Source organism: Primulina tabacum, chromosome 1 (assembly GCF_025594145.1).
Source record: "Primulina tabacum isolate GXHZ01 chromosome 1, ASM2559414v2, whole genome shotgun sequence".
NCBI lineage: Eukaryota > Viridiplantae > Streptophyta > Magnoliopsida > Lamiales > Gesneriaceae > Primulina > Primulina tabacum.
In genome coordinates this window covers 6,149,867-6,221,955 of record NC_134550.1, presented here as the reverse complement: position 1 = coordinate 6,221,955, position 72,089 = coordinate 6,149,867, and the positions used below count along the sequence as shown (strand labels likewise).

The window sequence follows — 72,089 nt, the reverse complement described above, 5'->3', positions numbered from 1 at the left end:
AACTGGACTTTATCATGTATTTCCTGAACAATCTCAGGTCCAGTCAACTGCTTCTCACCAAATTCATCCCAACAAAGAGGTGATCGACACCGTCTGCCGTACAAAGCTTCAAAAGGAGCCATACCAATAGTCACCTAGAAACTGTTGTTGTATGAAAATTCTACTAGTGGTAAAGCTTCCTGCCATCTGTCTTTAAAATCCATGACTACAGCTCGAAGAAGATCCTTGAGTGTCTGAATCGTACGTTCTGTCTGGCCATCTGTCTGAGGATGGTACGCAGTACTCATCGCAAGTCGTGTACCCATTTCTTTTTGAAAACTAGTCCAAAACTTTGATGTGAATCTACGGTCACGATCTGAGACTATTGCAATTGGAACTCCATGAAGTCTCACAACATTTTCAATATACAGACGAGCCATCTTCTTGTACGAATATGTCCTCTCATACGGAATAAAGTGTGCCGATTTAGATAATCTGTCGACAATCACCCAAATGGTATCGAAATGACGAGAAGTATGTGATAAATGCGTGACAAAATCCATAGCCACGTGCTCCCAGTTCCACTGAGGAACCTCAAGACTATGCAGTAATCCTCCAGGTCTCATTCGTTCTGCTTTGACTTGCTGACAGATCATACAACGAGACACAAACTCAGCCACATCTTTTTTCATATTCTTCCACCAAAACTGAGGTCGTAGAATATGATACATTTTCCTGCCTCCTGGGTGTATACTGTATCGTGTACAACGAGCTTCTTTAAGGATGGCTGTACGCAATTCAGGAATATCTGGGACAACCAATCTACCATTCAACCGAAGAAAATCATCTGAGTGAATTGAGAAACCAGATTGGTGTCCTTGAGATACTAACTCATAAGATTTCAGAACTCGGTCATCAGTTTTCTGAGCTGAATTTACAATCTGAATCAACTCTGGCTCAACAGAAATCTGAGATACACAAACATCATTACCTTGGATTTTAAAATCCAACCCAGAGGTGCAATATCCTCTCGTAACTTAGAAACATGAATCGAGGATAAATTAACATCAACAACCTTACGACTCAAAGCATCGGCAATGACATTCACTTTTCCCGGATGATACTTGATCTCACAATCATAATCTTTCAAAAGATCCATCCAACGTCTCTGTCTCATATTCAGATCTAACTGAGAGAACATATACTTCAAGCTTTTGTTATCAGAATAGATTACAAATTGCTCCCCAAACAAATAATGTCTCCAAATCTTGGGAGCAAAAACGATAGCAGCCAATTCCAAGTCATGAACAGGATACTTAGACTCATGCGGTTTCAACTGACGAGAACCATAGGCCACAACTCTGCCATGCTGCATCAATACACAACCTAATCCTCGATTTGATGCGTCAATACAAACAGCGAATCCTCCAGAACCACTTGGAATGGTAAGAACTGGTGCAGAAGTCAATCTCTTCTTCAACTCGACAAAACTTGACTCACACTCATCAGACCAAATGAATATCTGATTTTTTTGAGTCAGTTGAGTGATAGGTCTAGCAATCTTTGAGAAATTTTCGATAAATCTCCGGTAATAACAAGCTAAACCCATGAAACTACGAATCTCTGGCACATTGGTCGGTCGTGCCCAGTTCAGAACTTCTTCCATTTTACTTGGATCGACAGAAATACCATGTTGAGATATGATATGGCCCAGAAATACCACTTTATCTAACGAAAACTCACATTTGGATAGCTTGGCGTACAACTGCTTCTTTTGAAGAATTCGAAGAACTAATCTCAAATGTTTGGCATGCTCTTCCTCGGACTTGGAATAAACAAGAATATCATCGATGAATACAATCACAAAACGATCGAGATATTTAAGAAATACTTGATTAATCAAGTCCATAAACACAGCATGAGCATTGGTCAAACCAAAAGGCATAACCAAAAATTCAAAGTGTCTGTATCTCGTGCGAAAAGCTGTTTTCGGCACATCTTCTTGTCTAACTCGCACTTGATGGTAGCCAGAACAGAGATCAATCTTAGAATACACCGAAGTACCTTGCAACTGATCAAATAAATCATCAATCCTAGGGAGGGGATATTTATTCTTGACAGTAAACTTGTTCAGTTGTCGATAATCAATACACATTCGCATCGTTCCATCTTTCTTCTTGACAAATAGAATCGGTGCACCCCACGGCGAAGAACTCGGACAAATATAACCTTTACTCAACAAATCCTGTAATTGTTCTTTAAGCTCTTTTAGCTCAACAGAAGCTAAACGATATGGTGCTCGAGACATGGGTTTAGTTCCTTACATTAATTCGATACTGAAATCAACTTCTCGTTCTGGTAGAAAACCAGGAATATCTTTTGGAAACACATCAGAAAACTCACAAACTACAGGAATATCATAAATCTATCGCTCATCTTGCGATAGATAAACGGCATAAACCAGAAAACCTTCATGACCAGAATTTAACAATCGATTCATCTCAATGGCAGAAACTAGAGGAATTTTGGCTTGAGAACCACGGCCATAGAAATTCCGTTTAGGAGCAAAGTTAGGCCTGAAACGAACTATGCCTCGATAACAGTCAACAGTGGCACGATTTGTAGTCAACACATCCATACCAATGATACAATCAAACTCATGCATAGGTAGGACTATGAGATTCAGATACAGAACATTTTCATCGTGAAACAAAACTGCATTGAACACCACATTATCAGTGATAATCATTTTACCCATCGGAGTAGCAACAGATAGATTGGAATTCATACTAGTTGTGCGAAGATCATGCGAAACAACGAATCCATGAGAAACAAAGGAATGAGATGCTCCAGTATCAAATAACACTCGTGCTATAAAACCACATAGAGTACAGTTACCGGTAATGACAGTACATGTAGCTGCCTGAGCCTCATCCTCAGTCAAGGAAAATACACGAACAGGTGATTGATTCTGTTGACCACCTTGCCCTCTGGACTGATGTGAAGGGCGACTATACTGGTGAGAAGACTGGGACGCTACTGGAATTCTATTACTTTGAACTCCACTACCTACCTGGGCTGATTTCCCCATCTTACTAGGACAAACTCTAGCAAAATGACCCGGCCGACCACAAACATTGCAAAACCCTTGAACTCCAACACACTGATTACTGGAATGCTTTCCTCCACAGTGATCACAGTAAGGTCCACTATAGCGATATCCCCCACGGTTCCCTGAACTCGAAGAACTAGAAACAGGCTTCTTAAATTTCTTCCCACGTGGACGAAGAGATTCAGAACCAGATTGATTGAACTGTTGCCTTCCCGAATGATGATGTTGGGTAGGAGCTCGATTGCCACTCCTTTTAAGACTAGCTTCAGCCTTTTTTGCTATTTCCACTGCTTCAAGATAATTCAGTGGCTTACCGATAGAAACAAAAGGGTGCAGATGATCATTCAATCCTTCAATTAAACTTTCAACAACAGCAACTTGACTCGCAGCAACATGAGGAGCATATCTCAGCATAGCATAAAGAGAATCTGCATACGCAACTGACATATCGCATTGTTTCAGGTTATGAAACCTCGAAGCCTTAGAACTGTAAAATGATGGAGGACGGTAACTCTCCTTAAACTTCAGCTTGAATATATCCCACGATGGAACAATCTTCTGAGCATCTAAAGTCATCAATGTAGTAGACCACCATATGTTAGCACGATTTTTCAACTGATGCACAGCTAATCTCAATCGACGCTCTGAAGAATACTCAATCAAATCAAACCATTCCTCAATCTCAGAAATCCATAATTCAGCTTTCTCAGCTCCTTCAGAACCAATAAATCGAGGTGGATGCATAGAGTGGAAACGCGCAACTAATTCATCCATCCTAAGCTGGTCTAGATGATTAGCAGCTTGCTCAACAAAAGTATCATCAAAAACATGGACACGAGGTCTACCACATCCACGACCTCGACCTCGAGCTAGAGGAATCTCATCAACAGGAATTTCTCCACCTTCCTCCATTCTATACGATAAAACATCAAAACAATTAGAATTGAAGTAAACAAAACATATAACCACATAAGTAAGTTGTCAAGTAGCATACACAAGCGCAACAACCATTTTTGTGCCAAGACTCGAGTGTCCTAATCTCTAGTTCGAGCGTATCCCAGTTTACGCTCTGAAACCAAGATGTGAGGCCCATTTACTCTAATGACAATTAATGATCAAACAATAATGGTTTGATTTAAAGCTGCAGCGGAAAAAGTTTTAAAATGCTTTAAAACGGACCTCGGGGCATAGAAAAATTTCGGCATGACCTCCCCGTAAGTTGGACATCCCGAAAACTCAAGCAGCAGTTTATATCAAACTATACTCCAACTAGAGTCAATAAAACAAAAACCGAAGTTAAACAACCTATATCCGTAATGGCCAAGACTAAGCATAAATTAAAACTCACCAAATACTCACCAGATCATAAATATCACAGAGTCGACTCAAAACATCACAAAACAACCAAATACTACTACAGATACACGGGGCATCTTTCTGGCGAATAAACTACAATACAAGACTGAAACAACTGAAGACATACATATAGACTAACTGAGAGACTCCACTGAATAGAACCAAGCAATCCAACCTCAATCCCGAGCTCCACTGGCGGAACCCCGGCCTGATGCTGCAAAACGACTCGGGAGATCTACCATGGTGCCCAAAAGCAACCACAGCAGCCCTCCAGTAAACAACTGAGGTTAGGATTCTGGTATGAAACAATTCAACAATAACAACAATAATCATAAATCATGCATAATCATATAATAAAATGTAATATGCAATGCATGAAAGGCTCAACGAATAATCGGGATAAAAAGAGCCAACAAACGGTACGATAACAACTGAAATAGTGCTCGAGCAACAAGACAGGGGAGCTACATCGTCATGCAGCTAAACCGCCCTGTCAAGTATGCGAGGTATGCCAAGCTGTGCTGAATAACACCCCTGACTCGGCCTCCATACAGCTGATACGGTATAAAAGGATGGCACAACAGAACGAACTAGATGACACAATCTCAGCGCTCACCTCAAAAGGCTGCACTAACCACGGGATTGTTCAATCACATCTACGGTCTCATGTGTATAGGTCTATCAGCCACACAATGATCCCGAGATAAACAACAGTGCTAGATAACAACGGATATCAACAATGGGCTAACAAGAACGATAGGGCTCAACATGAATGTCACAACAGTATGCCCTATGCTAAATGCCAATAATATGTCACAACAGTAAACATATATCACAACGAAGGCATTTAACAATTTACAACAGTCAACAAGTCGTAAACACGATCAATGCAACACATAATGACAATTAAACATAATTTATGTTTTATCATCGTATGTTACCGAGCTGTAACATACCTATACCAACTTGACAATCCAATATCAACTTCACTTCAAGACTCTCGGCCTAAACAAAACCACAATAAGCCGATCATAAAAACTATATTCCACACCAATGTCCAATTTGGCACAAAAGAGCATAAAATTCGTATCTCGCACAATATTAACTCAAATTAATATCCGAAAATTGGAAATGAAAGATAACTTGAATATCTAACTTTTTCTAGAAGAAACCATCTTCTAAATCTCAGTAGATAAATCCCAGAATTATCAAGAACACACTTCCACTCAACAGATTTTTGGACAGAATCTCGTACTGAGCAGTTTCGGAAAAATGAGTATAACTATCTCCATTCTTAATGGAATTTAACGATTCTTATATCATTACGAAGACTAACACATAGCTCTACAACTTTCATTTTAACCAAAAACCCAGAATCCGAGTGAAAAAATTTCATAATCCCGAATTACAGTAGCTATTGAACACAGCTCCAACACAGAATTTCATTTGACACATTTTGGTAGAAAAATCATAACAAATCCGTTTCTTATCAAAATTTGATGATTCTAGTGGCTATAGAAAGCTAACAAACAGGGCTACAAGTTCTGTTTGAACCACAAGTCGATATTCTTAACGCACAATACACAAAATTTCGAATTTCAGAAGCACAAGAACTGAACTCACCAAAATACTGCACGGAAACAGGGCTCACCAAATGGAGCTTGATCTGCTCATATCCTTGCTCAAAATTCGCAATTTTTGTCTTGAATCGAAGCCTAGGATGTTAGGAAGACACCCCCTTAGACCGATTGAGATTTCAACGCCGGACGGAGGAGATATCGCAACTTTCCCGCAGCTGCTCCAAGGGTTGCGGGAATTGGGTTTTCTTTCTTCTCTTCCCTTTTCTCGATTCTTCCTTCTCTTATTTGGTAAGTTGTGTGTATGTATATGTATATATACATACATATATATATATATATATCTTGTGTATTTGGTTACTAAAATAGTAACTCAAGCCCATCTATCCCGGTCTGTATTTATTTTGCTCTCGTGTGTTATTTAAACTCTATATGCATTTTATATCGTTAAATTCTCCGATATTCTAAAATACATATTTTTAACACACTTCTATAATTATTTGGCATAAATAATTATTTTAATTTACAACTCAATAATTATTCTAATTATGCCAAATTATCGGATAATTAATTAGAGGACCTTACAGATTCCATGCACTATTATTTCATCAGATCACACAAGATTTCCACACCCGTAGGTGAGCGGTGAATTCTCGACTACAATGCACCGGCTCCTACATGTGTCGTAACTGTACCCAATCTCGCCTCCTAATGACTCTCCTGGAGTCGGTAAACGAGTCAAAGCACAGCCCTTGCATATAGAGCTTCAGTGTTGTCTCGGGTCGTAAGGACTAATGATGTACAATCATAATCACGGACTTATCCTCTCGATGAATGATAACCACTTGGAAAGTCAGAGGGATGGTAGTTCGTTATAATCATCATATGAATATCTATCTGCATGTTTGGACATCTCTATGTCCTTACCAAGAAACGCAGTACATAACATCACAAATGCTAGTCTCGAGCTCAAGCGACCTTTGTCCACGTTTTAGGCGGCTGAATCGACTAGGAACAAATTTAGATCATACAGTGTTTACAAATGAGTTTCAACATCGAATTACGATTCATTTGTATTAAAGTATAATCAAGGTCTTTATCTATGTTGTTCACATGGGTATACAGATAAAGAAATAACAAACCATGAAATAATGAATTATATTAAAATAAAGATTGTTTATTACAACTGAGTCAAGAAATTCCCTAGCCAACAGTTGGCTTACAGGGCATCTACTCTAACAGGTATCACCACCAACCATAGTGTGAAGAAATTCAATTTACTAATTTTTCCATGTCGGAAAAAACAGCATTTGGTTTATCTTGAATAATGAAACATTATTTAGAACAACTAAATAATTGTTACCCCAACTCGGAAACTGCATTTGGCAAACAATCTTTTCGAAGACATGCAAATCGAAAAACATGAAATATGATATATATAATTTTTTCATATAACTATATAATATACAAATAATAGTCACTGAGAATTAACCCAAGAGCAACGACGAAGAAAACTAAGTGTAAAAATATAATTGATTTATTTGTGTTTTCCACGCTTTTCTAAAGTTTTCGGATAAATAAATCCCATCCTCCTTCACCTCCCAAACACAGTCATATGTAACACATGGATTATCAAACCACTTAGCGCTATAGGAATCAAAAGCATCGTCTCTGTTTTTCCACCACACGTGACAAAAAAACAAAGTCGAAAAAGGTTTCGCATAGAACCGAATTCCCATTCCTGAATTGTAGCCATCGTTTGATTCTCAAGATCGTTGTGTTCAGAATCTCAGTGTGCCACCATAGGTTCGAATTTGGTGGGAAGTCTGTTAATGACATGAATACGCGAACCTTTTGGCAATTTTAATCATTTTTTTGACATGGAGCTGACGTGGAACAATTGTTACCCCGACGAGCTCGAAATCATGGAATGATCGTAAACACGAGATATCATATCATTTTATTGCAAAATGGATACAAATTTTCCATGTTAACGAAGAAAACTAAAAGATATAACAGATTTCATTCATGTTCATATATTATTAATTTGTGTTACGTTCCAAGGTCGTCTGAATTTTCCAGATAAATAAACCCCGTCCGACTTTGCCTCATAAAGGCAGTCAGGGCCGACACATGAATTAGCAAGCCACTTAGCATTGTAGGCCTCAAATCCAGAGTCTTTATTTTGCCACCATATGTGACAAAAAAAACAAAGTCGAAAAGGGTATCGCACAGAAACTGAATTCGAATTGTTGATCTACCGCCAGCGTGTGATTTCCAAATTCAGTGTCCTTAGAAGCACAGTGTACCACCATAAATTCGGCGGGAGGAAGCCGGTTAAAAACGTGAACATGAATCTTAGGGTAAAGAAAACAACCACGAGGATCTTGATCTGCATGGAGCAAAGTCGGGAAAAGAACGAATAACAAGAAGATGTATTTTATCATATTGTTGGAGTAAATATATTTTTCTATGTGATAAGTTGTAGCTAGTTTTGTGGCCATATATATAGGTGAACTCTATGCTTTCCAAAGGAAAAAAACAAAAGATATAAGTTATTGGATAAAAATCAAATTTTAATAAAGTACAAGTTTACAATCTAAAAAAGTCAATTTAGAGTACGAACATCTTTCGTCAAGTATAGTATGATAGATAATGATAAATCATATATCGAACCTTTTTTGACTACTTCATGTGTTAAAAATTATATAATCATAAGTGTTTTTTGTTAAAAGGATTATGCTTTAATTATGAATTATTTTGACAATTTTATATAGAAATGAAGTATTTTAATGCTCGAAAGATAAAATTCAGTAATTCATTATCCCTTTTGAGAAAAACGTCAAAAAAAAAGATCAAAATCTTCAACTAGATTCACATGATGATAAATCATCGAGCCATTTTTAGGTTCTTTTACCTCTTTACTATCACAAGTTTTTATTTTTTTCATTACTCTCTAATTAATGGGAATTAAGAGGGGATATTGGCAATATTGACTCCCCAAATTCTAAAACCAGCAGTGCTTGTCTCTATAATCAGGCATTGGAACTTCAATTCCTTTTTGCCTTCAGTAAAGATTGATAGGTCCTACTATTGCGAAAAAGAGACATTTTTTTGGGTATGCTGCTCTCCGAGCAAGGGGCAAAAGAACAAATTGTACTGTAGTGATGTGGCTAGGGTCTCGCACTTATATCATAGCACTTCCATGCAAGGCAGTAAAATGATCCAACTAGTTACATCACAAAGAATATATCGATGTTAAGAGCATCGATGCATAATCGAATTTTTGAGACACCGTTTATTAGTCCTTCTGAGAGATTGATCATTCATGTAGTTATCAACATGGAAACATATTTATTTTATTTTAAACTAGATGGATTTTTCCAGTTGTTATAAGTAGAATATGTTTTAGGATTTCTCAAGTGTTTTTGTTGCAATCATGTTCTTTTATTGAAAACAGTTTCTTTTTGCATGTACCAAAATTAGGTATAACTCCCATTCATAGTTTAATTTTAAGAAATTTAACTTTAAAGAAAAGTAAATTTTAATGAGAAGGATAGGGAAATAAGATTGCTTTGAATAAATTACGTGCATTTGGGGTCAAATTATAGTTAATGATAATGATCAAATTTCGAGTGATTATATGTTCTTTGTTTATATATCTTTATTTTCTTCCGAGGGTTATGGCGTAATATGCCCAATCTTTTTATCTTGGAAAAATTAAAATTTTTGGGCAGCAATTTTCATTTTTTTTTAAATTTTTGATCATATTAACGGTGAATTTGCATGTTTAGTATTATAACTTGCATTTTTTATTTTTGGTCCTGTTTAGAGCAAAATTGCATTTTTAGTCATGTGACTTGTCATTAATTTTTTTCATTTTTAGTCTTTTATCTGAGTCCGTCGTGACCCTATATTTGGTAGCCATGATAAGAGAATGATTATTAAATAATCATCTCTTAACTCATGTTTGGTTCATTTTTAATTTAGCATGGAGGCCCTTAATTATGATTGAAAGCCCTCACTATTCATGTTATTTGTGTGATTAAATATCCTTCCTCAAAGGTGTGATAATGTATAATTCTTGAATAGTGATAATGATAAGATTGTATATTGATCATAATACCCTTTAATTGTCTTCTTCAATATAATTTGAAAATTAAAATTAGTGAAAATTTAATAATTAATATAATATTTAAATTTTTATTATATTTTTTATAAATTAATTTCATATATTTTTATTATTTTCAATCATTTTAAAGAAAATAAATTGTAATGCACATCTATCTTAAATTAAATTTTTATAAATTTCTAATCTTGTTAATTAATTCTTTTATGAAAATAAATATTTATTAAATTCTAATTTATTTTGTTTAATGATTACCGTAATATTTGCAAATATATTTCTAATAAATATATTTAAATTAATTTTAATAAATATAAATTATAATTATAAATATTTAATTATCTATCAAATTATTTTAAGAATATTTATAATTATTTTAAAAACAATAATATTGTAATTATTACTAAATTTTATTTAACATTAATATTCAAAATATTATTGCTATTTTAATTATTAAAGTAAATGCATATTTACAAATTTATTTCTAATAAATATATTTAAATTAATTTTAATAAATGTAAATTATAATTATATATTTAATTATCTATCTAATTATTTTAAGAATATATATTTAATTAACACTTGTGTCATTTTGGTCATTGCAATAAAATTTACAAAATTAATCTATCATTTTAAAATCATATCAAACATCATGTTATTTATCCCACCATACTATTAATTCATATCTCTCATTTTTTAATCACTCTAATTACTAATCATTTACTTATCTCATCACACGTACCAAACGGAGCCTAAAAAAGTCATGACATCTATGTAAGTTTCCTTCTAAAAATTCATGGCAGCATCCGCGCGCCTGCCTGCGGCCACTACATAGGAGATTTCCAACCGACAACATGGACTCTAATAAAAAAGGACAAAAAGTGAAAATTACAAGTTGTAGGCTAGGACTAAATAAAAATGCAAATTCAATTGAAAAAAATATAAATTACATAATCAAAAATATAATTTTCTCTTTTATTTTTGGTAATAAAACTTAGACGATTAATCTATAAAGATAAGAGCATGAACATATATGGTCGATCATGGCTTCTACTAGTTGTATGCTGCATAAAATGACTTTATGTCAACTCCCAATATGCCTGTAAAACTATAATTTATTTGATTTTAAATAATAAAAAAATAAGAAGGAAATGTTGTATGAATTATTATATAAATTTTTAGTGTATTTTTCTGATGATACCTTTAATATTCAATTTTTGCTTTCCGAAGTCTTAAATTGACCGATTTCCTTTCCCTTTTCACTTTTGTGAATCCAAACACTGTAAAGAAACTTAATCGACTTTTCTATATGAGGAAAAAAATAAATTAATTAAACTTGGTTTAATTTCTCTTATATGACAAAAATTATTTGAGATAATTGCCCTGATCGATCACAGCAACTTTTCGAATCCAAGAACACAAAAATGGCATGCATATGATTATACTGCAAAACTTATATATGTGATTTATTAATAAATATAGTAAGAAATGGCGAAAAAGAAAGTTAAAATATCAAACATATTTTATAATTCATATTAATACATTGTTTGTTCTCCAAACATCTTTGAGTTTCCCAGATATGTAAATCCCGTCGTCTCGCACCTCATAAACGCAGTCAGTATCACATGGATTAGTACGTTGAGCGTTGTAGACTTCGAAAGCCGAATTCTTGTTTTGCCACCATAGGTGACAAAAAAACATAGTCCTAAAGTGTTTCACACAAAAACTGAATTCGAATACTTGATCCTTAGTCAGCGTATGATTTCCAAGATCGTCGTCTTTAGAAGCACAGTGCACCACCATAGGATCGGTGTTGGGAGGAAGCCTGTCGAAAATATAAATATGAATCCTAGGTTGAAGAAAGCATCCATGAGGATCTTCTGCATGAAGCCAAGTCGGGAAAAGAATGAAGAGGAAGGTGTATTTGATCATACTGCTAGAGTACGTATTTTCTTCTACGTTTTGTGGCCATATATATAGTGTCCACCTCTGTGCTCACTGCTAAGTGTCTTGAAAATTTAAAAAAAAAAATTGCTTAGCTTGTGGGCATGTGGACACATTATCTTTTTGTGAAAAAATTGTCAAATTCTTCTGGTAAGTTGTCATGCTTTTTTTTTTCCATTGTCTGACTTATCAAAATTTGGTGTTAATATTGTAACTTTGTTTTTTCTTTGTTCTTAGTCTTATTTTGTCAAATCACTGACCACGGGCGGAGCCACATTAATTTATACCAAGGCTTGGCCCAATTTTTTTTAAAAAAATTTATATATAAATTTTGTATAATTTTGGAATAATATGATATTAGTCCAGGTAGATCAATTTAAAATATTAAAAGATTCTAGAGTTTAAAATTCTAACCCGGACAGAGCTATATTTCTGGCTTCGCCACTGCATATGACACCAAACAATGGTGATATAGCATAAAAAAAACTTTTACGTTTCTTGCGCTACGACAACATCCGACGAAATAGGACTAAAAACAAAACAAAAACAAAATCAGACTACTAAGAACCGATTTGACTTGTTAGAAAACAAAACCAGAAAACAAGATGACTTCGATCACTAAATTTATTAATTTCCCATAATATTTTTTTTTGTTTTTTCCCGAAACCCAATTAATTTTGTATCTACATCATTTTTGGTGTTAAGTTGTTTTCGCGAAAAATTAAAGTTAGAAAGTTGATTAATTAAAATAATTATCTATGTACGTAGGATAATTTTTATGATTTTTTAAAAAGGTTATGGTGTTTAATTATTATATTTTTGTTGTTGTATATTTGAAATTATTTGATAATGTTGTGGTTACTCTAATCTCCTAATCTATTTGTATTATAGTATAAACAGATGAGAGAATCATCAAACACTTTTAACAACGACCTCATATATTACAAATTATAGGCTACTGCGTTGATCCGAGAATTTACACAGTGTGCATCGAAGTGTAGTGACTATGTATCTCATTATCGTAAAACATAATTATATAATATCTTTCGGAAATTATTAGTCAAGATGCTTTGGTATTAAAATGATTATGCTTATGAAATCATTTTTGACAATTTTGTAAAAAGATTAAACTAAATTTATGTAAAGATAAAATTCACTCTCTCTTTGAGAGAAGAGTTTTTTTTTCCTAAAAAAAAAAGTCAACTAGATTCACATGGCATTAATGTAAAACCCCACATTTTCAACTTTGATGACTAAATTAAATTAGTCAAAAATATTTTGTTGTAGCATCAACAATTTCCTCAAGTAGTATAGGTTTTATTTTTGTAAATTTTTTTTTAAACTTCATCTGAAAGTTCTTTTACCAATCTATTATCATTTGGAAATCATATTCAAATCACATGTTTGAAATACCTTAAAGCTCGAAAGAAATCCCAGAATTCGTGCAAGGAGGAAATCCTATACTTGGTGCATCCATCAACTTTCCATTCTTTACCACTCCTCCTCAAGTTTAAAATAATATGTTGATAATTCCTAACTTGCCAAGTGAATTCGAAAAATGTTACGAACTCAACGGCTTCGTAAAAACATTGGCTGGTTGTTGTGATGTGGGAATACGAGTCATTTCGATTATTCCTTCTTGAACTTTTTTTTCTCGTACAAGATGACAATCAATTTCTATGTGTTTTGTTCGTTGTATAAAAGTGGATTTGAAGCAATATGTAGTGCCACTTGATTGTCACAATAAAAATCGGCTGGATTTGAGTGTTGAATGACCAAATTTTGGAGGATATATTTTAACCAAGTAATTTCACAAGAAATTGCAGCCATGAATCGAGATTCCACTTCTACACTAGATTGTGATACCGTACATTGTGACATTGAATTTAAAATAAACTTATAGTGAAATTGAATTTCTAGAGTAGAAAATGTGATTGAAATCAGATTTCACTGATTTCCTTTTGCTTTTCACTTTTGCGAATCCAAATTAATTTGGTGGAAAGAATTTCAATTCATTTTTCTCTTTGGGAAAAAAAAATAACTTTGTTTCTCTAAATGGCAAAAAAAAAAAAACAATTTTAGATAGCATGGGACAACAATATTTTCGAATCCACGCAAATCCAAAAACACGAATTATAATATCACTTAGTTGCAAAAACTATATAATATATAAATAAACATCACATAAGAATCATTACACTTGAGAAACAAGAGCCTCACCAAGACAAAGCAAAATTTTAATATCAAACAAATTATATTCCTGATGTTCATATGTTATTTATTCTCCAACCACGTTTGAATTCCCCAGACAAATAAATCCCGTCCTCCTTAGCCTCCCAAACGCAGTCGAAATCATCACACGGATCATAGAACCACAAAGCGTTGTAGGCACGAAAGCCCGCGTCTCTATTTTTCCACCACACATGACAGAAGAATAAAGTTGTAAACGGTATCACACAGAAACCAAATTCTAGTTCTTGATTTGTAGTCAGCGTATGATTTCCGAGATCATCGTTTTTAGAAGCACAATGGGCTATCATAGGTTCGGAATTGGGAGGAAGCCTGTTAAAGACATGAACACGAACCTTAGGGTAAAAAAAGCATCCATAAGTATAATTTGAGTGGAATAAAGTTGAGAAAAGAATGAAAAACAGGAAGGGGAATTTGATCATAGTGTTAGAATACATAATATTTATAACTGATTAGTTATACTTTGGTGGTTATATATAAATAATTAGGCAAAAACTTGTGTGTGCTGGTCTCACATATCGTATTTTGTTAGACAGATCTCTTATTTGGGTCATCCATGAAAAAATATTATTTTTTATGCTAAGAGTATTATTTTTTATTGTAAATATCGGTAGGATTAACCCGTCTCACAGATAAAGATTCGTGAGACTGTCTCACAAAACACCTACTCAAATAACTATTTACTTTCACAAAACCAATTTATGGGATTGTAATAAATGTGGCTATTAGATGTGAATATTATTACAAATTATTTTAAAGAGATTAACTTTATTAATTGATGGAGATAAATTTCACTACCCCTTTTAGAAAAAAAAACTAAATTAAATTGCCAAAATCGTTGGCTAGATTCACATGCATTCCCCCATATTTTCAACCTTAAAGACCAAGTTTAGAATATTTTGTTGTGTGTCTACAAAGTACTCAAGTTCTTTTTATATGAAACCGTTCCTCTTGTATGTGTAAAAAATAGGTAACTCATGTATAGTATAATTGAATTTAATAAAAACTAATAACTACATGTGGCCTATTGGAGTGTGATAATTGCTCATGATCGATCGAAATATGATATTAATTACAACTGTCGTGAGGTTTAAAATATTGGGATAACACTCTTATAACCACAAACTATTATTTTTTTATAAAATGAAAAGCGTTTAATCCTACTTGCACCTTTTCAAATTTTAATTGTGAAGTTTAAGGAGATATGTATGATGGCTTTTAATAAATTATCAGTAATTTTTAAGTTGATATCTTCCTCCTCTTGATCAATAAGGCATACATATAAATATAGATCAAGTTAGTTAGCTCCAAGTCAATGTCTGATAGACAAAAACAAGAACATTTTCCTCATTACCATCATGATTGAATCCTTGCATCAATTATTTATTGGTTCATTATTGTAATATATGCCATCCTATATGTCATCCAAGAAAATAGAATCACCCCTCTTACGCGTAACTGAATTGGTTTAGTGTGTGAAATTCGGGACCAAGGTCCCAAGTTCGAATCTCACGATAATCTTATCTACTTCAGCTTGTCCGCAGGTTACCTGATGTGTGTGATTTACAGAATTTTATAGATATAAGGGGTTTACCTAATGTATATATGAAAGATAGGCTACAAAAATAATAAATACATACAATGTCATGCAAATCATATCAACTTCTCAAAACCCCATTATACTTCATATAAAGCAAATCGTTCAGTTTTATTTTTTTTGGCTACACTGTATGATTTAATTTCTTTAGAAGTGAAACTACAAAAATAATTTTAATTTTAATTTTAATTTTAATTTTATAGTAATATTTAATTAATACTTCAATACTTTATTAATAGTTACATGCCCAGAAATGTTCCAGTAGAAATGAAAGGAAAAGAAAACGGATTATGTTCATTATTACAATAAAAATATCGATTACCGGTGATTTTGTGACCTTTTTTGTGTAATTTCCAGGAGTATTTCCAAAAAAATCAACTATATTATACATTGTTAGCTCTGTGATTTCACGATAAAGTAATCCACTAATTTATTTTATTCTCAGTTTTGGTCCATTAATCATTTAAAGTTTGGTTTTGATGTAATAATATGATTTTTTTCAGTTTTAATCATATTAAACCGGAATGTTAACTTGACATTGGAAAATGCACGTATCTAACACAATGTCAGCAATTAGACCAAAAGAGAACAAATGAATAGTTAGTACAAGATGAAAGTTTAACAAATTAATAAACTAAATAATACAATTTAATGGATAAAAAAATATTCTTCCGGTTCTATCTTGCATTTTACCGCCTTTGCATATCCTTAATATAAACGGACAGAAATCCCATCACAACTTCTATATCATTTCATATATCAGAATTCCAACAGAACTCCGGGTTTAAGAAATGGCCACAACATACAAAGGTCAATGGAATTGTATCGACAACCTGTGACCTTCCTGTTAGAATTATTAGGTTTTTTTTCTCCATTATTTATTCATTTATTATTAAGTGAGTCATCAGTTGTTAACTTATCTAGTTGGTTGTTAGCTTATCTAGCTGGTTGTTGGGCAGATCCTAGTTTTATGCTAGGTTTCTGTTTCAGTTTTTTTCTCCCTTCTGTACTATATAAGCTTGCGGCTATTTTTTCAATAAAGATATGTGAATTATATTCTCAAAACCTACATGGTATCAAAGCGGCGTCTCTTTCTCTTTCATGGCAGCAAACGCCGGCAATAGAGGTGTAACCTTTGGCACATTCGGATTAACATCTGAGTCAGAGGTAACCTCAGGAAATACCGCTCCTACCTCTATACGCGACATGACGTCTAACTCGATTCAAATTACTATCCATCGGTTAAATGGTCAGAATTTTCTGGAGTGGTCTCAATCAGTGAAATTGGCAGTTGATGGACGAGGAAAACTGGGATAATCTTACTGGAGAAACAGCCAGACCTGCAAAGACAGAGCCAACCTTCAAGACATGGAGGTCGGAGAACTCTCTGGTCATGGCATGGCTTCTCAATTCAATGGAACTCTCCATTGCCAAACCCGACATGTTTATGAAGACCGCGAAAGAGGTGTGGGATTCTGTCAGAGAGACCTATTCAGATTCTGAGAATTCTTCCCAGATCTTTGAGTTGAAAACAAAACTCTGGAACTTGAAGCAAAATGATAGGAAGTTACAATCTACTACAACGAGATGGTGGCCCTATGGCAGGAACTAGACCAACATTATGATGATGTGTGGGAGAGCAATGAGGACTTTGCGAGGCAGAAGAAGAGGGAAGAGAATGATCGTATCTATGTATTCTTGGCTGGAATGATTCAAGACTTGGATGAAGTCAAGGGGAGAATACTTGGCTGAAGACCTCTTCCATCAATCAGAGAAGTCTTCTCTGAAATTCGCCAAGAAGAAAGCAGAAAAAAGGTTATGAATAACCAGGTGATACATGAGACTAATGGAGGATCTGCGAATGATACATCTGCCCTTGTGTCCCGCGGTAATGATCCAGGATACAACCTCGACAAAAAGAAGAAACCATGGTGTGATCATTGCAAAAAGGCATGGCATACTCGTGAGACGTGTTGGAAGCTTCATGGAAAGCCCGCTGACTGGAAGAAACGTCCTGAGAGAGCCCTGCAAACTACTTCTGAACCGACACAAGGGACAACAACCAACTCTGGACAGTTTTCGTTCACTAAGGACCAGATAGATCAGCATCTCAGGTTACTTAAAACAGCAAACCCAACACCTTCAAATTGTACCCTTGCTCAAAATGGTAAAGTCCCTGGTATGTCTCTCTTGTGTTCACAGCCTGATTGTACCTGGATCATAGATTCAGGTGCAACTGACCATATGACCGGGTCCTCTATATTTTTTTCTACCTATAAACCATGTGCAGGAAATAGGAAAGTTAGGATTGCAGATGGCTCCTTCACTCCTATTGCAGGAATGGGAGACATTAAACTGTCATCCACCATAACCCTGCTAAATGTTCTTCACGTCCCTAAATTGTCATGTAGCCTTATCTCAATAAGTAAACTAACACGTGACCTTCAATGCCAAGCTAAATTTAATGATTCTCATTGTGACTTTCAGGATGTGGCATCGGGGAAGATGATTGGCAATGCTAGAGAATGCGGTGGTCTTTATATTCTTGATGGGGAAACCGACTCTTGTAAACTTGCTCAGGATTTTTTCGGTTTGAAAACTACGTTTATTGATCCGAATAATGAGATTTATTTATGGAATTTCCGTTTAGGACATCCTAGTTTCCATTATATGCAACATTTGTTTCCCAAGTTATTTTTGAATAAAAATCCTTCTATATTTAAATGTGAAATTTGTGCCTTGGCAAAACATCATAGATCTTTTTATCCTCCAATACACTATCAACCGAGCAGACCCTTCTCACTAATCCATAGTGATGTTTGGGGTCCCTCTCGTGTCATTAGCTGTTTTGGTAAAAGATGGTTTGTAACGTTCATAGATGATCATACTCGTGCATGTTGGGTGTTTTTATTGAAAGAAAAATCAGAAGTGGAGACTGTTTTTAAAAACTTCAACCATATGATTAATACTCAGTTCCAGACAAATGTGCAAATGCTAAGAAATGACAATGGAGGAGACTATTTTAAGGAAACTTTAGGTCAATTTTTTAAAGAGAAGGGTATTGTTCAACAAAGTTCATGCACTGATAGTCCACAACAGAATGGTGTCGCTGAGAGAAAAAATAGGCACATTTTGGAATAACTCGTGCACTCCTATTCACCAATAAGGTTCCTGAATACTTGTGGGGAGAAGCAGTCTTGACTGCAGTATATTTGATGAATAGGGTGCCTTCTAAGGTGTTAAATTTTCAGACTCCTCTTGATAAACTTAAGGAACACTTTCCAAACTCTAAATTGTTTTCAAATTCCCTCACCTTGCGCACGTTTGGTTGTACTGTTTTTGTGAGAAATTTGGATAGAAACATGAGTAAGTTAGATCCTAAGACAAAAAAATGTGTGTTTGTAGGGTATGGCTCTACTCAAAAAGGTTATAAGTGTTTTGATCCAATGTCAAAAAAACTGTATATTTCTTTCGATGTAACGTTCTTTGAAGATAGATCATATTTTGGGCCTCATCTTCAGGGGGAGTTCAGAGGTGTTGAAGATTCGGAAATATTTCTTTTTACTATTTCAAACCAAAATGATAAAAATATCCTAAGTAATGACTCCTCTTCTGAACATAATAAAGGGACAACCAACACTCTAGAACAAAACCCTATAAATCTGGATGAAAATTCCGAATTATATAAGGAATCGACTATTTCTCCATCGACTCCTAAAAACATGGGATACATTGACCACACAAGTGTGGAGAACAATAATAAACCGCATAATAATGAAATTGGACCTGATGGTCAAAATAATTCTCAAAGTTATCCGATTAGTAAAATCAATAATCAAAAAGGAGAATTCTACGAGCAAGTCTACCGGAGAAGATTTCCAAATCAAGAAGTTAGAGACAACGTACCTCTTCATTCTCAAGCGTCTGACCAAGAGCCATCTCCTGAAGGTAAGGTCTCAAACCCCCTTGATCTCCCGATTGCCCTTAGAAAAGAAAAAAGGTCTTGTGCTAAATACCCTGTATTTAACTTTGTTACCTACAATAGATTGTCCCCAAAATTCTCAACCTTTTCAGGAAATGTTTCCTCTGTACACATACCAAAAAATATACAAGAAGCCCTAGAAAGTCCTGAGTGGAAGAAAGCTGTTTATGAGGAGATTGGTGCCCTTGAGAAGAATCAGACGTGGGCAATGGAGAATCTGCCTAAAGGAAAAACAACCGTGGGATGCAAGTGGGTTTTTACACCCAAGTTCAATGCCGAGGGAAGCCTTGAGAGGTACAAGGCACGGCTGGTTGCAAAGGGGTTCATTCAGACCTACGGTATTGATTACTCAGAGACATTTGCTCCAGTCGCTATGATGAATACAGTTCAGATCTTGTTGTCAATTGCAGTCAATCTGGACTGGCCTTTACAGCAGCTTGATGTAAAGAATGCCTTCCTAAATGGCAACCTAAACGAGGAAGTGTTCATGGATCCCCCTCCCGGCTTTGAAACTAACCTCGGGACCTAGGTATGCAAGCTACAAAAGGCCCTATATGGACTTAAACAGTCCCCAAGGGCATGGTTTGGCAGATTCACAAGTTTCGTTCTGGATCAAGGATACCTACAAGCTCAATCCGATCATACTATGTTCATGAATTTCTCAGGTTCAAGAGTCTCAATTTAATTGTCTATGTGGATGATATTATTCTCACAGGTGATGACAAAGAGGAAATAAGTTCACTAAAAACTAGACTATCCAAAGAATTCGAGATCAAAGACCTAGGAGGACTAAAGTACTTTCTGGCCATGGAATTCGCTCGGTCCGAGAAGGGACTTGTTGTTTCTTAGCGCAAGTATATACTCGATCTCCTGGAGGAAACTGGTATGAGTGGGTGTAAACCAGTAGATACTCCTATTGATGCAAACAAGAAACTTGGCGAGATGAGCTGCAAATCTCCGGCCAATGTGCATCAGTATCAGAGGCTAGTCAGCAAACTGATTTACCTCTCTCATACTCGACCCGACATAGCTTTTGCGGTTAGCCTTGTCAGTCAATTTATGCATGCGCCGTCTGGAGATAATCTTGAAGCAGCAAATAGGATCTTAAGGTACCTGAAAGGATGTCCGGGCAAAGGACTTTGTTTCAAGAAGAGTGGCAGCAGGAATGTTGAGGTATATACCGATGCTGATTGGGCCGGTTCTGTGACAGATAGGAAGTCTACATCGGGTTACTGCACATTTCTATGGGGAAATCTATCACGTGGAGAAGTAAAAAGCAAAGTGTGGTAGCTCGTAGTAGTGCAGAGGCTGAGTTTAGGGCAATGGCTAATGGGATAACTGAAGTTTTGTGGGCTCAACGTGTTATGAAAGATTTGAAGCTCGAGGTTACATTACCGATCAGATTATATCGTGACAATAAGGCGGCGATTAGTATAGCTCACAATCCAGTTCAGCATGACCGAACCAAACATATTGAAGTAGACAGGCACTTCATAAAGGAGAAATTGGATCAAGGTCTTATCTGCACACCATTTGTTCCTTCCTCAGAACAGGTGGCTGATATCTTCACAAAGGGCTTGTTCAAACCTGTGTTCGAGGGTCTTGTAAGCAAGTTGGGCATGTTTGACATTTATGCACCAACTTGAGGGGGAGTGTTAGAATTATTAGGTTTTTTTTCTCCATTATTTATTCATTTATTATTAAGTGAGTCATCAGTTGTTAACTTATCTAGTTGGTTGTTGGGCAGATCCTAGTTTTATGCTAGGTTTCTGTTTCAGTTTTTTTCTCCCTTCTGTACTATATAAGCTACGGCTATTTCTTCAATAAAGATATGTGAATTATATTCTCAAAACCTACACTTCCATCAATAATGGTTAAAATCATAAATTTGTACTTATAATTCATCAGGCTTCTTTCAAATAATTTCCCACTAATGGGCAATCTGCTTTGATAACATAGATTTATGAAATTTTGAAATCCAGAGAACTATGGGATATGGAGATTATTATACATAAATTGCGTTTCACACCACTGGGATCCTTCTTAGGACTCAAGTCTAAAAACTCTCCCAAAAACACCATCTTTGAAGTGTTGTGTCTGTGTATCCATGTAATACATATATAGATATATACATATATATATATATATATATATATATAGATATATTTGTCAATCTCAGTTCCTTTCTTTTTACCTCATAAACTTCTTCATTGAAGTCCAGCAATCACATCTTTACTCAAATTTTATTGTGTGCATGCATTTCCACTCAATTACTCTTCACAAGGCAGGGCTTCCATAGCCTCCATTCCAACCACTTGTTATCCCCTATAATGTGATCCACAAACCTTCTCTTCAAACCCTCGTCTGCTGATTTATCTTCTACATAGTCCGCTGGGGAGCTTGCCACAGTAACTTCAGGGCTTGCGACAGGGATAACGGTTGAATCAACGACCCGGTTCACCATTTCGAGAATTTCACTCATTCGCGGCCGGTTCTTGGGGTGCCGGATTAGACACCTATTGGCAATTGCTGCCAACTTTTGGGCGGATTTGATATCATACTTCCCATTGAGTCGGGGGTCCAGTATCTGTTCGAATTTCTTCAGGTCAACAAGGTGTGGCCTCACCCAGTCCAAGAGCTTTTGCTCATTCTTGGGTCGGTTTCTGTCCATAGGGCGTCTCCCAGTTATAAGTTCATAAAGAAAGATTCCGTAGCTCCACACGTCACTCTTGGATGTGAGTCGCCCCGTTTGAATATATTCTGGAGCAGCATATCCAACTGTTCCTACAACCTGTTTGATACAGAGAAAGATTGCCGGTTTCAAATGTTTTAAATAAATGCATGGCAGTTTTTAAGTAAAATAATCTTATGCATGAATGTATGTGAATCTCATACGGCAGTCGAGACATGGCTTAATCCATCTGCAGGACCCAACCTCGCCAACCCGAAATCCGACAGCTTTGCATTCCATCGATCATCTAATAGTATATTTGAAGACTTGAAATCTCTAAAGATAATCTGCATCAAAGTAACTCAAAAATGAATATGATACCAAGAGGCCACGTTTCCAATCAAAAGTGAAACGACAATTCGGTAAAATATAAAATTTGTCAAACAGAATCCATGCGCTTGTTTTAGTGAACATACAATTTTTAACAGTCTAAAATAGATGATTTCAGATTCCATCTCAAATCTCACTTTCGACGGGTTCGATGGCCAGGGAATGATATATTCATTATCCATCATGTCAAAATAATATAAGTTATCTCCATTTCTTAACGCTAATATTTACTTTTGAGTTTTTGAATACATTGGTAAATGATAAAGCTTCAAAATTTGATACATTCTCACAGTTCTCTTACATAAAGAATATTTATGTTATCTTCCTTCCACTTTTTTTGGTAATCTTGGTTTGTAACATGACACAATATGTCTCTGAACTTATATTAATACAATTACCTGAAATTCCATGCCCTCGTGAAGGTATGCTAAGCCTCGTCCAGCATCTTGGGCTATACACAATCTAGTTTCCCATGGCAAAGTGGCCTCAAATCGACTCGATAAACGATCTTGTACGCTCTGGTTAGGCATATATTCATAAACCAGAAGGCGTTGGATTCCTCGTTCATCATCCTCAGCACAGTAGCCTATGAGTTTGACAAGATTTGGATGCTCAACAACGCCAAGAACGTTTACTTCAGTCACCCATTCCTTGTGTCCCTGCACAAATAACATGTTGAAGGTGCAAAGTCATTAGTTCGCATTGCGATTAATAATCTTGAATATTCTCTCTCATTAGCCATAATTGACTTGTACAAAAATGCAATGAGGTAACTGTAAAGCTTCAAGACCATGGGTCCATGCAACCAAGATCATATGATGGGGTCTGCCATCAACTAATTTGCATGTCATCATTTTATGAAAATATTTGCCCCTGGTAGTTAGAGGAGTCATGTGTAGTTTCAATAACGTTAGCATATGCCTCACAATGTTGATGAGGTATGACAAAAAGAGCTTGCCTGCAATCCTCTTCTGCTGAGTTGTTTGACAGCAATGTTGACCCTTTTACTCGAATCATTAGTCTCCCGGAGAACACCCCTATAAACGGCACCAAATCCCCCTTCTCCAATCATCAGAGATCGGCTAAAATTCTTGGTGGCTTCTTTAAGGTCAGCAAAGGCAAACACCCTAAGATTGCTACTCCTCTGAGAAAAGCTCGCAAATGAGATCTTAGCCGAGGATGCATTGCTCACATCCGATATAATCTGAGAATTGCATTCCGACCCAGATTTCATTACATCTTGATCCGTAGATATTGAAGTCGAAGACAGAGGTAATGTACAAGATTTTGCAGTCTTCGGCTCCTCATTTTTATAGGAGAACTGAAAGCACTTCATAGCCCTCCAAATTCTGTTTATTGCTGCATATTGGCAACAAGAAAATCATCACTAGAAGAAAAAGAAAATGATAAAAAGATTATTTCCCTTTACCCATCATCAGAAGGATCAAAACAGGACTTATCCAGGGGCGGGAATGTATCGTCCTCTCACTCGAAAAAGATTAAAAAATTTATGCTGAAGTTTTGTTAAAATCTAAACTTGGCCAACCAAATAACATAAACCCCTCCCCCCAACCACACCATATATCACCCCTGCAAATATCATAAACAAGCAAATGCTGCATTGCATTTCAAGAAGAAGATGAAATTGGAGATTGGTCAACTCATCGCAATTCATGATCTAGATACATTTTGCTTAATACACACAAACATTCTACCTACTTTCGATTGTGACGCTATTAGATACATACAATAACAATACATACAGAGCATCAAGTCAGAAAAGAACTTGACAAATTTCCATTTGAAAAGCGACCATTTTTCCTTGCCGAACCCCTAATTTTACATGATTTCAAGAATCCGAAAACCATCAATAACCTCCCAACACAAAATGCATATCAATCAACTTCAGAGTACCAATGTTCAGGCAAGAAGAAGAACCAAAAAAGTAACAGTAAAACTAAATAAAAACTTCACCTTTCTCAGAGTCACTCGCAAGCAATATCTGTGTGACGCAACCTTCAAACTTTTTGTTTTCTGCGCTTATTTCAATTGAAATCAAGAAATCTTGAAAAGGGCATTTACAGAATGCATGCGCAGCAACGAGGATCTCATGATCTATGCAAGTCAATGGCAAGCAGTTGGAGTTCTGCTCACCAACTTTTCATCCCCTATTTTTAAACTACATTAAATTAAGATAAGGAGTGAATGACAGGTGTGGTGTAATGTATGTATAGAACGAGATTTGCTTCATCTCAAAGGAAAGAAATTAAAATTTATGTCAACATTTTAGAGATTTAAAATATTCATTTATTGAGGAAAAGAAAATTATTTATAGAGATTTAAAATATTCATTCATTGACTTTAGAGGATGAGCGAGCTAGATGATAAAAAAACTGTGTATGTATGTATGGTGGGGGAACACTGAGGAACAATTCGTGGTGTTTTTCTTTTGATTATTTATTTTGAATTAATTGCAATTTGACTTGCACCAAAATTATGTTTGGAATCTTACTTCGATTTGTAGGAATATTGGGTCCGCGGATACTATTACCAAATGGTCCGCAGAATCTTGTCAACACTCGGGAACCATTTAGACTTGGAGATGGCAGCAGTGATAATGTATGTGGTATGGAATGGAAAGAGATAACCAGCAGATTTAATGTTTTCTTCTGCTATGGATATTCATTCACAATGGCTTGCGACGCATCATAGAACAGTTCAGTCTCCATTCCTTCTCAGCCAGCAGCAGCTTGTTCATCGGAAAACTCCCCCGACTTCTTATGTTAAGTGTAATGTTGATGTAGCTTTGTTTCGTAATCCTCCTTGGTTTTGGGTGCATACTCAGAGATTATCGTGGGATGGTTGTTGGAGCTATTCAAGGTAGCATTTGGAGATACAAGATCCTACTTTAGCAGAAGCTTTGAGATTCCGAGGCTCAAAGAATTGAACATTCTGCTTGAATCAGACGCCGATATTGTGCTATCACAATATATTCAATAATAGGCTCGTATTTCGTAATCTTTCTCGAGTTTTTGTTGAAAGATAATGAATGATATATACTTTCTTGATCTCAAATATATGTTGTATTTAGTCTTTCATGTGAGCTTTAACTCAACCACGAGATATTTCATTTGATATAGTTTGACATTATTATATATATAGACTTTTTTTTTATACAATTATCCGCAACGTGCAATTTATATATATAGACTTGTTGACAACCATCTGACATATTTTGCACATTCTTAGAAATGTTCATGTGTTGTGGAATCATCGATCATGTGTGCTCTTGTAATACTGAAATAATTGCGACTATATTTTGTTGGTGATCAAGATACCATAAGAGTATCGATAAAATGTGTTGTCACGTTCCGAGACCGGGGTTAGTTGACATCTGCGTTGTTAACAATCACACAATCGAAAACAACCAGCCTCATAGCACAGTATAAACCAAAACCAGTTTATATCATAATTCAAAAGAAATAACATTGTCTGTACAAGCCACGAAAAACGACAGAATCAAATGCGGAAACGTTACAACTGAATAATAAAACTTAAAGTAAAATCTTGAATCTTGAATTTCACCAGCCCCAAAACTGGTCTGACTCTACTTCCTCGAGTTCTTCATTGGGTTTATCTAAAAAAAGATTGTAAGGGGGTGAATATTTTGGGAAATACTCAGCAAGTGGAGGCCGTTCGAGCACAACATAACAACATGCAAAATTTTCGAAACACAATTCATATACAACAAGACTCGTATCACATGCATAACATTGGCCAGACACTGAGATTCATCTACTTTCTATAGTTTACTGATATCAGTCCCTAATTTTTACTCCTCTAAGAGGGCGATGCCATATAATGGTTATAATCTCACCATGTAAGAGCCATAAACATATCATATTAGGATTCTCACCCATATACAACCGAATTCTCACAGTGCCCGAAAAGCATATGACAACCAACACAAAAAAGGAGAATTTGTATTTGATCGAATTTTTGAAAACGAACATATGCATAAACTGAAAGTTTAACTTTAAAACAAACTCACTTACCTTGGTTATTGAATGCTAAAAACGTGGTGCACGGCTTCGTGGATTGGATCGCTTCTTGCTCCTCGTTTGGACAGCACTTCGGCTCACGATCTAGGCTAACTTTGGACGATTTTTGAGCAAGGTTTAGGCTAGGGCATGCTGCTGGAAATTTCGAAACTTTGCAGCTAGGGATCTCGAATTTAGGGTGTGAAGAAATGCTAGGAGTGAAAGGGTATTTATAGGTGAAGGGAAGGGAGCTTAATGTGGCAGCCAAATCTTGCTCGTTAGGTATCAAAATCACATGATTTCTTTTCATTTTGTCACCCAATCTTACCATTATTTGACTCCAATCATTCCTTGATCCAACACCCTTGATTGGCTCGAAATTTAGGTGCAAGGATGGAGAGTGTAAGAACCCAAATTTCCAGCAGTAACTAGCATTTTGCATCAGCTAGCAATATTCAGCAGCAATGCAAAAATTTCAGCAGAAGCTAACAATTTCAGCAGCAACTAATATTTCAGAAGCTGGTATTTTTCCAGCAGATAGAATCCAGCAGCAGAAGAGTTCAGTAGCGCGAGATTCCAGCAGACAGCTCCTGATTCTGTTTATGACTTGTAACTGAAGCATTTAGTGTGTAATAAAGGCTGTTAATGGCACATAATGGCAGATTATGACCATTAATTGGGAGGCTAACAATCAGAATTTTGCCTATAAATAACATCCTCAAATATCTGAATTGGTGTTACACAAATCTTGAGTTATCACTTGAAATTCAAGCTAAGAGAGTACCTTTTTCTAGCAGTAAAATCCAGTAGCGAGAGCAAGCAGTTTCCAGACTTTCAACCGAAACTTTCTAGCAAATTACAGTAAGTGGGCTTATGTATAAATATTTTGAAACCAGTTTGATAATTTCTATTTTGAAGCAAAGTATATGTATTTCTGATTTCTAATCTCTGATTTTTTAAGCACTGAAATTTAGTGAACTAATGGTAGGAATATATATTCTGAAACATTTCTGAGTACTAAATTCTGATTACTGAATTTCTGGCCTCACTCCTTAGATGAGAGAACATATAGGGGACTGATATCAGTTTAGCCATGAAATTCACAAACGTGCTCAATGCTTACTTTCTAAATTTTAAGTTCTGATTTCTGTTTTGAAACATGTTATTCCTGAATACCGATTCATGTTCTGAAAATAAGAATTTCTGTATTTGATTTGTATTGATGTTTCTGTTGAAAATGGTTTTGAAAACTGGAGTTATTCCCGCCCCCGCTTATTGAGTGACTACCAAATCACTCACCCACCAAACCTCTCTCAGATAAAAACAAGGAAGAAACGTTAGAAGTAGAAGAGCATAATCAGTTTTGGGGCTGGTGAAGAAGACTGTTGTCTCTCAGTTCTAAATTAAGTTTTCCACTGCAGCTGTTAAAACATTATCAAGTCTTGTTTTACATTTCCGCTATAAAACATTAGTTATTTGAGTTGTATCCGACATTGAAATATTCATTATCATGAATAAAAATACTGATTTGTGAATTTTGTACTTCTGAGGCTTGTTATTTTCGAATGCAAATTTGAGAGCAACGCCGGTGTCGACCAACCCCGTCCGTAGGGCATGACAGGGAGGATTTTCTGAATCTTAGTTCAAACCTTATAGATTCCTTGTGCATGAATTAATGATTTGTTTCCATTTACTAGGCTTCCCACTTCATGCATGGATATGTTCTTGTATATGCATGCCATTAAATTCAAAATTTCGAAATTTACATGCACAAGTGTAGATACTATTAAGCTCCATCATTAGAGATTTCCAATACACAAGGATTTTCAATATATTTCACACTTAATACAAGAATCCAAGATCCTAATTTCTTTGTAAATATTAATTACAATGTTTGAAAAAGAGAAAAAAATCCGGTTCTCACAAAATCTCCTAGATCAATGCTAAATCTACATCATATCTTCCATCTTATATATTTATATGTTTTTTCACACATATTAAGACTATTATTTGAGAATCGGATTTTACAAACGAATTTTATATTTTATCCTTGTATTTTATTCTTATTAATTCATTGAGTAAAAAGTAATTAGGTATATGAACTATTGAATAAATGTCAAATTGGTACATGAACTTTTATTAATAGTTTTATTGGTACATATCCGCGGGATTCCGACCAATTTCCGATGACATTTAACTAAAATGTCCAATTTGCCCTTTATAGATAAAGATTAATTAAGCTAATAAATTTTATCACATTTTATTCTTATTTCTAAACTCTTTCTTCCACTGTATTTTTTCACCATAAAAAAGTCTTTCTGCTTCCACGATACGCATTCCATTTTCCCCTCAATATGTTGAAAATTGATTGTCTCCACACAAGGTAGTCTCTCTCCTTCTTATGTTTTTGTCATTTCTTCTCATTGTAGTGCTTTTTTTGTAATGATATGCTTTGCTTAAAAGGTGTTCGATAGAAAGTTTAAACTAGTTTGGGTTATTAAAAATGCTTAATAGAAATTGTATTTGACTGGTTTGTGTTTTATTCTAATGTATATTTATATGTTTCTTTTAAATATACAGCTCATGATGAAGATGATTTTGCACCACTGTGATGAACAAATTGCTTTAAAGGATGTGCCAAGCCTTCAAAATTATGATTTGTCAATGTTGGTACGTGATTCTATAATAGCAATATTTGGTGCAGATATAGGTCAAATTGGTGATTTGACTGGATTAATTGGATTGGATGGCATTGCACCACGTTCTAAAGAAAGCTTTCCTTTGAACTGTGATAAAGATTTTAAAAATCTTTTTATGGCATATGAAGTATTTGGTGATGCGTCATTACATCTACGAGTGCGCTTATTGCACAATACTTTTGAAGGCCATGATCAACCAAACTATGTTGAAGTTTGTGTGCAACAAGAACTCATGAATGCTGATTTTAAAAATGATGAACTCACAGTTGATGTTGTAGAAATAGAGGAAGAGTTATGTTGTTGGAGTGACAATAGTGTTAGTAATGAAAAAAATGAGAAAAGATTAATTGATACAGAGAAGGAATTTGAAAGTGAAGGTGATGAAGATGATTCAGATTACAATTCTGATTGTGACCAATTTTTGAGTAGTGGTGATGAAGTTGAAACCTTGATGGAAAAACTAAGTGATAAAATGCATGGAGATGTCTTTGAAACTGAGAAAAATGGTAGAATTTGAGGTTGGTCAGATTTTTAAGGAATATGGAACATTTTAAGAGTGTTTTAGAGGATTACAAAGTCCAGGAGGGTTTTAGAATGAAGAGGATTCATAATACAAGAAATATGCAAACAACAAAGTGCAAAACCGATGATTGCCCTTGGAGGATCCACGCATCAAAGTGGATTGATGGAGTAACTTTTAAAATTTAAACTTATGGTGGTCCACACACTTGTGTTATGCAATAGAGATAAAAGTGCAACATCCAAGTGGATAGCTAAAAAATATGAGAAACAACTGAAATCTGCTCAAGGAATGACAGTTGGGGATTTGGGATCTGCTCTTATTGATGATTATGGTGTTCATGTTGATGTTTGTAAACTTTATAGAGCGCGAAAAAAGGTGACCAAAAAGTATATGGGTGATCATGAGGTTAGTTATAACAAACTTCCCAAATATGCTAAAGTTTTGAGAAAATATAATTCGGGCGTAACCTGTAAAATATTGTGTGAAGGATTAGATTTGTGCAATCTAAATTGTAATCCCATATTCAAGAGATTTTTTGTTAGTTTTGTTGCTCAAAGAGAGGGGTTTGTGAATGGATGTAGGCCCTTCATTGGGGTAGATGGTTGTTTCTTAAAAAATCTTTTTGGAGGACAACTTTTGTGTGCAGTAACACTTGATGCAAATTCTAGTATTTTTCCAATTGCAGTGATGATTTCTGAGGAAGAAAATCAGGATAGTTGGGAATACTTTCTTGATTGCTTACATTGGCATTTAGGAGATGAGAGATACTTAACCTTCATGAGTGATAGACAAAAAGGTTTCATAAATGCCATTAAGAAAATTTATCCTAATGCTAAGCATAGATATTGTGCTTGGCATAGGTATAATAATTTCAAAAGCTTATTTCCTGGACCAAAGTTTAGGAATAAATTTTGGGCAGCAGTGAAGGCTACTAATGTGTTTGACTTCAATGATATTATGGATGAGATTAAGCAAGAAAATACAGCAGCGTGCCTTTTCATTGGTCAAGACATGCTTTTGACATACATGTTAAGAATGACCATGTGACAAATAATATGTCTGAGTCATTTAACAGTGAGTTAAGGGTGATGAGACAAAAGCCGGTCCTTACATTATTGGAGCATATAAGAAGAAAACTAATGAAAAGATTTTGTGTAAGACAACAAAATGCTATGACTTGGAACTCAATTGTGCCCCCAAAAGTTGAAAGCAAATTAAGCATAAACTTTCAAGAAAGTAGACAATTGCATGGATTTGAATCATCTGAGCACTTATTTGAAATTAGTGATGGCAAATGGTTTGTTGTGAATTTGAATTCAAAGACTTGTGAATGTGGAGAGTGGCAGATTAGTGGAGTTCCATGCAAGCATGCAATTTTTTGTATCAATCATATAAGAGATGATCCTATGAAATATGTTGATAATTTTTTAACAAAAGCTGCCTATTTGAGGACATATGAGAGCAATATCAATGCTATTCTTGATGAATCTATGTGGGAGGATGAGAATTATCCTAAGATGATCGTGAGAAAGAAAGAAAGCAAACGTGGTAGGCCAAAGTTAAAAAGAATAAAAGGAGCAGATGAATCACTTACTGGTAAAAAAAATGAGATCTGTTCATTCGAGTTGTAGCATATGCAAAGAACTTGGACACAACAAAGCCACATGTCCTCGCAATCCTGGGAATTTTGGTAAAAAATTGAAGAAAAAGAAGAAAGGTAATATAATTTGTATTAGTTTATATTATTTTGGACACTGAAATATTTATTATTGATCTTATAGAGAATGTAAAATTAATTAGTGTTTGTTGTAATATAGTTGTTTAAATTCAAAATTTCTTACTCATAATATTTTTTTAAATGTCAAATTTTTGTTGTTAAATAATCGTCATTTCCTCACCTTTTTTTGTAATTATTTGACAGGAGATGTGCAAGAATCTCATCAAAATTGAGCATGATGGTAGAGTTTCAAACTTTTGGAAATGCAAGGATAGCTTTTGTGTTAAAAATTAAACTACGATTCACGATGATATTTTATATGTTTTGGAAATGACTTTTTTTGGTAGATTGTTTTGGAAATGATAATATGATAATTTTGGTAGATAATATAATGCTATTCCTGAGAAATGACTTGTTTTTGGTAGACTTTAAAAATTAAACTATGATTCACGATGATATTTTTTTGTATTTTTGTTCAAAGTTTCAATGATATATAAGGTGATTAACTTTCAAAATTTTATTTATTACTCATGTACTTTGTTGTGCTTAAATAATCTACGTTGTTAGTTAAATAGCACGGGACACAATCTATCGTGGTTTGATTGATATTGTTTAGATGGGTTCGTTATATTAAATAAAATTTGAAATTAATTTTTAGTCAAGAATTTGTTAAAATATCATATTCAATAAATGGTTATGTAACTAAAATATTATATTTTTTTTTTATCACAACCACTATTTATTTGAAAATGTTTTCAAAATTATTAATGAGAAAATTACGTATATATAAATCAAAATTTTAGCTAAATATATAATTTATTTTCTATATTATCAATTTATTTATTTAAAATTATTTACATATTGAATGCATTAATATAATATATGTAATTATTTTGTTGTAAAGGATATAACCTATCTAATATAATAAATATAATATACAAATATTCCTAATTAAAAAAAGAAATAAATTTGTATTTTTTTGTAATAAAGGGCAAATTGGACATTTTAGTTAAATGTCATCGGAAATTGGCCGGAATCCCGCGGATATGTACCAATAAAACCATTAATAAAAGTTCATGTACCAATTTGACATTTATTCAATAGTTCATATATCTAATTACTTTTTACTCTTAATTCATTTAAAAATTGTTGACATTTTTCCAAAACTTATAGTATATTTTTTTTAAAAAAAAATTGTTACTTGATGAAGGAATTGGATTCCACAAAATTGTCATTTAATATTTTTCTACTTCCAAAAAATCCCATGTTTGTCAAGTTAAATTATTTCGATAATAAATGGTAATTATAAATTGTGTTATGTATTTTTTAAATCATGACCATGTTCATTATTTCCATTTTGGTGTTTAATATAAATAGTAAAATTACAGTTAAAATTAAGTAATGAAAATAATAAAACAATTCGAATAAATAAAAAAAATTAACACTAAAATTAATTTAAAAATAAAAAATAAAAAAAATGAAATACAAAAAAATTATATATATATCCTTTTGCAATATTCGATGATGACATTTTTGTAATTTACACAATTCTCTATTTTGTAATATAAATTTAGAGAAGTGGGAATGAATGTATGACCCCAAACATCTGCCAATTTGAGTATTCTTATAGATTACGTACGTGTTTTATCTTCATTTATTTATTTGGACAGTGATTTTGTAGCTGTATTCTACTGTTATTTACTCTTAATTGTGACACCAAGCTGATTAGTGGACATTAAAATAATATTAATTTGATTTTTCTTCTTGGCCAGATAGGTTGACAATTTTTATAAATTAATAATTAATGACACCCCAAAAAAAATTTATATAATTAATATATGCATACACACATACATATATTTGGATATCAATCTAATTTTTTTGTTCGACTATTAAAGTTTCTAAAGTGTGTATAAAATAAAATGATCAAAAAACCTCATATGAGACGAATCTCTAACCGATCCGATCGATGAGAAATAATTTTTTTTCCCGTAGATATGGACTGAGTCGACCCGTCTCATGGATAGAGATATTTGAGACCCGTCTCATGGATAGAGATATTACGAGAGACTTACTTAAATGTGATTATGGTCAAGTAAAAGATTTAATAAACTTTCTTTTTACATTGATTAAAACACATTAGTAGATGTTTTTTGGGAGAGTTTAAGAAATAACTTTGGTCAATCTTTTTAATATATACCTAGCTAATAAAATAATATTAATATATGATGCAAGGTGTTCAAATGAGAAGTTCGATCAATTTGTGTATTATTATTTTTAATTAATCGAAACTTGAGGAGGAAACGAAAGAAACGTTCCAGGGATTCAAATCTGAAGTTCAAGCAATGTAGCATATTGAAAAATCAATGCATTGATCTGGACACTATATATATATATATATATATATATATATATGTATATATAATGTGATCGCTCCCTCCGTAACATTATAAAAATAAAATAAAATCAATGCACATAAAAGAAGTTTTTTTATTTAGGAAATCACCTTTTAAATATTGAGAAAGTTAGGTCGATTCGATTCATACTTAAGGTAAAAATTAATATTTTTGATATAAAAATTAATATTTTTTATAAGTCATATCGAGTTGAAGATCGGTCTTACAAAATTAATTCGTGAGATAATTGATAAAATTTAACCCTCTAAAAAGCTTTGAAAAAAGTAATTAGTAGTATATAACATTGAATGGTTCATTTACATTTTATGTTTGTTTTATTTTTTCTATAAATACCACTCATATTCTCCATATGAGGTAAGTGACTTTTAATTCAAAAAGCTCTCTCCTATGGAGGTTATCGCTTATTTGAGAGTTATAAGATTTTCGCGAGATAATACTCGGCATCTTTGAGTTTGTTCGTGAAACTTGTGACAACCTCGAGTAAGGCCGGACCTTCTATGAGACCAAGGAGGTCACTGCCTCAGGGTCCGATCTTGGAAGGGGTCCAACATATATATTTTGAGCTGGTGGCCTAACGAAAGGAGAAAAATTGGTCCAATATTAAATAAAAAAGACTCATTTGAATATTTTTTGTTTATAATTGATCAAGTTTGATCTTTTCTTTAAGTACGGATAGACAATATCAAGAGACTTTGGGGCATTTGTTGAGTTAGGAGAAGTTAAGAATTAGTCTTTTAACTAGTTTGTGAAATATTGTATAGAGCTTCAACAAATTTAAAATATGCTACAATTTTTGAAAAAATTGAATAATTTATTTTCAAATAATTGTATCGCCTATAAGATTTTTTAAATCATACCAGTAATAGTTGTTTAAGCAGAATAAACTTATTGAAGTTCAAGTTAATAAAGATTTATTTTCGATTAATAATATCACAAGATAGACTAAATGAGCTAATTATATTATGAATTGACAACGAAATGATCCGAAAATTATATTATACAAATTTGATATATATTTTTTCCTATAAAAAAGCTAGATCATTATTATGTAATTATTTCAAATATTTATCAACTTGTTTTTTATATAATATATTGTTTCTGGTGTATTTACATATTATTTATTGCATTTATTATTTTTTAACTGAATTTTTGCATTATTTATCATAACAAAATGACTTGTTTTTTTATATTTTTAGCTTCAGACCCGGATCGAACACATATAAGACTCTGACCCGAGAAGATCAATTATTGGATTTCCGTTCTGTTAATTGATTTATTGGAACAGAAGACCATTCAAGTCATGATCTCCTGGATTACCCAAATTCTCATTCCAAGTAATTAATTATAACCCTCATCAAGATTATTTTATATATTGATAATTTGATTATACCCCTTTAAATAATAATAAATGAATTATCAAAATTTTCCTCAATTAATGCCAAAAATATCTTCCCATTGCCCAATTGGCCAATGCCTATTAAATTTCGACAAACTTATCTTGACAGCTTTGACAAAAGAAATGGTCAAAAATATCTACAGAATAATTTGTGACATAAATTTATTGGATAAAAACTTATGTGAGACGATCTCACATGTCGTATTTTGTGAGATAGATCTCTCATTTGGGTCATCCATGAAAAATTATTACTTTTTATGCTAAGAGTATTACTTTTTATTGTGAATATTGGTAAGATTGACCCATCTTACAAGAGACCTACTCAACTTATATTACGAATTATTATTTATTTGAAATTTCACACGTGTCGATTCGTGTAATTAATAACATAATTAAATAGATATTTGAGATATGATAACTACTTGTTAATTTGTAAAATCTGTCTCCGACTATTGCAAATGATGTTTTTATGATTAATTTTTTTTATTAGCTATCACAATTAATATAAAACAATTAAAAAACTTTAACTAAAATCTAAAGAATTTTTTTTGAGTTTATCCAAGGTTTGTTTCAATTAAGTTTAAAACCCGAGATTAATAGATTAATTAATAGATTTATGGCAAAAACTTGTGTGAGACGGTCTCACGGATCAGTATTTTATGAGACGAATATTTTATTTGGATCATCCATGAAAAAGTATTACTTTTTATGCTAAAATCATTATTTTTTATTGTAAATATCGATAGGGTTGACCCGTCTCACAGATAAAAATTCGTGAGCTCGTCTCAAAAGAGACATGCTCTAAATTTATATGAGAGTTATTAATTTTATTTTTTTATCCGACTAGCGATAATCATGGCATATTAATTTACCGAAGTTGTCGAGGAACAAAAATATGCCATTTTTTAGAAAATGTTGTATGATTTAAAAAATTTAAGTTTTATTGTTAAGATTATTTAAAATATTTTAAAACGAAAGTGTTTGTACTTTGACATATAATATTAATTATTCAAATTTAATATAAAATATATATATATTTGAAAATATAGAATGTATTTTTTTTAATTACATTTAGAATGTATTTTTTACTAAACAGATGATAGGCATTGGAAGGAAAAAAAGCTTACCGAGCAAGTGGAAAATAGCTACAAAATTTATATGTGATATAAAAATCCAACGCCGTGTGTTCCCATGCGTCATTTTGACCATCGCTCGAAAACTCGTCTCGTGATGATCTTCTTCAAGATCTCTCTTTGCCCCACCTCAACTGCCCAACAGACATCTTCATTGGGATCAGCATAGTTTGAATCTTGCAGAAAATCTGGTCTCTGCAACTTGTAAAAGAGCAATGATAAGAAGGAAGCTGCTGGGATCTTCTGCATTCACATGTCTTTTCTATGCCTGCATCGTTACACTCCACCCATTCAGCTTCCTGCGGTTTGTGCAATGCCAACTTGGTGCGTTGAGTCCACCCCCGCTGCCAAATCCTGGTACTTTTGACTTATTGACTCAAGCAGCTTACGCCAGGCTCGACAATCTCACCACGGAGTTGCTCTCCAGCCAACTTGTGCAAGAATACAGCTTTTGCATCGAGGATCCGTAAATGTTCTTCTTTTTTTTTTTCATTTGATTTTTCCCAAAGACTGGATGAGTGAAAAGGAAGATGAAGGATGGTTTTTGATGGGTTTTTTGTGTTAATTTATTATTATGTTTTGTTTTGTCTAGAGCTGTTGCAACTGTCTTCTTTTGGGTGTTGCAGGAAAGCTGATTGGGATAAAGCCTTTAATTATTCTTCAGATTCGAATTTCTTGACTGCTTGTATGCTCAAAGTCGGAGGTGATGTCACTTAATTTTTTAACTGTTTTGTCCAATGAAGCAAAATAATTATTTTGTAAACTTACTGTTGGAAACGTGTACATATGAGGTTTCAGCTGTCTGGTTAAATGCTATGTTTCTTGTTGTCGTGATATGTGTTTAATGTGAATTTGACCAATTTTTAGTGAGATTTGGATCCGGATTAATGGTTGGAAACACATAATGGATGTCGAAATGGGTTGAATAATAATGTTATGACGCAAAAGATGCATCAAATAATCGATTGTGCATATTCTTGATTAGTTTCATATGTTCACCTGTTTTCTTGAAAGAAACCTGCTAGTGGCTAGGCCTTACCTAAATATGAAGCTCCTCTGCTACTAGTATGTTTTGTATGCTTTCTAGTTTGTTTGTTTAGGGGTCTTATTATTTATAAGCTTTTACCTGTTCAATGGCAGATGTTAGTCGACGATTATGCACAGCCGCGGAAGTAGAAATTTATTTTAATAATTTGCTCAATGGGATGAACCGTGCGAGACCTAACCGGAATTGTAACTCAACATATTGGGTTGCTGGTTGTGAACCGGGATGGGCTTGTATGACCGATATTGAGGGGCAAGTTGATCTTAAAAATTCTCAAGAAGTACCTGCAAGAGGAAGTGATTGCCAATCTTGTTGTGAGGGCTTTTTTTGCCCATCTAGCATCACATGCATGATACGTAAGTCAAGTCATCGAGATTACTGCCGGTTTTTTATTTCAATTACTCACTGTGCGTATGCTGATGTTCTAATTTTTGTATAGCGACTAAGGATAATGTTTCGACTTTTCCATTTGTTCTGAACATGCTTGCTTTGCTGCTGAACCCCATTTCTTCTTCATACGCCTTTTTGGATACTTCACAGTTCTCTGCATGCCTCCATTATTCTTCTTGTTATTAATAAAGAGCTTACAGGCTTGACTATATTTGTCTCTATTTTTGTGTGATATGATATGTATTAAGCTTTGTTAATTTACTCCATGATCTTTTATGATCATACTGCGACATCACTAATCATTCCATTTTTGTCTGCAGCATGTCCATTGGGTGCCTACTGCCCACTTGCAACACTCAATAAAACTACAGGCATATGCGATCCGTGAGTTCGAATTTTCTTATTATACTTCTTTTGTCATTGTAGTTTACCACTCTATGCGATTTATAGCATATTGATAAATAATGGACTGACAGATATTCTTACCGAACACCTCCGGGACAACCAGATCATAGTTGTGGTGGTGCAAATATATGGGCTGATGCACGGACCAACAGGGAGATGTTCTGTCCTGCGGGTTCCTATTGTCCAACAAACACAGTGGAACGACCTTGCAGCAGTGGGTAGTAATTTACTTTCCAACACCCATTTGATTGATTGTCTTAGTTTTTGTTTTTGAACATCAATATTTTGGGCATATGATCCTCTGGTTTTACTTTTTTTTTTTTTTTGGATATACTACCTATCGTGTCTGTTTGAGCTCATGTTATCCATTTGATTGATTGTCTTAGTTTTTGTTTTCGAACATCAATATTTTGGGCATATGATCCTCTGGTTTTACTTTTTTCTTTTTTTGATATACTACCTATCGTGTCTGTTTGAGCTTATGTTATTTCATTGCTAATACTTGATGTAATAAATTCTCAGGAATTATTGTCCAATGGGTTCCACTGGTGAAAAACGTAAGTTCTTCAATTAGTGGAGAGTGAAAATATGCCACATCAATGTATCCTTTTTCCTGAACTCAACCTCCATGCGTTTTAGAAGTGTATTTTCTGAATATCTAAAGGTAGAAATGTTGGATCATCTTGACATTTTGCATTGGGTTTTAAATGTTGATTTACAGGATGCTTCAGGTTGACTACATGTGATCCGAAAACTGAAAGTCAAAATATTCATTTATATGGTGTGATGCTTATTGTAAGTTAATCTCTTTGGATTAATAACTACAACTTGATCGTGTTTCCTTGAAATATCTTTTCCTTACTACTTTATGGCTCCATTACAGTGTACTGTTTGGAAACCTTTAAATCATGGCATTTTACTTAGTGCCTCTATTTCCTTTTCTTCTCTGTCAGTTGGATGTTGATTTACTATCCGTCAATATTGCAGGGTGCATTAAGTACTCTTTTGCTCATTATATATAATTGTTCAGACCAACTTCTTATTATTCGTGAGAGGAGATTCAGAAAATCCAGGGAAACGGCAGTAAGAAATGTTAGGGAGAAGACAGAAGCACGTGCAAGGTGGAAATCTGCCAAAGATGCTGCTGTGAAGCATGTGGCTGAATTGCATGCTCAGATTTCTGGCAGATTTTCTAAAAGGATGCCCTCAAATCCGGAGGAATTCAAAATTCTGAATGAAATAGAAACCGAAATGACTGATGATTTATATTCATCCGTATCAGCCGATGGCTCTGGTATGCCTCATCAATCAAATGCCAATTCCAAAGGAGAGAAAACAGAATCCAGTCTTCATATTCACACGGAAGATGAGAAGGAAGATAATTTTGGCAAATTCGACATTGATTCCAGAAACAAAGATGTCAAAAACAAAGTTTCAAAAGGAAAAGATATTCATACACGTAGTCAGATTTTCAATTACGCATATACACAACTTGAAAAGGAGAAAGCTCAGCAGCAACAGAGCAAGAACCTTAATTTCTCGGGTCTAATTTCATTGGCTGCGAATGATGAAATTAGGAAAAGGCCTTTCATTGAGATCGTGTTTACAGACCTCACTGTCACTTTGAAAGGCAAGCGTAAAAAACTTTTGAAGTCCGTCACTGGGAAGATAAGTCCTGGCCGTGTTACGGCTACCATGGGCCCATCGGGAGCTGGGAAAACTACTTTTCTTTCTGCTTTGACAGGAAAAGCAGTAGGATGCAACGTGACTGGCTTGGTTTTGATTAACGAAAAGGCAGTATCAATCCATTCATATAGAAAAATAGTTGGTTTTGTTCCACAAGATGACATTGTGCATGGAAATTTGACTGTGGAGGAGAATCTATGGTTCAGTGCAAGGTGCAGGTATGTGAAGTTAAATTGTGCATATTGCAGGTGCAATATTTATTTTTAAGAAAAACACTAGGCATGCATTACTCATTTACGCGAATCAGTTATGCAACCAAGTAGCACACATTATACCGAGTTAGTCATCCGGGCAGGTCACCCTTCGATCCTGACCAGCCCATCACTGAATAAATTTTCCAATTTCATGTGTAATATTTCTAAAAGCGTAACAGAGATATATCAACTAACGATAGACCGTAGCTTTTCCTTTCTTATATCTAGTTTAATATAATCGCACGAGCTCAAAACCACTGATATGGTCTGATACCCTAGTATCAAGTAGACAACATCTGTCTCAATGAAAATAACAAAAGAAATAGTCTTTGGAACATTCCAGCTGTTAGGCTTTTCAAATCTATGTGCACTCAAGAAGTTGGATCTTTGAAATTTGCATTGCTGCCTCAGAAGGTCCTGGTGGAAGTGTACCATTACATTAACAATTTTTGTCAAGATTCTATCTATTGACATGGGAATTCAAGCCTAAGTTCCTTCCTCAAGTTAGATTCTGCTATTAGCGATGTATGATAATTTAAACCATCATAGTTTTCAGCTTAGTTGGACGGCTTCCCATGGATTTGATGGATCTTGGATAAGCCACGGATTATAGCCGAAAGTTGCAACGTTTGCTGCTCTTGATTCAATTTAATGAATTAGACCTCCATGTCTAGTCGCTTCAAGTCCATGAAAGAGATCTCTCACTTGGTATTCTTATTAGAAACTTAAAAGTATTTATTGAAGGGTGTTCCTGGTCAGTGGCTACAATATAGAAGTAATTAAAGGAACAAAGTTTACAAAAGGAAATTAATCACACTATATTCCAAAATAATTAAATAAAATCTCACTCATAGTAAAAGAGCACGTTTAGCCAACTTCAAAGAATTCAGATTATCGTTGTAATTAGATCCTTGATTTGTGAATTTGTTTACTGATTATCTGTAAGAAATAATTGCAACATGAAATTATTATTGATCGCATTTACATTTTAATTTTGAAGACTATCTGCAGATTTATCGAAGCCTGAGAAGGTGCTTATAGTCGAAAGAGTCATTGACTCCTTGGGTTTACAGGCTGTACGAGCTTCCATAGTCGGAACAGTGGAGAAGCGAGGAATCTCTGGAGGTCAGAGGAAAAGAGTAAATGTCGGCCTGGAGTTAGTGATGGAACCGTCACTATTGTTCTTAGATGAACCGACATCCGGGTTGGACAGCTCATCTTCGCAGCTACTTCTTAGAGCTCTTAGGCGGGAAGCTCTCGAGGGGGTAAATATATGCATGGTTGTCCATCAACCAAGGTAATAACCAATGTAGATTGTACTTTGATACCTAGTGCAAAAAAAAGAAAAAACGATAACCTGGTTCAATAATACATGTAGCGGAAGTAACGTGTGCACAATATGCTTTGATAAAATCTTAGAAAAATATGAAATTTGAATGGCATCTAATTTCTTCAGGTCAAGCCTATTTTTTCACTAGGTTTTTGTTATTTTCAAGTGTTTTCTTGTTGCAGCTATGCATTGTTCCAGATGTTTGATGATTTGATACTTCTAGCAAAAGGAGGCCTTACTGTATATCATGGACCTGTAAGACAAGTTGAAGAATACTTTGCAGGTCTAGGCATCTGTGTCCCAGAGCGTGTTAATCCACCAGATTACTTTATTGACATTTTGGAGGGGTTAATTAAAACAAGCTCAAGTTCCGGTGTTGATTATGAGGACCTTCCTGTTAGATGGATGCTACATAATGGTTATCCTATCCCCCCTGATATGAGAACTGATTCAAATGGAACTTCAAATCATGAGTTACATGATTCTGTCATGGAGGAACAATCCTTTGCTGGGGAAGTATGGCAACATGTTAAATCCCATGTTGCACAAAAGCATGATAGGATACGGCGCAACTTCTTACAGTCAACCGACTTATCCAAAAGGAAAACCCCAAATATTATCTTACAGTACAAGTACTTCCTTGGAAGGTACATGAACAAAAAGCGCTTCTGATTAGAAAGTTCCAATCGTAGCACAGATTATTTATTGCTTTATAAAAAAAAATTATAACAAATAGTATTGCATAGTATTTGTGCAACTTAAATCTTTTAATTCATATAACTACGCAATGACCACTTTTTTCCAATGGAAACTGACGCAAAAATTTGACATCAACTCCAATACCAATCATAGGACCAAACACTCGTTATGCTAAAAGCTTATTTACGTCATCATCATGTCTATTATCATTAAATGTTGTTGTTGTGCGCTTTATTGTAAACAACATTTATTTATCCTCGTGTACATGTCATGGCAATCTCAGACTTAGTAAGCAGCGATTGAGAGAAGCTAAAACACATGCTGTAGATTATCTTATCCTGTTAATTGCTGGGGCCTGCTTGGGATCACTTACTAATGCAGATGATGCAACCTTTGGTTTTGGTGCTTATACATATACCATAATTGCTGCTTGTAAGTTCATCTAGGTCCCTGTTTTTTCTTACTTTAGTTGATGTTTATTTCACTGTATCATGGATCACGAAGTTGACATTTTTCATGCTTGTGTCCCATAAAGGATGAAGAATGCCCTTTGATGCTTTGCCTCCCCCCACCCCTTATTCAGACTAAGATAACAACAATTTTTATTTATAGTCGTCTAGAAATGTAACTTTCGCTCACTATAATGCTATAATTATTTTTACTTAAATATCATATATTGAAATTTTTTTTTTAAACGTCCGACACTCATGAGCTTAAAAGTGTGTGTCTGTACCTTGTGACTCGTTATCTCTTGCTTTATAATTAAATTGGAAATTATCTCTTGCTTTATAATTAAATTGGCAATTTCAGCTCTATTGTGCAAGATTGCGGCTCTAAGGTCGTTTTCTCTGGACAAGTTACAATACTGGAGAGAGAGCGCTTCTGGCATTAGCAGCTTCGCTCATTTCATGGCCAAGGACACGGTTGATCTATTCAACGTACTGATGAAGCCAGTCGTCTATCTCTCCATGTTTTATTTCTTCAGCAACCCAAAATCTTCCTTTGCAGACAACTACGCCGTCTTACTCTGCCTCGTTTACTGTGTAACTGGTATAGCTTATGCCTTGGCCATCTTTCTTGAACCAGGTCCCTCCCAGCTGGTAAATCTAGGACATCAGTATTTGATTTTAATTTGTGCTGCAAAAAGTACAATGGAACTGATCTTTCACTTTCTGTAGTGCGCGGTGCTTCTTCCGGTTGTTTTGACTCTTATTGCAACTCAGTTGAATGGAAGCAAGTTTGTGAGGACTGTAGGCGGCTTTTGTTATCCAAAGTGGGCACTCGAAGCATTTGTTATTGCAAATGCAGAACGGTACGACTTCTTATATATAGCCTGCAGCATTTTCAAGAATAAGAAATTAAGGCAGCGATCCAGTTGTCATGCTAGCATCTAATGCTTGAAAATTTAGTTCGTTGAGTGGGGAAACCCTTATGTTTAATACAAAATAAAAAAGGATGAAGAAATACAGGAGAGGCCAGACAATTGGCATTTAAAAAAAAATTATCATAGTATCGACTGAATGCGAAATGGTTGCGAGCCACAATTCTTTAGTTTTATTTATTCCTGGCATTGTTCATACCTATCGTGCTCATAAATATGGTTCTGTATTCATCATGGCGAGTTGTTCAAGAATTGGAAAACCAATAATGGGTGCATGAGAAAGGGTCCCATACAGGATAAAGTTTTACTACCTTACCAGTCAAGTCTGTTCTCAATTATATGATGGTGTAAAGCCAGCATTGTATGAAGTATCCTCTTTTTAGTTTGTGTTGGACGCACACTCTTGGTCAAACGTAAGGATAGAGTTTTCTAAAATGAGCAATTGTAATTCGTGTTGTAACTGGGAATATTTTGATTTCAGGTACTATGGTGTGTGGCTCCTGACACGATGTGGCGCACTCCATAGATTTGGCTACAATGTAAATCACTTTGTTCTTCGTTTATCCATGCTGATTCTTGCCGGTGTAGGATTCCGTGCGATGGCTTTCATCGGTATGGTAACTTTCCGAAAGAAGTAGCATACCTACAAAGAGTTGAAATGCTCTGTTGATATGGCGATGTCGCGCAAAAGTTGCACAAATTTTCTGCTTTGTTTGATGGGAATGAGTATTGTAAGTGAGATCAGTTGTAGCAGAAGATTTGATATGTGGAGAAGCTAGTTCAACCTACGTTTTAGATTGCATCGTTCTTTGTTGGATGACAGATGCTTGTGTGTAAACTGTAAAGGATAGTTCCACGGTGAAATATAGCATGTGTAAACTGTAAAAGATAGTTCCGCGATGAAAAATTTAAAAATAAACTTATATGAATTCTTGCATCTTATTTAAAAATGAGGCTGTTGTATAAATTGTTTGTATGATAAGATAGAAAAAAGATCTGAAGGGTATGAAACTTGAGGAAACTGAAAATTAATGAGAAGGATTAGAGAGTAATTTGGATCATAGGAAAAAGTATTGAAATTACTAGAATAAAATAAATCATTGAGATCAATAAATTGAAAGGGTAAAAGGAAAAAAAAAAATGAGAAAATGGACTGGATAATAATTTAAAAAGTATTATTTTTTTTATTTTTTTTGCAGTATTGTTTTTTTTTTTTGTTATTTATACTATCAAATTTTAGTTTTAATCCTACATCTTTCGATTTTTTGTAATATTAGTTATTTTTAATTTTGAATGATGATATGATACTGTACGGTTGAATAAAAAACTGAAATCGCCAAAGAAACAAAGATAGCAAACTAAAATTAAAATTTGACTAGGTCATAAATATGATTTAAATTTAGATCAATGATGCATATTTTTTTGTGATGTTATATTTTATACAATTTTGTAGATCTAATTTGACTAACTTTATGTATGGGCCTTTCGAAAAATTATATATTATTAATTTATCGAAATTATTACTTTAGCATTCTCTCCGATCTATTAATTTATCGATATTCTTCTGGAAAAAGAACAACCATCGACTTGGATTTTCACATTAACTCAAAAAAATATTATACACAACACAATTGGCATAGTCTGGTACACATGATAGGATAAACATGTGATATATAATATAAGGATAAATCAAAGATAAATAAGATGTAGGATATTATATTTAATGTTTGGTATGATTTTAATAAGAGTGATTAAATTTATATATTAGATTGTAATGACAAAATTAACCTTATCATATAAATTTTATAATTTCAAAGTTGTTGCTTTAGTTCATATTTCTTATCTGTTCATACGTCGACAGTGCTAGCATGATTTATTTTTTTTACCTAATTTTATTTATTATATAATATGATAATTGAGCCCTTAATTTTGTGAGTCGAGTCAAATATAAATTTTTAAGATTAATCGAGTAATACTAATAATTTTATTGATATTTATAAAAATTATTTATATAATTATCTCGAATTCATTTATATAATTATCATAATATATAATAAATAAAAATATTTATTTGATTTTAATTTCTACCTACTAGCATAGATTTATAAAAATCATTTAAAAGTTGAGGACAATTAAATCATTTGTATTGTATTTTATCTTTAAATTAAAATTATCACAACTAATAGAAGGGACATTTTATCCTTCTAAAAATTATTTATTAAGGGCCCATGATATTATCACGGGTTTCTTAAAAAGGTACCAAACATGGGATAATGATGATTATTTATCAATCCCTCCCTTATCCCATGTACCAAACTATGCCATATGTACATGGACTTGACTTGGAATGCGATTCTATATCCCACTATTAAATTATACAATTCATAATATAATTGTAAGCCCACAATTGTATTAAAATCATAGCAATAGTTACATGTCCACTTATTCATTAGATTGATTTTGTGGGCTCACATAATTTAATTAATTATACATGAATAAGCTATCTAATAAAAGATCCAATAATGTGATATAATTAATTATGGTTTCCAAAGTATTAAATAAATTGGTATGATCCACCTTATGTGTAGAAACTCAGCTCAATTAAGTCTTATATGATGGATCGAAGATTGTTAATGTTATATAAGATTATGGTCTCGAGACACAGCATAATATATATGACACATATATTCTAGATATCTCTCATTCTCACATCTAAGATAAGAATAAGGTGATCGATTTTATGTTATATTGGAAGATTTGTAACTTCAACGCTATATCAATCAATGGATTCTGGTACGCGTTTACCCTTATTCATATTTTCTCATAATTCGACACAAATTCTTGATGTGTTGTGATATATGGATTTGATTAGATAATTTATAAATTTATTTTTATTAAATCTCTAACATCTTGATAATTAATTTTTAGTTCGATATTACTCTATTAAGAGGATTAAATATGCGCCCCGGTCCTTTCATGATCATGAAATAGAAATGATTAAAGACAATCCACCACGACCAATATTGATCACAAGACTCTCATCTTACCGGAGTTTTACTATTTACTAGTGAAAAAAATTAAGAGAAAACTGTAAATTTAGTTTTTTATGTTTATCTATTTGAAATTTTGATTATCTATCTTACTGAATTTTATTTTAATCAATTATCTTTGTTTTTCTTGCAATTTTAGTTCTTTTCTAATTGACGCTAATTGTCCGGTGTTACACAAGCACTTCAATAAAAAAATACTTGAATTGCAAAAACAATTACCGAAATACTAAAAATTGGAATATATCGGACTAAAACTCAATTCTGACAAGAAATCAAATTAAAATCGCCAATAACCAAATATAAAGAATTTTAAAAAAAAATTTCCCAAAAAAATTAAATATTAATGGGAAAAAAATTAGATTAATGTCGTACTTCTTTTAGTAGTATATATAGCCAAAACGGCATTGTTCTTATCTTCTGTCGTTGATTTGTTAGAGAAACAATTCATATCTTATTTAACATGATGCCCGAACACGACATCCGACCAAACCCCGAGTCTAAAATATTACTTATTACAAAAATGCATTAAAAATGGCAATAAAAAAATACATCAATAATATTTGTTTAATGAAAAGATAAAACAATATTGTAAAATAGTTCAAGTTTTTATTATTTTCACGGAGTCAACGTTTTCCCCCTTGTAATGTACATTGGCTAATTGGCTAATGGACGCCTGTGTACTATATATCTATATGTTTATATGTAGTTATAATTTTGATGTTCTGCTCACATATCGGTGAGTAACTTATGATCAACAAGTTGTTCGGCGTCCCCATGAGTTGATCACCAATATTGACATCTACAAGATGATCATATGAATATCTTGGAATCATTAATGCATCAATTTTCTCGAGACACGAAAAAGGTGTGCATAATGATATTTTCTTGTCTCGACAAAATTGTTGCATTAATGATTTCAAGATGTTCATATGAATATTTTGTCTGCACCCATGAGTTGATCATCAACTGTGCAAGGTAACAAAGAGTTTACGTATATATAATTTTGTTATATTGTCCACTAATCGTGTTTATCTCTTTGTCCGTCACTGAGATGACATTCATCTATCGGATGTGATCAAGTATATCGAAATTATATATTCAATAGATGAATGTTAAATCAGTGGTGGGCAATATAGCAAAAAATATATATGTATATATATATGTATATAGACGGGAATACAAATATCTGAATTTCGTACTCATGAGTTGAACTTATTAATTACCTGAAAATATTATTATTCAAAAGGGAAATTACCTTAAAATATTCATTAAATAATCCAAATTGCGTCAATTGTTTAGTTTGGCTAAACACATGGCAAATGACACGAACCATTAAAAAATATAATTAGACATATTCAACAAATTATAGGAAATCATAGTCAAACATAACTAAGTATATATTAGACATATAATTTATTTTATTGCCTAAATTATATTGAATTCGTCTATAAATATAACAAAATAAAGAAAATTTTCCTTGCCGAGTTAAAATATTTCTCATAATGAAATTTTATCCTTTTTAATTTAAGAAAATACAAGACGTGTTCAATGACATGAACCTGTTGAAGATTACCTCCCGAGGGGTTTCCTGGGAAATGCCAATGTTTTATCCCTTTATTTCGGTAATTTTGAGAAAATCAATATTTCGTTTCCCAACATAATCTGTTGGCATAATTTTAATTTTAATTTAAATTTTTATTTCACCTAAAAACATTCTGTTATTATTAAATATTAACATCAAATAATATTATTGTTGATTTAAGCGTACATGAACGGAAATAGTATTGAAATGAGTGACCTCTTAGTTAATATGGTGTGTTAACTTGTTAACATTGCGGTACTTGATCTATTTGGCTAGGCGGAACCGTAAAAGAGTGATGTCAGATCTTAACTGATATTATTGTCTGTGCTGAAGAAATGATCGACGGTAGAGAAAGAATAAAACTGACTTATAAGAGATACGAGACATTATCAGCTGATAGACACTCATCTCTCCGTACTCATGGACATAACTACCCGACCCACTAGCACTCAAGTAGGCACACTCTGTGTTGTCCTGAGTAAAAAAAAAAATTATGTATTGACTAACAGATATACCTTTTGACATATTAATAAGCTTTTGATCATAGGAATTATATTAAAAAAATTTTGAATATTGTACAAGCTAATTAAAAATAATAATGCAATAAAATTTCCTATGATATAGCATTTTTCTGAAAAGCCAAAAAATAATACATAGCATTCAATCTCTGAGCCATTTTTCCAAAAAAAAAAAAAAAACACACTCAGAAACACCGAAAATAAAACCAAACCTTTCAAAAAAATAAATAAAAAAATAAAACCCAAAAAATTATTATATCTATTTTCCAAAAAAGAAAAAGAAAATGATTATTTCTGTTCAATTTTTCACACCTTTTCAAAAACATATTATAATATTATTTTGTAATATAGAATTTACACCCTTCATCATTATCCACAAAATTAATTTAAATTAATTATAATTACAAAAAAAAATTTATATGATTTTAATTATCCTATCGGAAAACAATTTCAAACACATTTTCATAAATTCTTTTTCCTAAATACTTTCTTTTAAATATAAAAATTAGAACCCAATATTAACTCATAAATTTTCTTTTCTAGGTTATTTTACCGAGCCACGACTCTAAGACGAAGTCATCCTACAGAAAACTTCTCAACGAAGCAATCAAAGGTTAGTTTTAAAAGATTAATAATGTCTTGTTATCAAGATCGGGGTAATTCAATTTTTTTGAGAATTAAGTATTAAACTAATACACACTTATATATATTTACTTTTAAAAATCAATTGAATTGTATATTAATAAGTGTTTAGAATGAATAATCCGTTTATATACTCTCTACGAAAATGATTTATCAAATTTAAATTGACATAGGATAAGGCCGTTACATAGTTTTAAAAAAATTCATTACGATTTCTTACGGGAAAATTATATTTGATCATTTAACTTGCATGTTTCTCATTTTTTTATTACGTTGTAAGTCATTAGTCAACTAATTTGCAAAGTTTTAATTATAGTCATTTTTCATGACAATGTTGACATTGCTCATAAAAAATACGTGACATCCGAAAATGCTAACATGTTGTTTCCACGTTAATATTCTAATGAAAAATGACTAAAATAAAAAAAAAAGGTGTAAAACTAAGACTTTGAATTAATTGTTAACATGAAAAAAATGGAAAACTTCCAAGTTACATTTCACGAACAATTTCTACATTTAAGGAGAAAAAAAGTCTTAATTCTTCCAAAAATCATACATAAAATTTATGTATTTTCTTACCTGATCATATTTTTTGAAACTGTACTAGAAATATTTTTTTTTGTGTGTGCTAAAGATCACATTTTTATGTATTAATTTGTTTGTAAATATAATTAATTAATTTTTAATACAGCTTCGTCAACCTCTGTAATTAGCCATTTTTCTAACACGCTCTTGTTAATTTGAACATATATACATATAATTAATATTATCAAAATAGTCAAACACGAAAACTCAAATTACCAATTCATATCTTCCCCACGACGTGGTCAACTACCAATGCTCACACACACAAAAAAAATATAGATATATATATACAATCAGTTTTTATGGAAAACCCTACAATTCTTTAATCCTGGTTTCCTTATAATCTTCCTATTGACACCAAGAACACACACCAATACACACACACACGCTGGGTTTCCAAAGAAACTTTTCTTATCTATGAGCTTCCAATCAAACAACACATGGGAAACATGAAGAAGTTGAGTATTTTACAATCTATGCAAGTTCTGATCATATGGAGCTTGATGCTGTGTTTCTCGGTGCGGTTCGTGCAGTGCCAACAAGTTTTCAATAATGACTTCAATGGGCATGTAAACAGCAGTCAACTGGAGGATCCGACGACCCTGAACCAGTTCACGGAATTCGTCTACGACCGGCTTTCCGGCATGACGTCCGATCTGATTCACAGTGAGATTGCTAAACAGGCCACCTTCTGTATCACAGACCCGTAAGATTATAATATTACATGAATTCAACTATATCCTTTGTTTTTAAATTTTTTGTCAGCTGACCCGAAAATTGAGAAAGTAGGTGTTTTATATATATATATATATATAAAATTGTTTCAATATATATATATATATAAATTGTTTATTGAATTTTAAAAGTGTCAGACTTTATGCGAGATTATTAGTGAATTAATATATATATGTTTATTGAATTTTAAATGTGTCAGACTTTATGCGAGATTATTAGTGAATTAATATATATATATGTATGTATGTATTTGCATTGTTTGTGATGACAGGCAAGATGATTGGAACAAATCTTTTAATTTCTCTAATAATTTGGATTTCTTGTCTCGGTGCATCCTCGCTACTAAAGGTATGCTTCATGTTTTTATTTTTTTGGTTTAATAACGCATCAGTTATAAATAGTCTTGGTTTTTTTTAATACATATATATAGTCTTGTTTTTTTAAGAAAAAAATCTTGTTTTTTAAATAAATAACTTGAACTTTACATGTACTTAGAAATTATACCCAAACCGTGAGGATATGAATTAATTTTTGGCAAAAACTTGTGTGAGACAGTCTCACGGGTCGTATTTTTTGATACATATATCTTATTTGGGTCATCCATGAAAAAATATTACTTTTTATGCTAAGAATATTACTTTTTATTGTGAATATCGATAGGGTAGACTCATCTAACATATAAAGATTCGTGAGACCGTATCACAAGAAACTTACTCTTAATTTTTTTGGTATTAGGTGCCGTTCGATGTGTGAGTTAGGAGAATTGTAAGATTGATAAACAGTTCAATTATGTAGATAGTTAATATTGTATGATAAAATATATGTTGTTTGATATGAGTATAAACTGTAAGATAAAAATCTTGTTTTCCATTATATACATATATGTGAATGTATGTATGCATAAGTAATTATATAAATTGGGACTCACCAAATTTAATTTTAGATCAGATATTTTTGTATTATTCTATTTTCCACTTAAAACTGAAATCAACTATTCAGACATGTAAAACTTTAAATTTGCATATATCTATACCAAATAGAAATGTTGAATTTTACGGGAATTGCAATCTTCATGCGAGACACCCAATTTATAAGAACGAATGCTTTAGTAATTATTTCGAAATAAATAATTTAAAGTCCCAAAAAATGTAATTTTATCAACAAAACAGTATTTATTGCATTTTAATAATTACTCAAGATTATGCATTCATGATATTAGGATGAAGCACTTGTCACTAACCAAAAGTTAAAACTATTATTCAATGTGTAATTTTATTTACTTATACTTGTGACAACTGAGAGTGCCCTTACTTGGATGCTAATGGTCGGACTGTTAGAGACATGAGTCCGGGGAGATGTATTTCTATTTGCCGATGCTGTATCATGTCCCTTAGAGACAAGTCTTATCATTTTTATAATGTCGATCTTGTCCCAAACATAGACAATATTACCCGTTAAGATATGTCGTCACTCTTTTACGGTCTAGCTAACCAACTAGATCAAGCGATGCAACGTCAACAGCTTGACACACGAGAACTTTCTCAGATGTCACACATCTCAGTGTCACACTCACTCATGTACAGTTGACTCAATATTCCTCCAAAAAGTATAGAAATATATTTATTGGGAGATTTAAACCCATAACCTCTCTCCGACACCAATTATTAGGATTAAAAGCTTACAACTAGGCAAAAAACTATAACTGTTCACCAAAGTGCAAATTTATTTTCTTATGCTCGTAGCAACACAGAGTGCACCTTTTTAGATACTAATGGATTGGGCTGTTAGACCCATGAGTTCGGGAACGTGCGTGTCAACCTCCTGGTATTGTGTCATATCTCTTAGATATCGATTTTACCTTTTTTCTACCGCTAAATATGTCCCCAGTAGAGACATTGCCAGTTAAGTTTTGACGTTACTCTTTTAGATCTTACATATCCAACCAGATCAAGCGGTACAATGTCAGTAACTTGACGCACGAGAACTTCTCAGGAGGTCACTCGTTTCATCATTATTCTCACTCATGCACATTTAATCCAATACATATTGTAATTTTTTTAATCATATTTTCTTTTAGAGAGTTGATATTTACACTTTATTTTGTGTTATTTACACTCCACTTCATAGGTAAAATATATGTCAAATTTATTCATAAATAAAATAAAATAACAAAAAAATGAAATATAAATATAATCTCTCTTTTCTTTATTTTAATTTTCTTGTTTCGACCAAGCATGTTCACAAATTGATTCATACTTTGTATTAAAAAAAATTAATAAATTGTAGAAGACTTTCTTGTAATTTAAATTAATAAATATTGGGAAGTACAACTTCAACGCCTTGCCAGAACAAACTTTATTTAATTTAGTTTTTATAAAGCAAACGATCAATTAGGATTTGCTCAGCTTGTATTCCGCATTATTTTTAGTTTGACAAATTGACTTCATAGAAAAATAGCACATGCTCTCGAGTTATTATTTATTTTTGGTGTTTGATTAAGCTTACAAATTTATTTTTTCAAAATAGCTTACAACTAAAATCATAGAGAAGTGAATATGGCATTCACATACACCTAATATGTACGTTGATCATGTGTTTCAGAAATCATAGACCTTATAAAAGAACCCGTAGTCGCATATTTTATTCATGAGAATAGATTGGTTAATAATGTAGCTCATAACATTGTTCATTTTTCTTCTTGGCGGAGCCACATGCATATATACCCGGGCTAAAGCCCAAGTAGCCCAATTTTTTTTAAAAAAAAATTTATATGTAAATTTTGTATAATTTTGGAATAATATGATATTAGTTTGGGTAGATCAATTTAAAATATTACAAGATTTTAGAGTTTAAAATTATAGCCTGAGCAGAATTATATTTCTGACTCCTTCGCTAACTACTATTATTTTTTGTATGGATGAATTATAAGTTTTCATTATTGTCAGTGAATCATGTAACAATTGATTTATATATATAAATTATAAGTTTTGCAGTCAAAAAATATGTAAGCTGATACTGTGTATAGATTTACGTGCAAATATCTGAATTCAGACATCCTTAAATTCGATATCAACTTTAACGTTGCTGATGATTGATGAAACAGGAGACTTGCCGCAGAGAATATGTACAGCAGCCGATCTTAGATTCTACTTCACTAATTTCATCGCAAGAGCAAATACTCCCACCACTTTCCTGAGGCCCAACAGGAACTGTAACGTCAGCTCCTGGGTTTCGGGCTGCGAGCCCGGATGGGCTTGTAGTGCGGGCCTGATTGAGCCCTTGGATTACAGAGAATCACGTGAAATACCGGCCCGAACCTCGGATTGCCAGCCATGTTGTGAGGGATTCTTCTGCCCTCAAGGCCTCACCTGCATGATCCGTAAGTCTTTGCCACGCTGTTTACTTAGTTCATCAATGATGCTGAATTTTATCTTGTAATTTTTTAAACTAAGTTTCTGCTAGTTCTTCGTACAAGTACGCGGTTTATTCTTCTCAATCAAGTGAGAAAATTTTCGAAAAAATTTAGAAAATCCTCTAGAATTATCTGAAAAATATGGACTTGCTAGAGAATCGAGTAGGAAACTAATCTTTTTTCTTGCATTACGTTTCTTGGTTATGCTGGAAAATAAACGGGCCCGACTATGAATCCGATGTTATTGCTCTTCGTTTTTGTACCGACAAAGAACCTCTAATTTTGAGTGCTTTTGGCATTTGTGTAGCTTGTCCGTTGGGTTCATATTGCCCGCTAGCTACGTTCAATGGGAGCACCGGCTTATGTGACCCGTACGTTGTAATTTCAGGCTGGCTTCTTGGTTATCCTGTGTTCCACAGTTTGTGCATAATATTTACTGGTTGTTCTCTGCAGATATATGTACCAACTACCCCCTGGAAAGCCGAATCACACTTGTGGAGGAGCTAATATTTGGGCAGATGTTAGCAGAGGTGGTTCTACGTTTTGTTCAGCCGGATCATATTGTCCAACGAATACGGAAGAAGTTCCTTGCAGCAGCGGGTATCGGTTTTTGCCCTGATTTATTTGATGGCGCCAAAGTCTCGATTCTCTGTCTTGTACTTAAGTTTGTAAAAGTGTATGCCTGCTAAAAATTAATCTTTTTTTGGAATTTGATTCTCAGGCACTACTGCCGGATGGGCTCCAAATCTCAGACTGGTGAGTCCTTGATCAACTTTTGTACGATTGGTCTTGTAAATGAACACGTTTTCTTGTCAAATGGAGGAAACTGTTCCTTTAGATTAGCAGCTTCAATTTGCATTTGATGTAGTGCGTTTCATGACTCTAACTCATGGATCCTTGTACTTTGCTGACCATCTTGTGTTATGGGTTGAAGGGTGCCTCTGGTTGACTCCATGTGGACCGAACTCAACAAAGCAGGACATAACTAAATATGGTCTAATGCTCATTGTAAGTTTTCCTACATATTTTAGTTCATGAAGAATCTTTTACTCTTAGATGCTTTATAATTCTTCCGGGAGTAATTCAGGCTTGTTAGTAGTGATTTAAATTGATCCATGTAACTAGAAAATACACGACTCGGTATTCAAAGATAAATAAAAATATTCCATCTGAGTATAAACTGTGACTTATCACCACATCTGATCTTGACATAATTTGAAATTGTATAGAGGCTCTATTCCCAGGCCTTGCTATATTTGATGGAACCATATCTGATAGATGAAGCACTATTCTTGTTTTTTGCAGATTGGTATTAGTGTTCTTCTATTTATCTTTTACAATTGTTACGGGCAAGTGATCACCATTAGTGAAAGGAGATATGCTAGATCAAGGGAAGTTGCTGTGAAAAGTGTCAAGGAAAGTGCCCAGGCACAGGCAAGATGGCTAGCTGCAAGGGATGCAATTAAGAAAAGAGCAATTGAGCTTCAATCTCAAGTATCCCGCACAATTTCTGGTAGAATCACAGGAGGACCTATTGAGAAGGTTAGAATAATGAACCGAACTAAAGGTGATACATATGGATATTTGCATTAGTCTGCGTAACCTCATAAGTTTAGTGCCTTTCAGCGACGTGCTGCTACATCTGGAGAGAAGCAAACAGAAAGTGATAATCCTCCGATACAGGAAGTTGAAGAACATGTGGAGAGTTTTGAAGGTGTGAATCCAGAAACTGAGAACAAGGATAAGAAGAAAAAGGTGAAGGTCAAACACATTCGCACTGATACGCAAATATTCAAGTATGCATATTTGCAACTGGAGAAAGAGAAAGCTCAACAACAGCAGAACGTAAACCTTCTTGTGCCCATAAATATTTCAACAGCTATGAATAATGAGATCAGGAAAAGACCCAACATCGAGATTTCTTTCAGAGATCTTACAGTCACATTGAAACAAAGCAAGAAACATCTTTTGCGGTCCGTTACTGGGGAAATCAGGCCTTCTCGAATTACTGCTCTCATGGGGCCATCAGGGGCTGGAAAAACAACTTTACTCTCAGCTCTGGCTGGAAAAACCGTTGGTTGCTCAATAACCGGCTTAGTTCTTATAAATGGAAAGATGGAGTCAATACGCTCATATAAAAAGATAGTTGGTTTTGTGCCACAGGATGATGTTGTTCATGGAAATTTGACTGTGGAAGAGAATATATGGTTCAGTGCCAATTGCAGGTATGCCATGTCTTGTTCAAATCCTTGGTGTGGACATATAATTTTTAGTTCGAATTATTTCTAATAAGCATTTATTCCGAAATTATTGAAGACTGTCAGCAGATTTACCAAAAGCAGAGAAGGTACTCGTTGTTGAAAGGGTGATCGAGTCCTTGGGACTGCAGCCAGTTAGGAACTCCCTTGTTGGCACTGTGGAGAAGCGAGGTATATCTGGAGGACAGAGAAAGCGAGTAAACGTGGGACTGGAGCTGGTGATGGAACCTTCACTTTTATTCCTGGATGAACCAACATCTGGACTGGACAGCTCGTCTTCGCAGCTTCTACTTAGAGCGCTCAGGCGTGAAGCTCTCGAGGGAGTAAACATTTGCATGGTTGTGCACCAACCTAGGTAATATTAGTAATCTTGTTACAAAATTTGCTCATTGTTTTCTAAGTTCACGTCAGTCATCATTAAGTGACTAACTGCGTCATATGAATGAAATATTCAGTATTAACATATAGACAACATGATTAGCCGAACATCTTGATTAGAAATAGCACAACCATCAATATAATAATATAGAGGCATAAGAAAGTGCAGCCACTTTTAATTTTTCTGTATCAGGAGGTAATATGTTTTTCTCCAATGTGTTTAGTTCACGCTTGCTGTTAATCGAATCATCTATTTGGTTTTGCAGCTATTCCTTGTTCAGGATGTTTGATGATTTGATACTTCTAGCGAAGGGAGGTCTCACAGCCTATCATGGTCCAGTGGTGGAGGTTGAAGATTACTTTGCACAACTTGGTATTATCGTCCCTGAGCGTATTAATCCACCTGACTATTTTATAGATGTTTTGGAAGGGATGGCTAAACCGAGCACGAGCTCATGTGTGACTTATGAAGAGCTTCCTTTAAGATGGAAGCTCCATAAAGGCTATCCCGTACCTCTAGATATGCAAAATGACATTTCTCTGCAAATAATCCGCGATGATTCAATAGACCATGAAAATTATGCTGGTTCCAGTGCTGAGCAATTATCATTTTGTGGAGAATACTGGCAAAATTTACAATACAAACTGGAGGCGCGGTTTGAGGGGATATTGAATAACTTCTTGAAATCAAAGGACTTGTCCGGAAGGAGAACTCCCAGTATTCTTTTACAGTATAAACACTTCCTGGGAAGGTAAAATACTGAGTTACATCCTTCTCATATGACTATTTTCTGTTTGCGAGATTCAAGAATTGATGTATCCACATGCAACTTGATCATGTTATGGGTCTATGTAACACCTAATCACGCAGTAATATTTTTCTCTTCAACGTGTTTGCTGTCTCAGGATGGCTAAGCAGCGACTACGAGAGGCTAGAATCCAAGCAATAGACTTTCTTATTTTGTTGCTCGCTGGTGCTTGTTTGGGATTGATTGCCAAAGCAAGCGATCAAAGCTTTAACGCACCTGGTTATACTTACACCATCATTGCCACATGTAAGTTCATTTTAATTGATCATTCATAGAGCTATAGACTGTACTCCTTGTTAGTAACTATGTGCATCAGATTTTCCTAGTTCTGAATTGACTTGAATAAGTTGTGGGATCTGAATAAATATTTTTCTTCCTTTAAGCTCTGCTCTGCAAAATCGCGGCCTTGAGAACGTTCGCCCTGGATAAGCTGCAATACCGTAGGGAACGTGCTTCTGGGATTAGCAGCCTGGCTCATTTTATTGCTAAAGACACAGTCGACCATTTCAACACGCTGATCAAGCCATTGGTCTATCTTTCCATGTTTTATACCTTCAGCAATCCTAGATCTTCCTTCTTCGACAATTATATTGTCTTGCTCTGCCTCTTTTATTGTGTGACCGGTATCGCATATGTATTGGCAATCTTCCTTGAACCTGGTCCATCTCAGCTGGTGATCAAACAGTCCACTTTACAAAACTATTTTTTTTATTTATTGTTCCAGATTTTAGACATTCTGAAATGGTTTCGCATTATGCAGTGTTCTGTGCTTCTACCTGTGGTCCTGACTCTTTTGTCAACTCAGCCGAAAACCGGAAAGTTAATGAAGATTTTGACAGAATTGTGCTATCCAAACTGGGCTTTAGAAGCCTTTATAATCTCAAACGCGAAAAAGTATGTTTGAATTCTTCCCTAGAACATAAACATTTTATTTGCCATCCATCACTTATGCTATCACTCAACATTGTTGCATAATTCTTGTCGAAATAGACGCAGAAAAAAAATGATCCCATCACCTTTCCACTTGCAGTTATTATGGTGTATGGCTGATACAACGTTGCGGTGCACTTCTAAGAACCGGCTACAATCTTCACTATTGGAAATTATGTATATCCCTTCTCATTGGCGCTGGTGCAGCCTGTCGCGCTCTAGCTTTTTTCGGTATGATAACTTTACAGAAGAAATGAGACCATAATTCATTCATTTAAAAATTTTCATTTTTGTTCATCAAAAGTATAGACTTGTAAAAATTAGTTGCATAGGGGTGCCTGTTATAATAGATTAGATTGAGTTCGGCTCACAAGTTTGCGACGAAGGTTCGTTAAAATATATAGCGTAACCACATTAAATTTACCAAAGATTTATATGTAATAGACATATGAATTTTGATAGCTTATATAATAAAAATGTAGCATAGGACTAGAGGACATGGATATATGTATTTTTTTGTAGATTCAATACAAAAACATTCAATTCTTTTTATTTATTGAAGAAACTTATAAACAGGAAATACTATGTTTATAAATTATTTAGTAGCTTTGCATTTGTATCTTTTGTGCAATTACATTCCAATTTTGGCCATCATTATACTATAATCATTTGGAAACTTTTATTTTAATATTTATAGGTAAAAATTAAGGCATGTAACTATCTAGAATATAGTAAATCATGATGATAAAATAATCGATAAGTTACAACAATTCTTACCAATTATTAAAATTACTAAAAGGTGTTACACGTTAAGATTGGGGCAAGATGCAAAATCTATTAACTCGAAAATAATTCACGTCAATTTTCGTTTTACGAAAATGATTAATTTAAAATATTAATTGACATTAATGCGTATCTCTTTTATTATCGTCTCAATAATCTGACATAGACATGATATTATAAAAAAACTAAAACATAATTCCTATGATTTAGAGGATTCATATGATTTTAAAACTTAGTGAAATTACATTGATGCAATAATGTTTTTATGTTGATCTATTTAATCAAATTTCTCAATTTAATTTATTTACCTAAGATGTGAATAAACTTATTTGTGTTCTTTCTTCTCATCTTATTAATTAATTTTGACCCTTTCAACACAAGAAACAAGAAATCTTAAAAAATTAATGACCATTAATTTTGTATAGATATTTTAAATATTAAAAAATATTGCATGTAGATAAACACTTTATTATAATACCATGCAAAGAAATCTCATTGTAAAGAATTTAATACATAGTAGATTATCATTCATCCAATATTTTAGTTAATTGCTTTCCATTATTATATGTTATTACACTAACAAATCTTAAATACAATCAATCTTGGTATGATAATATTGATGGCCAAGTAATCACTTTCATCGCCGGGTGGGAAGGATAAGAATCTGAATAATATATGTCGTCGTCTCGTAATTAAGACGTCCGATAATATACGTCCTTGCAACGAGCAAATATACCTTTTTCTACTTTGAAAAGGTCGAAGTACTCCGTCGCCTTCTTACCCCACCAGAGATGAGAAAAAAAACGCAGTGCTAAGACCTGCGCAGAAGCTTAAGGTAAAATTCTGACTTCTGTAGAGCTCATCCCCGGAGAAAACATGGGCCAGTAACGAGTGTGACTTCGGGGGGAGATCATTGGCAAGTATAACTGTGAATTTTTTGGTGAGAAAACATTTTTCTTCGAACAATCCCATTGTTTTGAGGAAGATCAATTATTGAGTGCAATAATTGTACCTGCTTAGCATAACGATTGAATTGTGGTGCTTGTGCTGCTGTGCGGTTTAAAAAATTTGAGTTGCACCATTACCACCAGCTATAACTTTTGGTAAAGCGGCAAGCGCTTGGTCCTACAATTGGTATCACAGCCAAGGTCACGGGTTCGATTCCCATTGATTGCAATGAGTGCGATTATTGGGAGGGAGATTGTTGGATGTAATAATTGTCCCTACTTAGTAGAGCAATCGAACCGTGGTGCTTGAGCTGCTGTGCAGTTTAAAAAATTTAAGTTACACCATTATAACCAGTTATAGCTTTTAGTAAAGCGGCAAGCGCTCGATCCTACGTAGATAGAACAAAAATGATGAGAAATTGCAACAAGGAATTGATTTTGGTGCAATTCATGATGCTAGAGATATTGTGGTATCAGAATGTGTAAATTGTCGATGTAAAATGTAAAATATTGAGGATATTTATAGTAATATATAAAAAGTTAATTACAGTTTACACATTTAATTATTCTTGGAATTCTCGTCCGATTGCCCTCTTATGTTGTATGGTTAACTATAATTATTAATTTTTTTGTGAATTACATTTAAAAAAATCTCAAAGTAGTAGGTATATATCCTCGCAATCTTGTTGGAAAATTACTGTAATAGCTAAAATTATTTTATTTATTCATTCATTCATTACAACAATTTTTATTATTCTTGTTATTTCTTAACAATGTCAAATGTGTGTGTGTGTGTATATATATATATATATATATTTAAATATTAATACCTTGAAGATATATATCCACACGTAGAGATGTCAATGGGGTGGGTATGGGACGGGTTTGGCTAAACCCAAGACCCTCCCCATGAAAAAAACTTTGACCCATTACCCGCCCCACCCAGGTTATATATTCTTCGGACCCACCTCACCTCGAATATGAAATGGGGCCGGGTAGACCCTTAAGACCCGTGAGACCCGAATTTTTTTAAAATAAAAAAGTAATATTTCTTCTCTCATGACTGAATTATGAAACAGATAAACCTCTAAATTCAACATTGTGGAAAATTAATTCATGTCTTCGACCACACTTAATAATAACAAATAAATTATTTTCAAGACATAAAGAATTACATAAAAGAAAAAGAGTTACTAGCTCTCCAAAAAAATCTTGACATCCCCAAAAATAAGTCATAACATAATTTAAACAGATCAATATCAAATCAGCGACTAGACAATATTTCAGACATATTTTTCGGGATCATTTTCCTCTTTATCAAGAATGGTGGGACAAGTTGGTAAACTACTTGAAGAATTAACTACAAAATTAAATAGAGAAAGTACATTGAAAAAATAAAACTGTAATTTCAAATTGTAAAAAATGTAATTTAAAGAAAGAAAGTACAGTAAAAAAATTAAAATGAAAGTACAATAACAAAATAAAACTGTGATTTATTTAACTTTCATCTCACCCCACAACCATCTTCGCGAGGTACATCAATGCCTCCAAAGTCGTTGGATTAATTGTACTAAGATGAGGACCAACTATTCTTCCACTATTGCTAAAAATAGATTCAAATGCAACAGTTAACATATGAATAGCTAAGATCGTTATGGTTGAGATGATATACTAAAAAATGAAAATTAATAAAAATAAAACCCTAAAATATTTATATCCACATATATGGGGCGGGTATGGGGCAGGTATTATATGACCCATGACCCTGACCTACCCCATATCCGGACGGGTCTGGGAAAATTGAGATTTGGTTTTCCTTTATTTTGTAACACAACAATAATTATTCAAGCTTTCTTCACTTTATTTTAAAATATATATGTGAAAATTGAGATTTGGTTTTCTAAAAAAAGTTGTAGATAATGGTTATGTAAATAATTGAGAAGTTACAACAATACTTATCAAAGAGATAAAGCTGCGTCACAATAATATTTTTTCACAAAAACTTTTATAAAACGGTCTCATAGTTCAAATATCTCCATTTTTTACCATTCATTTATCCTACCTAATATGTAAGTTACTAGATTCATTTGTGTCCCTTCTTTTAATCCTTAATTTTGACCGATTATATATATAATGATTGTTATTCTCAATCCAAAATTTGTTTCACACACTCCACACTTTTATCATTATTATCCTAATTTACAAATTAATTTTCCTTGTTTAGTTACTCATATACTTTATTAGACTAAAATGTCCATTCATAATTATACTAGCAATTGTATTTCCTATTTAATTTCTCAGATTTCTATAATACAACTTCCAATTTTCTCTACCTTCGTTTTTCTTTCATTCACCGTGGAAAAAATATACATACCATTCAAGATTTAAAAGTTCCTTGTTTACTGTAATTTCTTTTGTTTCCGTAGAAAAAATATACATACCATACAATAAACCGTCGCTAAAAGCGTCGCTAAATATCATTAGCGACGGTCCCAATTTTTTTTTTGTAGATATAGAAGTACTATAATTTACTCATATAACAAAATATAGATTTTAAATTCCATAAAAACATCTTACACAACAATAATTATTCAAAGATTTCTTCACTTTTTGATCATTCATGCATAAAAAACTTGAATATACATTTAATTTTATGATCACCAAGTAATGACTTTATGTGGCGGCTGTTTTCGATAAGAAGGTGAATAGTATATGCCATCGCCTCGCACGAGCCAATAGCACTCATCCTCACAACGAGCATATACGTACTTCTCCGTTTTGAAAAGGTCGAACTGGGCATCCTTCTTGTCCCACCAGAGATGACAGAAGAACTCCGTTTTGAAACCCGCGCAGAAGCTGAAGGTGAAGTTCTGGAATCTGTGGAGTGTATGGTATCCGAGTTCGTCGTCCCCGGAGAAAACATGTGCCCGCATGGGTTTGGAATTCGGGGGGAGGCCATTGGCAAGTATGACTCTATATTTCTTGGTGAGAAAACATTTTTCTTCGAACAATCCCATTGTTTGGAGGGAGAAGAATAGAACACAAATGATCAGAAAATGAAACTTGGAATTGGATTTGGTGAAACTCATGATGCTATCGAATAATATCGTGGATGGAATTGTTGAATATCGAGGAATATATATATATATATATGTATATAGTTATATAAAATGTTAATTGCAGATTTGCCCTTGTGGGCTCTGGTCTATTGTTTTCCCAAAATATTAACAATTTTCAAAAAATATATATCGAGGGAATAAAGTGGAAATAGATACTGTGTGATTATGCATATATGGCCGAATCATTTATTTAAGTAAAGCTAATTATATTGCAAAATCCAAGCAATTATCGAAATTTGTACTTTGACTAATCCGTGAATTATGTAAATCGTAAGCGTAAAGACATATATATGATTTAATTTAGTGGACTGATTATAATCTAGCCCTCGATTCAAAATCATATCGATTATAAGAAAATATACTATTACCAAAAATTTAGTTATTATTTGAAAATAATTCAACTAATAAAGGAAATACTATGTGCGTATATCAATTATTTAATAGTTTTGCATGCATACATAAATACTATGTGCGTATATCAATTATTTAATAGTTTTGCATGCATACATACATACATATTATATATTGTGTGTGTAGATTATTCTTTATTTATGGAAGAGACTAATAAAGAGGAAATACTATGTATATCAATTTTTTTAATAGTTTTGCATTTTTATATTTTATGCAATTACATCCAAATTTTGGCCACAATTAATAGAATCGTTCGACCACTTTTATTTTAAGAATTATAGGTAAAAATTAAGGCATGTAACTATCTAAAAACAGTAAATCATCATCATATAATTAATATGAAACATGATTTTTAAGAAAAATTATGACATTTGGTATCAGAGTCATGATACATCTGCCTTGAAAATTTTGTTTTCATTTTCTGAAAATCCGATATCATAAAATTTTGAAAAATTTCTTTCTGAAATTTACGTAAGAAGCTTGAAGATCAGATAAAATAACTTACCTGAGAATTTTGTTGACGGCTGCACTTGAAGTTCTTCTTTTGAAAATGATAATTATTTCTAAAATTTTTTTGATACGAGATTATCAAAAATATTTGAGAGCAATTTTTTCGGAAAGAAAAATTGCAGAAGACAATGAAATTAAAAGTCATGCATTCGATCGATAATTTCAATACATCACTTGCATGCATTGAAATTATTTAAGTTGGCGGCCCCATTGATTAAAGACAATTGCAGTCAATTGTGATTCTTTCGGTAATGTTTCATTTATTATTATTATCATTATTATTTTTAAAATAATAATGACAATAAATAATAATAAAAAATAAAATAAATAATTAATGCGAGGCCCACAATTAATTAATGCGGAATCCACACATTTATTTCACAATTGAGCTTGTCGATTTTTGCTTATTATTTTTTTTAAAATAAAAATAATAATAATAATAAATAAATAAATAAATAATGATTAATGTGTTATTAAGTTATATGTATAATTCGGTGTACATATATCATTTGATTAAATAATTTGTACACATTAAAATAATTTCAAGTTCGACCTAATTTCTAATACATATTTAGAAATTATTTTTGCATGTTAGATATAATGTCAAATATTGTGGATAAATGTTAGATGTGTACATGCAAATTTAATATTATGTTTGCATTTATTTTTAAGTTTTTTTAAATGCAAATTGTATTGAAAAATATTTTGGTAAATTAATATTCACATTATGTTCATATTAAATTATATTGAGTTTTTATAATTTAAAATGAACATATCAAGTAAAATGTGAATATAATATTATAAAATAAAATATTTCAGATGTTCACAAATGAACAAATAATCCTCACTTTATCACTACTCTGATAAAAAAGAAAAACTGATGAAAAGTCCACATTTTTATGTAAATGTGATCCTCACTTTATCACTACTCTGATTGAAGAGAAAAACTGATGGGGAACTTATTTGTTCATATTAAGTAAAAAAATGTGAATATAAAATTATTTAATGAAAAATTTTGGCTTATAAGATTCACATAAATGTGGATAATTAAAGTGAATAATAATTATAAATTTACATGAGAAAACATGATGTGGAGGAGCTCTTCATAGATCGATTTAAATTGCCTTGACTTGCCACTGGTCTCCCTGAGCAATGTTGCTCTGACTAGGAGTTAGGTATTTAAAGAGCCTTAACACTACATATCTTTCCTGGGAGCACTCTTGAAAAATGTTGATTATGTTACTAAATAATTATTATATAAAGTATTAAAATAAAGCCAAAATTTTGTCCAGTGAACCGTATAATTTTAAATAATTAAGGAATAGCCACAGAATCTTTAATTATGGAAAACTATGCATTAAGTGGATTTGGATCACATAATGGACATCAATTGTAATTAATTATATAAACATAATAAATTTTACCTCACATGGATTTTTATTATATTTATATAACTAATTAAGTTAAAATATCAAATTATATTTTTCTCAATTTACCCACAGGAGTTAATGAAAATACATTTTGATAGTTTTATCATAAAGTTATAGAAAAATCTTATTGAATTAAAATTTTGGCCCACATGCAAATTTTATGTCATTAGATTTTTTTTAAAACATGAATTACATTGGTAAAACATGATATTGTCTCAAAATTTTAAGCATATGATATTTTGTGCAGTTATGCAACCCGCGAGTTTTTCTGATATGAAATTTGAAATTCCCGAACTAAAGGGCGATAACTATAAAATATGAAAATAAAGAATTCTTCTTCAAATGGGGTGGATGGATATTGATTATGCTATACGGAAAGACGAACCATATGCTGAGCATTACGGATAATGTTGATCTTTATGAAAAATGGGAGCGATCTAATCGACTCTGCGTAATGTTCATAAAGACCAAAATCTCTACTGGCATGTGTGGTTCTGTCGACCATCATAATAATATCAAAGAATTATTGAAGGCTATTGATGAATAATTTCAGTCTTCAGATAAGGTACTTGCAAGCACCCTACTTATGGAATTCTCTTCATTAATGCTCACCAGTTTAAGAAGTGTGCGAGAGCACATAATGAAAATGCGGGACATAGCGGCTCGACTAAAGACACTTGAAGTAGAAATGTCTGAAACTTTTCTTGTGCACTACTTTTCTTATACCAGAAGGTCAGTGAGAGCAAGATTTGTTTCCTTATTCTATATGTGGATGATGTATTACTTGCAACCAACGACAAGGGTCTGTTATATGAGGTGAAACAATTTCTCTCTAAAAACTTTGATATGAAGGATATGAGTGATGCATCTTATGTCATTGACATTAAGATACATAGAGACCGAATTAAAGGTATAGGTCTGTCTCAAGAAACCTATATTAACAAAGTTTTAGAGAGATATCGGATGAAAGATTGTTTACCAAGTATAACTCCCGTTGTGAAAGGCGATAAATTCAATTTGAGCCAATGCCTAAAGAATGATCTAGAGCGGGAACAAATGAAAAAAATTCCTTATGCTTCTGCTATCGGAAGCTTTATGTATGCTCAGGTTTGCACTAGACCTGACATTGCATTTGTTGATGGGATGTTGGGAAGATATCAAAGTAATCCAGGTTTAGATCACTCGAAAGCTGCAAAGAAAGTCATGAGGTACCTTCAAGGGACCAAAGATTATATGCTTATGTTCAGACGAATTGAGAATTTGAAAGTAATTGGCTACTCTGATTCAGACTACGCTGGCTTCATTGATTCACGAAAATCCACTTCAAGATATACTTTTATTCTAGCTGGTGGAGCTGTATCTTGGAGAAGTGCAAAGCAGACATTGACTGCTACTTCCACTATGGAAGCTGAGTTCGTAGCTTGTTTTGAGGCAACCTCACATGGTGTATGGTTGAAGAGTTTCATTTCGAGGCTTAGAATTATGGATTGTATATCTAGACCATTAAAAATATTTTGTGACAATTCAGCTGATGTTTTTATGGTTAAAAATAACAAAAGTAGTAGTCGAAGCAAGCACATCGACCTTAAGTATTTAGTCATACGAGAACGTGTTAAAGATAAGAAGCTACTTATCGAGCACATTACCACTGAATTGATGATTGCAGATCCTTTGACTAAGGGCATGCCACCATTGAAATTCAAGGATCATACAGAAAGAATGAGACTTGGTTCCTTTATGTAATTTTGTTTTAAGAACAAAGATAATGAAACTATGATATGATATTTTCTCGTATTTATTGTGCACACATTCATTGATTTGAGATATATCAATAAAGTTGAACATCGAATAAACATAGGGTTTATTCATTAAGTTATTTGAGAGATATAATACATTGTAATACGTGGACGATAATAATCATTTTTAGATGACATATCGCCATGATTCACGTATTTTGTTTTTTCCTATGGTACATGAGATATATGTGTCAACTGGGAGAATGTAAGAAAAATGACACATATCAGAAGAAGAACAGACGTAGGAAATGGTGACGGTTATTGCCTACAACTTTTGACAAACCGTCTCAACATTAGAAAATTAAGATGCGTACACTATTCTTCATTTTACTCTCGGCTCCCGATACGCTCATCGATGGTATGAGAAACGCCTATAAATAGCGGTGATTGAGATCCCGAAGCACACACCTCAGAAAACAAAAATAAACCATCTATCGAGATGGTGGAGTGCTTAGAAGACTTCAACCGAAAGAAAAAACAGAGAAATTAAAAATTTTCAATGACCAGAGGTAATACTCGATTCGCTTCCACATATTATTTATTATGTTCATATATACGTACAAACATGATTTTTAAGAAAAATCCTGACAAGAGACGGATGATGTATAATGACAATTGTGCTAAAAAGTGTAACATAAGGAAGAAAGAAATGTTCATTAAACAAGCAGTCTTGGAAGTAAACTGAGAGCATGATCAAATGTCAGAACCATCGAAAACAAGGACTTGAAGTTGGAAACAAAAAATGAAGATTCGAAGATAGTTATTACTTATTAGGCCACAACTCATCACTTCAAATCGGAATCAAGTAATATGAAAATTTGAAGATAATTATGATGCACGCCGATCTGGAAACACTCTGTGGGTAACACTTGCAAAGTGCTAAATTTTATTGATACCAAAACAAGTCACAGAAAGAAAGAACAAAAGCCCCATAGATAATAATATCAACACCTAATCTAGTACTTCGAAATCAAACGAGACTTAAAAAACAAATCCAATCCTAACCAAATATAAAAAAAAAATATAGACATCGTATATAGTAGACTAGAATATAAATATTATAAAGATAAGATGAAGCATCAATCTCCTACTGTATCAAATTACCAGGTCACAAACTTCAGTAAAAAATAGAACACTTTGATACCTTCATCACCATGGTGATCATTAAGCAAGAGCATAAAAATAACCAAGAAAATGAAGAGAAGGAACCAGTTAAGACAATAATTTCTGAAGACATACCAAATGTAGTGACCTGATGGTCTAACAAAGGAAAGAATGTCGTCACCCGGATCCTTACTTACATCACCATCCTAAAAAATACAACAAAAGTGAACTTCTTGTGCCAATAATAGAAAAAAATATGGATAAAAGGCTTGGTTTTGGCGATACACATATTTCTGTTTCATCTATTTAGAATCTGCTCTAAAATTCGTATCTTCTTGAATGGATATTTATTTTACGCTCCAAACAAAGTCTCACGTCGCCTCAATCTAGCATCACAATACCCACGTGACGGCATTCATGCGCAAAACTGTCTCTAATTAGCAACGGTTTATACATTCCGTCGCTAATATTTTAGGTAAAATAAAAAAAAATTAAGAATTTAATAAATCTGTGTTTTGAATTAGTACAATCGTGTAAGAAATAAAAAAATTTAAGTTTCGTGAAGTGATAAAATCGTGTAAGAGATAAAAATTTTAATTGTTTTGAAGTGGTAAAAAAATCGTGTAAGAGATAAAAATTTTAAGTGTTGTGAAGTGGTAAAATCGTGTAAGAGATAAAAATTTTAAGTGTTGTGAAGTGAATGGAAGAAAATGGAGCGAATTTGCAGGTATTTATAGAGAGAAGTGTAAGAAAATGGAGGGAAGTTTAGGTGGGATCGAATTTTTGAATTTGCGACGGTTGGCTTAGGACTGTCGCGAATAGTAGCAACGGTTTAAGCTAAACCGTCGGTAAATTTAGCGACAGTATTCTTAAAAACGTTGCTAATATCAAATTAGCGACGGTTGTACATGATACTGTTGCTAAATTTAGCGACAGTTCAAATGTAACCGTCGCTAATTTGACATTAACGACGGTTCAAATGTAACCGTTGCTAATTTGAAGTGAATGGAAGAAAATGAAGGGATGTTTAGGCGGGATCGAATTTTTGAATTTACGCCGGTTAGATTAAAACCGTCGCGAATATTAGCAACGATTTGAGCTAAACCGTCGCTAATGTTAGCGACGGTAAATTTTAAACTGTCGCTAATATCAAATTAGCGACGGTTTTACATGATATTGTTGCTAACTTTAGCGACGGTTTAAATATAACCGTCGCTAATGTGAAATAAGCGACGATATAGGTAAAACAGTCGCAAACATTAGCGACGGTTTTCCTAAAACCGTCGCTAAATAACCGTTGTCATAAACGTTCAAAGACAACGGTTTTACAGAACCGTTGTTATTGACCCTAAAAACCGCCATCTTCCTTAGCCTCGAAAGTCATGGAGTTAAATAGAGTGTTAATGCGATTGAGCTTGATAAACTTCACAAGCTTGAAATATCTCCCCTGCAAATCAAATCGAAAGAAATTACTTACGTGCATCAAATAATCAGGACTGTCAATGTATTTGCCTAACCTTGGCACTGTTGAAGGCGTCTAGGGCTATTTGGGGAATATGTCTGCATGCATATAAAAATTCTTCGGCAAGGTATGTGTTCGATCCACCAAATGAACCAGTATATAGCGTGCGCACATACACATCACACATCTGTCAAATGGTATTTTCAATAATCGATAAACCATACTGATAAAAGATAAACAGAAATCAATTCAAAAAAATAATAATCCCCAATTACTTGACGCATCTTCGGCAACGACAACTCTTCCACTTCCATCCTACGATATCCTATAAAACAACGGTCCGAATCCATGCTGCTCGCACAAATTCCGATGAATTTTCTCAATATAGTGAAGTTATAAACAGCTGAAAACATACGTTTCATAAAGGACAGGGTCTTACTAGAAAATTCTCCGATTCTCCCACGCCCAAACCTATAAATATACGGATTGTTTATTATCATTATTTTCTTAATTTACAAATTAATTTTCCTTGTTTAGTTACTCATATACTTTATTAGACTAAAATGTCCATTCATAATTATACTAGCAATTGTACGGATTTACTATTTAATTTCTCAGATTTCTATAATACAACTTCCAATTTTCTCTACCTTCGTTTTTCTTTCATTCACCGTAGAAAAAATATACTTACCATTCAAGATTTAAAAATTTCTTTTATATTTGTAATTTTTTGTACGGTAATATATCAAATGATCTATGACAGAAGTACTATAATATAATTTACTCATATAATAACAAAATATAGATTTTAAATTCCAATCAAACATCTTACACAACAATAATTATTCAAAGATTTCTTCACTTTTTGATCATTCATGCATAAAAATCTTGAATATACATTTAATTATATGATCACCAAGTAATGATCTTATGTAGCGGCTGATTTCGATAAGAAGGTGAATAATATATGCCATCGCCTCGCACGAGCCAATAGCACTCATCCTCACAACGAGCATATATATACTTCTCCGTTTTGAAAAGGTCGAACTGGGCATCCTTCTTGTCCCACCAGAGATGACAGAAGAAGTTCGTTGTTAAACTTGCGCAGAAGCTGAAGGTGAAGTTCTGAAATCTGTGGAGTGTATGGTATCCGAGTTCGTCGTCCCTGGAGAAAACATGTGCCCGCATGGGTTTGGAATTCAGGGGGAGGCCATTGGCAAGTATGATTCTATATTTCTTGGTGTGAAAACATTTTTCTTCGAACAATCCCATTGTTTGGAGGGAGAAGAATAGAACACAAATGATCAGAAAATGAAACATGGAATTGGATTTTGTGAAACTCATGATGCTATCGAATAATATCGTGGATGGAATTGTTGAATATCGAGGAATATATATATATATATATATATATATATATATATATATATATATATATAGTTATATAAAATGTTAATTGCAGATTTGCCCTTGTGGGCTCGAGTTAATTACTTTTCCCAAAATATTAACAATTTTCAAAAAATATATAT

The 72,089-nt window shown here is 33.4% G+C and overlaps 3 protein-coding genes and 1 long non-coding RNA gene across 5 annotated transcripts; 2 read left to right on the top strand and 2 right to left on the bottom strand.

Annotated features, from left to right (window-relative positions):
* Positions 1 to 21,797: 21,797 nt before the first annotated feature.
* On the bottom strand, positions 21,798 to 25,258 carry LOC142537601 (serine/threonine-protein kinase PCRK1-like). Its single transcript, XM_075643109.1, has 5 exons — positions 24,959 to 25,258; positions 23,943 to 24,343; positions 23,383 to 23,643; positions 22,819 to 22,941; positions 21,798 to 22,714 (listed from the first exon to the last, which is right to left on the bottom strand). The coding sequence occupies exons 2-5, from the start codon at positions 24,318 to 24,320 to the stop codon at positions 22,190 to 22,192; spliced, it is 1,287 nt and encodes a 428-aa protein (XP_075499224.1). The 5' UTR covers positions 24,321 to 24,343; positions 24,959 to 25,258; the 3' UTR covers positions 21,798 to 22,189.
* Positions 25,259 to 36,955: 11,697 nt separating this feature from the next.
* Positions 36,956 to 45,014, top strand: LOC142537583 (ABC transporter G family member 28-like). Of its 2 annotated transcripts, XM_075643091.1 has the most exons (14): positions 36,958 to 37,375; positions 37,536 to 37,612; positions 38,050 to 38,310; positions 38,665 to 38,728; positions 38,821 to 38,967; positions 39,272 to 39,306; positions 39,471 to 39,544; positions 39,737 to 40,653; positions 41,690 to 41,986; positions 42,202 to 42,666; positions 43,002 to 43,150; positions 43,529 to 43,818; positions 43,897 to 44,030; positions 44,581 to 45,014. In XM_075643091.1, the coding sequence occupies exons 1-14, from the start codon at positions 37,125 to 37,127 to the stop codon at positions 44,735 to 44,737; spliced, it is 3,318 nt and encodes a 1,105-aa protein (XP_075499206.1). In that variant the 5' UTR covers positions 36,958 to 37,124; the 3' UTR covers positions 44,738 to 45,014. The 2 variants fall into 2 exon arrangements, with proteins under 2 accessions (XP_075499211.1, XP_075499206.1); XM_075643096.1 differs by lacking the exons at positions 43,002 to 43,150; positions 43,897 to 44,030; positions 44,581 to 45,014 and having other exon boundaries at positions 36,956 to 37,375; positions 43,529 to 43,700.
* Positions 45,015 to 50,797: 5,783 nt separating this feature from the next.
* LOC142537575 (ABC transporter G family member 24-like) lies at positions 50,798 to 59,550 on the top strand. Its single transcript, XM_075643083.1, has 15 exons — positions 50,798 to 51,182; positions 51,483 to 51,559; positions 54,315 to 54,590; positions 54,931 to 54,994; positions 55,077 to 55,223; positions 55,345 to 55,379; positions 55,558 to 55,631; positions 55,929 to 56,165; positions 56,250 to 56,848; positions 56,940 to 57,236; positions 57,526 to 58,011; positions 58,166 to 58,314; positions 58,452 to 58,741; positions 58,829 to 58,962; positions 59,099 to 59,550. Exons 1-15 carry the CDS (start codon positions 50,917 to 50,919, stop codon positions 59,253 to 59,255), a joined length of 3,288 nt encoding a protein of 1,095 aa, XP_075499198.1. The 5' UTR covers positions 50,798 to 50,916; the 3' UTR covers positions 59,256 to 59,550.
* Positions 59,551 to 70,455: 10,905 nt separating this feature from the next.
* On the bottom strand, positions 70,456 to 70,969 carry LOC142537571 (uncharacterized). Its single transcript, XR_012818559.1, has 3 exons — positions 70,836 to 70,969; positions 70,616 to 70,747; positions 70,456 to 70,545 (listed from the first exon to the last, which is right to left on the bottom strand). It is a non-coding gene; the product is annotated as an uncharacterized LOC142537571 (long non-coding RNA).
* Positions 70,970 to 72,089: the final 1,120 nt, after the last annotated feature.

Excerpts from the sequence above, each read along its gene's own strand:
- LOC142537601 (XM_075643109.1), bottom strand. The coding sequence starts at position 24,320 with ATGAAGTGCTTTCAGTTCTCCTATAAAAATGAGGAGCCGAAGACTGCA. Across the intron at positions 23,644-23,942 it reads TCAGCAGAAGAGGATTGCAG|GGACACAAGGAATGGGTGAC; the intron begins GCAAGCTCTTTT and ends TTATTTGTGCAG. Across the intron at positions 22,715-22,818 it reads TAAGCCATGTCTCGACTGCC|GTTGTAGGAACAGTTGGATA; the intron begins GTATGAGATTCA and ends TGTATCAAACAG.
- LOC142537583 (XM_075643091.1), top strand. The coding sequence starts at position 37,125 with ATGATAAGAAGGAAGCTGCTGGGATCTTCTGCATTCACATGTCTTTTC. Across the intron at positions 38,311-38,664 it reads TAGCATCACATGCATGATAC|CATGTCCATTGGGTGCCTAC; the intron begins GTAAGTCAAGTC and ends TTTTGTCTGCAG. Across the intron at positions 39,545-39,736 it reads TATATGGTGTGATGCTTATT|GGTGCATTAAGTACTCTTTT; the intron begins GTAAGTTAATCT and ends TCAATATTGCAG.
- LOC142537575 (XM_075643083.1), top strand. The coding sequence starts at position 50,917 with ATGGGAAACATGAAGAAGTTGAGTATTTTACAATCTATGCAAGTTCTG. Across the intron at positions 51,560-54,314 it reads GTGCATCCTCGCTACTAAAG|GAGACTTGCCGCAGAGAATA; the intron begins GTATGCTTCATG and ends TTGATGAAACAG. Across the intron at positions 57,237-57,525 it reads ATGGTTGTGCACCAACCTAG|CTATTCCTTGTTCAGGATGT; the intron begins GTAATATTAGTA and ends TTGGTTTTGCAG.